Source organism: Gobio gobio (genome assembly GCF_949357685.1).
Source record: "Gobio gobio genome assembly, chromosome: 19".
NCBI lineage: Eukaryota > Metazoa > Chordata > Actinopteri > Cypriniformes > Gobionidae > Gobio > Gobio gobio.
In genome coordinates this window covers 34,099,888-34,171,715 of record NC_137112.1, presented here as the reverse complement: position 1 = coordinate 34,171,715, position 71,828 = coordinate 34,099,888, and the positions used below count along the sequence as shown (strand labels likewise).

General features: G+C 38.7%; 5 protein-coding genes across 7 annotated transcripts in view; 2 read left to right on the top strand and 3 right to left on the bottom strand.

Annotated features, from left to right (window-relative positions):
* Window positions 1-423: 423 nt before the first annotated feature.
* On the bottom strand, window positions 424-4,740 carry opn1sw2 (opsin 1 (cone pigments), short-wave-sensitive 2). Its single transcript, XM_079844958.1, has 5 exons — window positions 4,044-4,740; window positions 3,735-3,903; window positions 3,375-3,540; window positions 2,193-2,432; window positions 424-2,070 (listed from the first exon to the last, which is right to left on the bottom strand). Exons 1-5 carry the CDS (start codon window positions 4,414-4,416, stop codon window positions 1,963-1,965), a joined length of 1,056 nt encoding a protein of 351 aa, XP_079701084.1. The 5' UTR covers window positions 4,417-4,740; the 3' UTR covers window positions 424-1,962.
* Window positions 4,741-26,051: 21,311 nt separating this feature from the next.
* On the top strand, window positions 26,052-50,383 carry hcfc1a (host cell factor C1a). 2 transcript variants are annotated; one of them, XM_079844937.1, is made up of 28 exons: window positions 26,052-26,201; window positions 27,328-27,532; window positions 30,902-31,050; window positions 31,583-31,743; window positions 31,828-32,036; window positions 32,147-32,231; window positions 32,335-32,441; window positions 33,431-33,610; window positions 33,771-34,097; window positions 34,190-34,341; window positions 34,452-34,646; window positions 34,992-35,210; window positions 35,310-35,414; window positions 35,514-35,727; window positions 36,254-36,396; window positions 36,486-36,618; window positions 36,758-36,954; window positions 37,133-38,096; window positions 38,469-38,596; window positions 41,704-42,036; window positions 43,291-43,516; window positions 43,621-43,881; window positions 46,523-46,626; window positions 46,720-46,857; window positions 46,961-47,146; window positions 47,871-48,168; window positions 48,268-48,331; window positions 48,761-50,383. In XM_079844937.1, the coding sequence occupies exons 2-28, from the start codon at window positions 27,337-27,339 to the stop codon at window positions 48,798-48,800; spliced, it is 5,514 nt and encodes a 1,837-aa protein (XP_079701063.1). In that variant the 5' UTR covers window positions 26,052-26,201; window positions 27,328-27,336; the 3' UTR covers window positions 48,801-50,383. The 2 variants fall into 2 exon arrangements, with proteins under 2 accessions (XP_079701063.1, XP_079701062.1); XM_079844936.1 differs by lacking the exon at window positions 26,052-26,201 and adding an exon at window positions 26,298-26,416.
* A 1,744-nt stretch (window positions 50,384-52,127) lies between these two features.
* Window positions 52,128-55,259, bottom strand: LOC307143420 (ras-related protein Rab-7a; the record flags this gene model as incomplete). The annotated part of the gene is made up of 5 exons (XM_079844963.1): window positions 55,082-55,259; window positions 53,724-53,850; window positions 53,340-53,558; window positions 52,923-53,048; window positions 52,128-52,220 (listed from the first exon to the last, which is right to left on the bottom strand). The coding sequence occupies exons 1-5, from the start codon at window positions 55,132-55,134 to the stop codon at window positions 52,128-52,130; spliced, it is 618 nt and encodes a 205-aa protein (XP_079701089.1). The 5' UTR covers window positions 55,135-55,259.
* Window positions 55,260-59,048: 3,789 nt separating this feature from the next.
* Window positions 59,049-65,059, top strand: gata1a (GATA binding protein 1a). Its single transcript, XM_079844952.1, has 6 exons — window positions 59,049-60,284; window positions 62,080-62,287; window positions 62,653-63,144; window positions 63,228-63,373; window positions 64,241-64,366; window positions 64,445-65,059. The coding sequence occupies exons 2-6, from the start codon at window positions 62,080-62,082 to the stop codon at window positions 64,727-64,729; spliced, it is 1,257 nt and encodes a 418-aa protein (XP_079701078.1). The 5' UTR covers window positions 59,049-60,284; the 3' UTR covers window positions 64,730-65,059.
* A 5,636-nt stretch (window positions 65,060-70,695) lies between these two features.
* Window positions 70,696-71,828, bottom strand: part of adnpa (activity-dependent neuroprotector homeobox a) — a 5,944-nt gene continuing 4,811 nt past the window's right edge. For both annotated transcript variants that reach the window (XM_079844943.1, XM_079844944.1), the window contains exon 4: window positions 70,696-71,828. This exon is cut by the window's right edge and continues 1,944 nt beyond it. In XM_079844943.1, coding sequence (XP_079701069.1) covers window positions 71,073-71,828 — 756 coding nt within the window. In that variant the 3' untranslated portion in view covers window positions 70,696-71,072.

Genomic DNA, 71,828 nt, shown 5'->3' with positions numbered 1-71,828 from the left:
TTTCAAAACACCTAATTTGATAAAACATAAATAATGACAAAATGACTGCATAACTTCACTTAAGAGTATGTTTATAAAGGACATAAACATTTGATTCATTGTAAACACTGTGCCACAGAGTTCATGCCCAACAACACTTAATCGTTCATGTTCTCTCATGTCCATTAAAAACAAATGTAACACAGTTTCAATATGTTCGGTATGTGCAGGGTAACTGTAAGTCAGACATCTAGGTTACAGTCCAAGTCCAAATCAGCTTATTGGGACAACTGGGGTACCCAGGTACCCTCCAATGAGATCCTAATTAGTATTGACAAGGATGCAGCCCAAACCTTCCTAATCCCAATGGATTGATGGTTCAGTTTAGGGAAAGCAGGGTTTATCTGAAAATCTTGATGAGGTCAGTTTTAATCTCTCCCTGTTTCTGGCGATCTGCGTTTTCTTTTCTTTTTTTCAACCATCGCTTCTCCATCTATTGTGGCAAAGTGGAGCAGTAGGAAGTGAACACTAGGACGCGAACAGACCAAACCAGGATGAGGATGGAGCCAACACGAGGACGAGAGCAGTCTGTACACTTCTTTTATTCTATAAATTGTTTCCTTTTCATTTTTAAAATGGCAAAGCATTGTACTGATATGTGTGTGTTTATCCAAAACAGGTATTTGTTCATTATATGATCTTTTACACTTCCTTTTAAAGTGGAAGCTAATTAAAATAAATTGAGGTTTAATAGATTGTTGGAATTGATATACGCTTTGTGGGATTGAGAATCAAGGGTCACTGTAGTGTTTTTTGTTGCTGTGTCACAGTGTAAATCACAGATATTCAGAGATGTAGTTGAAAAGAATGTTTTTCAGAAACAGATGGATCAGAAAGTATCATGGGGCAGCACTCAGTCAGTCCTATGTCTGGAATTCCGCTAGTTCTGAACTATTCGTGATTGGCAAAAGTTCACTACTAGCAGAACTCGGATATACAACTGAATTCTCAACGAAAGCTCAAGATAATAGTTTGGTCTCACATGGTCTGCCATTGGACAAGCGCTATATTCACGGTATTTAGTAGCCTACTGAACGTTTATTTAACAGTTTTTACATTTTTTGCATGGAATTAATCCATATAATAGATGTTAATGTAACATGAGCAAAACTTTGCTTTCACTGCTCATTGTTTCTCTAACATCATTTGTGGCTTAATTTCTAGATTAACTATGTTGATACTGTTCTTGAATTGATTGTTAGGCTAGTTTGGAAATGACTAACGCTAATTTCATATTCTTTCTTTGCACTTTTATCTTGATTTGAAAGTGAATGAAGTACAATAAGGTGAGTAAGCATGCATGCACAAATCAATGACGCAAGTATTGACATTCTGTATTTCTAAAGAGACATGGAAAACTACTGCACATACATTCTTATGATTATTTTTTAGTGAATCAAAACAAACGATTCATCATTAATGCAGCAAATCAATGCAAAGCAGTTTTGCATATTAGATAATACTCTGTTTGACTTTGCTTTTCAGACCATCCTTGGATGTGTTACTCCATTACTCATAACTGAAGGCCTCCGGACTTGATTACAATCAGATATATGAGATACTTCTCTGTTTTCATGTTTAAGTTGTTGTAAAATGGTGTGCTCACTACAACAGTCCATTTAAAGCAGGAAGAAATAAGACTAATGTAATATAATTCATATAAACTATTGTAATGTATGTCACAATTCTTGAACTGATACATTTAACAACACAATTCTTTCTTTCTTTCTTTGCATTTATTGTACATTTTAATGATAATAATGAACTTCTACTCATTCTACTTGTTCACCAAGCCAAGACTAAGAAAAAATGTTGACATTAAAAGCAAAAATTCCTGTTGGGTCTATATTTATTATTTACAATCATTGTAAAATTATTTTTCACTGTCAGTAGAGTGGTTCTGTCTGTAGGTCAAGGATAGGTTTATTTCTCTGGTGCAACCGAGGAGACCTGGGTGACCTGAGATGAAGAAGAAGCCTCATCTTCATCAATATTCTTGCCACAGACCATCTTCATCATACAGGAACGGAACTGGGATTCAAAATAAATGAGCAGCACATATTATTGTGTATTAATTGAGCATGGCATTTAGTACTGTACCCATATGGGAACAAGCTTATAATACAAATACAAATGTCCACATAATACTACACCTGTTTGTTCATCAAGACGTAGATGACGGGATTGTACACTGTAGAGGATTTAGAAAGGACGGATGGTATGGTTGCCATTCTCAGGTCAAATGTTTCTCCACGGTGGGAAATTACCCAGAGAGAAAAACTAGCATATGGTCCCCAACATAACAAGAAGCCGAACACCATCACCACCACCATCTTTGTCACCTCCCTCTCTGCCTTCTGCGTCGAAGCTGAATCTGCTTGAGCTTTGGCTGCCTGGTAGGACAAACAAGGGTTTTTAGGGCAACGGGCAACATGACCACAGTAACTCATTCATAGTCTCCATCTAGTGGACAGGGATCGATGTGCATCCCAACGTGGCAGAGCAATGAAACACATTTATCATTTATTTATGTAATAAATAAATAATACATGGTATTTTTTTATCAGTTTTTTTGTTAGGATTTGGACCATGTAAAAATGTTAGTTTGATATTTACCTTCAAAAAAAGATAAGTCTTTTTTAAGTGCATTTAATTTGATCATTTGAATGTTCTAAAAAAAAGATCAAATTAAAGAACAGGACAGGAATGAACATAATATGTCAAATAATATGGTTTTGAGGTTTTAGAAATATCAAAAGTCTAAGGTCCAGATTTACTAAACAGGGCAAATTAGCTTGAGCGCGCAATTCCAAAAAAGAACCAATGGGAGTGGAAAGTTCTGCGTGTGATCTACTTACGACAAACAAATTAAAGAACACAGACGCAGCCGGATTATTTCCATAATGACCTCTGGTTTAAGACATCCTTTTTTGGGAGCGGTAAATAATGGTGCAAATACCAGTAAATTGATGAGCGCAAACCTTAGTAAATCACCTTGCGTGATTCATTTAAATACTCTCCTCCCATAAATTTTGCGTCTGAAAGAGAAAGTCCTACAAATGCATATGCAATAAGCCTAAAAAAAACTGTCCACGCCTTTTCAACGCAAATTTCTCAATGCACATCTTTAGTAAATCCTGATAGTAGTTTTTGCCAAAAGAGGGTTTGCGTTGGCGCAAGCTATTAGTAAATCCGGCCCTAAATTACAACATTGTATGGTTGCATAAAATTCCTCTTTCCGACTTAAACTATGAGTCTTTTCTCGAAACATTAACCTTTTGCTAAAATGAATAATTCTGAGGCAGTTTTCAATGGTAAATGCAATTTGTACTCACTAATTTGAGTGTGATGAGCAGCTGACCATAACAGAACAAGATGGTGCCGAAAGGAACCGCAAAGCAGAAGCAGAACAAAAACATGACATAGGATTCGTTGTTGTATTTGTTGTTAGTCGTATACCAGTCAGGTCCACAAGAGCACTGCAAACCTTCAGGTATGTACCTGTAAAACAAATCTCAGTGAGGCTGATGGGATAGACAACTCTGCACAATTTAATTGGAAGACTTCACTCAGGGACTTAAACTAGTTGTATAGGAGTGGAGCAAAAAGGTGCTAGGCATTGACTTTCTTTCTTTGGGTCCAGTGGAGGGAGGCATTGTGGCTTTGTTCTCATCAGTGCAAGCAGTAGGACTTACCGGCTCCAGCCAAGCAATGGAGGGAGTCCAGCAGCCAATGCAAAAAACCAAGGAAATATGCAGCCAATTATGGCATGTTGGGTCTTGAAAGTAAAGTTCCCAAGAGGTTTGCAAATGACCAGCCACCTTTCAAACGCCACCACAGAAAGAGACCACAAACTCACCATTCCTGCAACAGAGAAAAACATGGAAAAGGGGTTTGGTGAAACCATCTCAAACAAGAAGCAGAATGTAAGAATAAGTTCTGGCTTTAAATTTGTAGCTATTCACAGATGCATTAAAATAATGTGGATGCATGTTGCATTATACCTCCAAATGTTGAAGCGAAGCCCTCAATTTTGCATCCTAACGACCCGAAGATAAAGTACTTATTCAAGAAGGAAACGAATGCTAACGAGGAACCAAAAAGGGACACCCACAGGTTTGCAATGGCAAGGTTCACAAGAATATAGTTAAGGTGAGATCTGAGTTTCTTGAATTTAATTGTGCAAGCAATGGTAAGGATGTTGATCGCAGTCCCTCCAACGAAAAGGAAGAATGTAAAGGCAGCCATGGCCATGAATACGGCATGGTGACCCAGGTGGTCCTGGGGGACCAAAAAAGGGCTATAAGCTGAGATGTTGTTGGTATCTAAAGGGATGGGGATGTAGAAGTCCTCTTGAAACTCGGGTATTGCCTTCATCTTGCTTGAAACTGGCAACCACTCCACGAGAACGCTGTAACACCTTAAAGCTTAAATCAATTGTGTTATTCCTTGTGTAGATTACTGCAGCATCGCAAAAAGAGTCTAACCCGTATTCGATGAGAATTCTCTCTTCGTTGATCACCAGATGAAGGCTCCCTCAAACCATTGCCAAGTGATCCCTCTTTTATAGGGATCCAAAAGATACCATTTCGCTCCTCCCAAATGGTCTTAATGTAAGGATTTGAGGTTAGTTGTCATCTACCAAACACTTGAGCTCTTGTGCAGGCACACACATACATGACAAAAGAATTCAACACACGCAAAACTACATTTGTGCAGTTCAAGACACACAATTCACTTAATCTAATTTCCAGCACCAAAACCTGGCTAATTCGGATCATCCCTTTCACCCTGTAGTGTGGTTCTGTGTTAGCGATGGCAGTTAATCTGCCGCCCAGTGCAGATAAAGCAGCTAATCACTCGCAGTTAACCCCTCTTTAATCTGCTTCCCATCGTATTATCTCCAGGTTTGAGCCTGGAATCATGGCCTTTGTGAAAAGCCTTAAATACTTGACAGCTGGATTGTCCTTGACACTTGTCTGTAGAGGGTTCTTCTGTCAGAGCCGAGAAAGGGACCATTGGAAGTGGAATGGTGCGAGAAAGATCACAACTTGGAAATGAACATCTTATATGGACTAAAGACATAATAATCATGAATTTGAGTTAGCAAATGATATTATGTAAATTATATAATGCTTTAAACTCCAAAATAGAAGCAAAAAAACAGGTCACTGCTAAATGATGTGGAAAAACAAGCTTGTCAACACACTGAATCTCATGTAGGAATAATTATGATTTTAATTAATGTCTCGTTTTGACTGTATTAGTCAAGTCAACTTTATTTATATAGCACTTTTTACAATTCAGATTGTTTCAAAGCAGCTTCGCAGTGTTAAACGGAAAAATAATGCAACAGAATTTGATTCGGCTGTACAGCTGCTCTGGAGAAAACGGTGATGTCATCTAGCTCATTTCAATTATCATATAGTGACAATGTGGGCAGATCAGTAATTTAGTTGATATAGTTAATTTAGTTTAGTAATTAGATTTATCTGGATATTTTAGTTGAAAATGTATTGTCCCAATCTGAGCAAGTCAAGCCAAAGGCGACAGTGGCAAGAAACCAAAACTCCATCAGGTGGCATAATGGAGAAAAATAAACCTTGGGAGAAACCAGGCTCAGTCGGGGTGCCAGTTCTCCGCTGGCCAATTAACAAACAGTGTATAATTATTATTCTGGCAACCTTAAAGGTTAGAAGTCCTATTAGATCAGAATATTCGAAAGATCGGAGGCATCACGCCGGAGACGGGTTTATTGAGGATGACGTGTCGATTAAACAATTATTAAATAGGAATATTAGAAAGATCGGAGACGGGTTTATTGAGGATGACATGTCAATTAAACAACTATTAAATAGGAATATTCGAAAGATTGTAGTTATCACGCCGGAGATGGGTTTATTGAGGATGCCGTGTAGATGAGGCAATTTCAGGGGGAGTCTAATTGACACGGTCTCTGCAGACACTTCAGGGATGCGTTGGTCATGACTGGGTGCAGGTCCACCATCTGATCTGGATATGGCCCAGATCCGGCTGACTGCAGTAAACCTCGGGATAAACAGAGAGACTAACATTAGCGTAGATGCCATTCTTTTTATGATGTTACGAGTACATCAGGTGTTATGGGAAGTGTTCCCGGTTCCAGCTGACCTAGTTAATGCAGCCTAACAATCATTTAATTGAAAATAAAAATGTATGTGTATGCCATAGTAAAGAGAAATGTTTTTTAGTCTAGATTTAAACTGACAGTGTGTGACTGCTTCCCGAACAATGCTAGGAAGACTGGCCCAGAGTTTAGGTGCTAAATAGGAAAAGGATCGACCGCCTGCAGTTAATTTTGATATTCCAGGTATTATCAACTGGCCCGAATTTTGAGACCGCAATAGACGTGATGGAGTATAATGTGTTAAGAGTTCGCTCAAGTACTGGGGAGCGAAACCATTTAGTGCTTTGTAAGTAATTAGCAAGATTTTAAAATGTATACAATGTTTAATAGGGAGCCAGTACAGTGTTGACAGAACTGGGCTAATATGGTCATACTTCCTGTTTCTAGTAAGAACTCGAGCTGCTGCAATTTGGACCAGCTGCAGTTTATTTATTAAGCGAGCAGGGCAACCACTCAGTAGAGCATTACAATAATCTAACCTTGAAATCATGAACGCATTAACTAACTGTTCAGCATTTTGCATTGAAAGCATGTGCCGTAATTTAGATATATTTTTAAGATGGTAGAATGCAGTTTTACAAATGCTAGAAACATGACATTCAAATGAAAGATTGGTATCAAAGAGCACACCCAGTGTAACGTACTGCTCCGAGACAGAGGTTGAGAATCCAAATGCAGCTTTATTTGTAAGGGGTAATCCACAGTCGTAGTCAAAAACAGGCAACAGGTCATACACAGGCAAGCAGTCCAAACAGGCAAACAAGGCAGGAGAGACAGGCAAACGGGTAATCCACGGAACAGGCAAGAAATCCAAAACCAGAGACATGAAACCAGGGAACCGCTCAGAAATGCAGTAGAAACACTAAACAAGACTTAGCCATGACTGACAGAATGAACAGGCTTATATAGGGTGAGCTAACTAGGAAATGGGGTGCAGGTGGATGTAATCAATGGGTGTTGAAGAGTCCGGGCAAAGGATTATGGGTGATGTAGTCCTTGATGGAGTGACAGTCTGGAGTGGAGTGCCCTCAGGTGGTTCTCATGGGCACTCACACAGGACGAATTGTGACACCCAGGTTCCTAACTGATGACGAGGACTTGACAGAGCAGACATAGTGTTATAAGTGTTAGACAGTATTCTAGGTAAAAATTTTGTTTTTCTGAATTAAGTTGCAGGAAATTCAGCCAATGTTTTATATCAGAGGGATCAAATATTCAGCAACCCGAGCTTTATCATTTTTTAATCTGTATTATATCTGTTGTTTATTTGTTGGACATCTATTAAATTTTTACAATTGAAAGTTTTTTTTTTTTTTTGTATTTACTAATTTGGGGGAACAGGCACAGTCGCTATGTGATAATATCTAGGTGAAAGAGTCTCTATGTGTTGGGATTTATCTGACTTCTGTGACGTGAGACAGATAGCAGACGGTCGGTTTAGCCAGTTTGTCTGCTTCCTGACCTGGGCCCCAGTTAGTCAAGGTTTAGCTCGAAGAATGTGCCAAATTACTAGAGAAAAGAGTGGCACCACCCCAGGAAGAATGGATGCCATCCTTTTTCAACAGGTCAGGTCTGCCACAAAAGCTTTTCCAATTGTCTATGAACCCTATGTTGTTTTGCGGACACCACTTAGACAAACAGCAATTGAGCGATGATAGTCTGCTAAGTATCTCATCACTCCGGCGAACAGGGAGGGGATCAGAGCAAAAAACTTCACCTGAAATTGTACTTGCGAGATCATATTAAAGATGTATTGATCAGCTGCAATGTAACACTACACTTGTATGTAACACTAATAAAGACAAAAGTTCACTAACATTAAATAATTGCACATTGTACAAATAATAATGAGGTTAATAATCACAATAAAAGTGAATGTTACACCAAGGCATATAATTACATATGTATATAAGACTATACCAAACATTCAGTATAAGTAAATAAATTTGAATAAATAAATGCGTTCAACTGTACCATGAATACATTGTCACAAAGCCAGAGTTTACATTATGGTTTTTGCACCTATGAGATATTCAGTAGCAAACCTGAATTTAATTAAGGCAGTCACTTAGATTGCCAAATATTTTAAGATAGACAAATACTAAGATAGAGTTCAGTTCATAATTGCCTATTCCAACATCACTGTTCAATAAATTATTAAATAAATATTTCAGTAATATTTATTATTTATATATTTTTGAAAAGTATGAATTTTTTTAATCAAGCAGAGGCACATGCATATGGACCCTTTTTACCGATGTCGTGTTTTCAAAGTTGTCAACATTGCAAAACTTTTTTTAATTAATACACATTTAAAACTTTATACTTTGCATTATGTTACCTTGCCAGTAAATTACAAAAAACAAATAATAACAAAATAACTGCTCACTCACTCAAAAAAAAAATTGCCTTTTGTTTCAGGTTCATTAATTAAAATGAGCTAAAATATTTGATCACAACAACTGTGTTCAATCAACCTAATATATTTAAAACTGAAGTTTACTTAAAGCTGCAGTCCGTAAGTTTGCTTCTTTGTCGCCATCTCTGTTTGAAACCTGAAATTGCGTTACAGTTAACATCAGCATTGTATGACTATGTGAATTTTTTGTGTATTAGCATTACCTGTAGAAGTGTAGATTTCAATTTATGTACAGTCTAATCTTTTGCTTTGGACTACGGGTGAATCTCCAGTTGTCACTGATGATTGTCCGTTGGAACTTTCTGGGTTCAATAAGTTTAATTATTTCATCTGCTGTAAGAAAAGGCTTTACTAAATGATCCGCCGCCTGCAGCATTCTCACATGTGACATAGCCTACCCGGGACTCCTTCTGTATGTATACAGACGTGACATAATGACACAAAGACGAATGGTGGCATGCTCGAATTTCCCGCGGAAAGCTACCAGTACCACTCAAATTATACCACATTATTACAAGCTTGCCATTGTGAATCAGGCTAAGAAAATGTGATAGTTTTGAACCCTGGCTGGTTATCTACTAGCACAAAAAATAATTTTAGATCATTTTTAACCAAAAAAGTTACGGACTGTAATAAAACTACATGAATCATTTTTCAACTAACTGGGCAGTGCATCTGTAGTTCCCAGCATGATTTGCAAGGGATTACATTTGAGATAGTAAATTTAGGTATTAAAGTGGTATTTTATGTGTTTTTCGTTAAAGTGAAAGATGTTGTTAGTTAATGTTAGTGTTTAATGTTCAGTTTTTGAATTTTGTGGTTACCATTATGCAGAAGAGTGGCGCCTGTGTTTAGGCTGTGGGCACTAAATGATCTATGCTAATGTCAGGAATGACACCACTCTTTTCATATTTGTTCAGTATATACATTGTGTATAATGATGAATGAAACGGTCATGTTAGTTAGCTTTTTACCTGTTTTTCTGTTCAGTTAATGATTGAGTTTCTTTGTAAATCTTCTAGTCTGTCATTCAGCTCTCCTCCATTCTCTACCTGTTGTTTCTATGGTTTGCCCTTCTATTTAAGCCCTCAGTTTCTGTCTGTTGACCTTTGTTCTACGTCAGTGTGCTTGAAGTTTGTGTTTTCTCCTCGTTGATACTTCTGTGTATAGTTTGGATTATTATATTAAAAGTCTCCTTGAAGATATCGCCTTTGTCATGCACTTCGGTATTGCAACCACATCGTATCAGAAAGCTAGACCATAACAAAAAGATGTACTGCCAATTAAAGTGGTCACAGTGCCTCCTGACTGACTACCTCATAATGTTCCTGTTTGAGAGAGGCTACAGCTTCACCACCACACCAGAGATGGCTCCAGTCCCAGTCCAGAGTCCAGTGATGGCTCCAGCCCCTGACTCCGCTCCTGAGTCCGCTCCAGCCCCTGACCATAGTCCCGTGACGGCTTTCGCCCCTGTCCAGAGTTCAGTGATGGCTCCATCCCCTGACTCTGCTCCTGAGTCCGCTCCAGTCCCTGTCCAGACTCCAGTGACAGTACCAGCCCCTGTCCATGGTCCAGCCCCTGACTCCGCTCCTCAGTCCACTCCAGTACCTGTCCTGAGTCCAGTGATGGCTCCAGCCCCTGACTCCACTTCAGTCCCCCTGCAGAGTCCTGTGACAGCTCCAGCCTCTGTCCAGAGTCCAGTGATGGCTCCAGCCCGACTCCGCTCCAGTCACTGTCCAGAGCCCAGTGATGGCTCCAGCCCATGACCAGAGTCCAGTGACAGTTCAAGCACCTGTCCAGAGTCCAAGGGTGTTGGCTCCAGCCCCTGACTGCGCTCCTGAGTCCCCTCCAGTCCTTGTCCAGAGTCCAGTGATGGCTCCAGCCTGACTCCGCTCCTGAGTCTGCTCCAGTCCCTGTCCAGACTCCAGTGATGGCTATACCCCTGATTCCGCTCCAATGCCTGACTCCACTCCAGTCCCTGAGTCGACACCCAAGGAGGTTGTCCATGCACTGCCGGCAATGCCTAGATCTGCTTTATGGCCAACACCCACAGAGGCTGTCCCTGAACTGCCGGTACTGCCTAGATTTGCCGTCCGGTCGACACACACAGAGGCCGACTCTGAACTGCGGACACCTCCCTGACTTTCATAACCAGTGCTGCCCTGGTGGCCCCCTGCACTGCTAGCTCCTTCCTGGCTTCCAGAACCAGTGCTGCCCTGGTGGCCCCCTGAACTGCTAGCACCTCCCTGGCTTCCAGAACCAGTGCTGCCCTGGTGGCCCCCTGAACTGCTAGCACCTCCCTGACTTCCAGAACCAGTGCTGCCCTGGTGGCCCCCTGAACTGCTAGCACCTCCCTGACTTTCATAACCAGTGCTGCCCTGGTGGCCCCCTGCACTGCTAGCTCCTTCCTGGCTTCCAGAACCAGTGCTGCCCTGGTGGCCCCCTGCACTGCTAGCTCCTTCCTGGCTTCCAGAACCAGTGCTGCCCTGGTGGCCCCCTGCACTGCTAGCTCCTTCCTGGCTTCCAGAACCAGTGCTGCCCTGGTGGCCCCCTGCACTGCTAGCACCTCCCTGGCTTCCAGAATCAGCGCTGCCCTGGAGGCTTCCCGTCCTGCCTAAGCCTCTCTTAGTCAGCCTCCAGGGCGGTTCAGTTTAGGTGTGTTTCGTTGGCTCCTTGAAGATATCTCCTTCGTTGTGCGCTTCAGTACTTCAACAACATCGTGACAGAAACTGCTTATAATTGATTTTCCAATTAAATGTTTTTTGGTAAGGTCATTTTATAAATGTATCAATTGAATTTAAACTGTATTTGATCAAATTGAGTTGGACCAAGTTAATTACATTTAATTGCATGAATTAGTTTTTTTATGATTTGGATACACATATTTATTGGATAGAAATCCTTCCCTCAATTAAATTGAGTTTGTCCAATTAGTTATTTTTTGACAGGATGTCAGGATGCTTCTAATACAACAGCTGAAGGTGTGATGGCAAATTTCACATCTTTCTTTCTTTTGACAAATGTAATCAATCTCTCAATATTTTTTCCCTCTTTTAGAAAGTTGTGGAGCAAATGGGAATACAAAAATTATATTTGCTGTTGTCTCCATGGTTCACCACTAAGTTTACCCAATATGACAACTTTCGCTTCTTAGATCTCCGGAAATGTGAAAAGGATCCATTGTGTCATCCTGTGATTGAGTCTTTCCAGCTCATTATACACCACAATAGTCCTCTGAGCCAATAATTCCCTGAAAAACAAACAGCAGATTTCCCATACAACTATAGTAATGGTAAGAAGGTAGAACAAAACATTCAACAGCAGTATGTGTACTCATTGTGGTATTTTATGTCATACTTTCATTTTGTTTAAATTATTTCTAGTGTCACATAAGCTTGCTTGAAACTCATTTGGTAAGTATATCAGGACCTTGGATACTTTGCTTAACAAGAGTATAGCATGAACACAGGTTGGAGTATTAGCATTCAAAATAAATATTGTCTTAAAAATCGCTCTCATTTTCTCATCACCAAAATCCCTGCAGATGACCCTTTTTTATCTGTCCATTCCGTCACCCTCAGTGGTCAAAGCTCTATCCCCTCCTTCCTCTTCTGTTTTAATCTCTGGTCTTCCTCACTTGTATGACCCATACAATTATCTGTTTAGTGGCTTAGGATTAATTATTGGACTTGTGCTAAGGCTCTTAACTACCACAGTCAGTGTAGACCAGTTAAGAGGGGTGCCTAAGGTAAAGACACCTCTAAGTGCGTCACAGTTATCTCCGGCCTATTAACCTGTTTCAGAGCAGAGTTTATGTCAGTATGCCTGCAGACAGTTTATAGTTTTATATTTACCAGTCGTAGTGTAAACATAAACACAGAAGGTATTGTACATAAAGGTGAATGTACAATAACAAATACAGAAGTATACACATACTGTACAACTCTCAAGTGAAGATTTGCTGTTAGCTTTTGGTTGGCTTATAAGTTTCAGAGCATTTAATTTAATAATGATCTGTTAACAATTATAAATTGGATGCAATGTTATTAAATTATTAGTGATCAACGTTACAAAGCGAACATCCCAGAGCAAATAAATACACTGAAGCCACAGTTGAGATGTGAAACAGATTTTTGCAATCTTTGCAATAAATGAGTGTTGTTTAATGTTTAATGATTTAAGTCGACTGATAAGGTAAGTCTGATTACAATAAGGGAACATGTTTCAAACTATTTATATTACATTGTTTTGATAAATGAACAAGTATTTTCTTGATTTTTTTTTCTCTTTTTGATGTATGATTTAAGGAATATCCTGTTTAAGGATTTAAGGCCAGACTTACTATCAGCTTGCACCTGCGCAAACCCTCTACTGTCAGTATTTACTAAAGACACACAAATAAAAATTAGCACTAAAAAGGCACGGACAGTTATTTTTGCGGCTGACCTTATTGCATTTGCATTTGAAGGAGTTTCCCTTTCAGACACAAAATGTATGGGAGGGGAGTATTCAAATGAATCATGCAAGGTGATTTACATGCCAAGACGTGCTTTTTTGGGCGGGGCAAATACCAATTAATTGACTAGCGGAAACCTTAGTAAATCACCTTGCATGATTAATTTCACTGGAAAAAAAATTGCCAGGAATTTACAGGATTAAAGAGTATTATTTTAAAATAAATTACTGTGGTCAGAAATCTACAGTGAAATGAATGCATGCTGGGTCTTTTTCTTATGAATTACTGTTAATCAACAGCAAAATGACGATGACATCACAGTAACTTAGTTGTCTTTAACCATGCCACTGTAAGAAATTATAATTGTTTTGTAATTGTATGTAATTGTTTTGTTCCATTTGCTTGGGATCTTGGACCTTGTATATTCAAAATAAAATTTCTGAAAACATTTGTTTGAATATAAAATATGTCAAGCTATACTATTATTAGCATTATTTCAGCATAAAGATTTACCAATATCTTATTATTCATAATTGTTTGTAGATATGGATATTTCACAATAGTGAAGCAGCTGCTGAGATTTATCTTTCTTCCATCAACTAATAATGCACATCAATATTCGACAAGAGTGCAAGAGTGTAGTTAGATGAGAAGTCCTACTGTGGAATTACTGTGAAAGTCATGCAATAATTAACCAGGAATAAACTGTAATTTCACACTAAAATGTTCTACAGTGTACTCTCTTCCCATAAATTTTGTGGCTGAAAGGGAAACTCCTACAAATGCATAGGCTATGCAATAAGGTCAGCCACAAAAATAACGCCTTTTCAGCGCAGTTTTTTCACTGTGTGTCTTTAGTAAATCCTGACAGTTTATTAATGCTCAAAAGAGGCGCAAGCTGTTAGTAAATCTGGCCTTAAGTGTTGAGGCAATATAAACATGTTTTACACCCAAATTACAATTATGTGGTGTTGTTGTCTTTAAACTTAACTAACCACCCTTTACACAAACGTTGTTACAAAAGTCCAGTGCCCATAAAGGTAAATTATTAATATTTATAAACATTTAAAAATGTGAATAGTTTCAACTTTAGATTGGGCACTGCAAAAACATGAAGACATAATCAATAAATCATTTGTAAAGATGTGTAAATAGGGTGAATTTATGTCCTTTGGGACACGTTTTGTCATTGAGATGACTGCCCATAAAGGAACTAAATGACTAAACGTTCATAAACACTTACAAATAACGGATAGTTTCAACTTTAGATTGTGTACTGCAAAAACGTAAACAAATAATTCATAAATAATTTGTGGAAAAATACACACAACAAACGAAGACCAAATGTATGACCTTTACAAACTGTGGTTATAAGTTAATGAATAATATTATGTTAACATAAATAGTGAAGTTAAAATTACTAATTAAAAAAAAATTTTCCACAACATTTGTAAATGTAAACAAGTGCATTATCTATGAATTGAAGTTTTTTTTATTTACATTAAACAACAATCTGTTAATCAGCAATCTATAATAAGTTCATTTAAACATTAAAAGCATATTATCTCAAAGCTATTAAAATATATATTAACAAATTATCTGTTTAGCATTATATAATTTTGTTAATAATTTATTAGTGAAGCTGTTAATCACTGTAAACTATCTAATTATACATTTGTCGATTTTTTTAAAAAGTGCACGATCATAGGAATTGGGAGTTTAATGACATTTGTAAGCATTTCAGTTGACATTAAATAATGATCTGTTAATTACTCAACATGTAATCATTTCATTAGTAAACATTAACAAGCACATCATCTCATATTTCTAGCTATTTGAATATATATCAACTAATGATCTGTTAAACATTATATAATGGTTGTTAATGATTTATTAATTAAAGTTAATATAAAGTGTTAGCGTGTATGCAAATGTATACTGTAAGTAGCTTACTTAATTAAAAGCAATATATTTGCCCCTGATTGCATTATAATTAAGCTGTCAAAATTTAGTTTTGACTGGTTTCTTTGAGTATGATCTGTCCTGTGGCAATGATTGAGTAATTAGTGATGCATTTTATGACTTTATTCAGAGTAAAAAAGATGAATTTGTCAGTTAGTTAATAGTTATTAATGAGGCTAATCTCATTCAGTAATTATTGATTACTTAACAAGGAACTATCTCCTAAATTCGAGACATATAGCTTCAAAGAAAATTAATCCATTTACCATGACAAAACACATAGCATTGATACTAAAATTCCCATCCTGACAAACATAGAATTTTCCATCACTTGTGTAATGGATTTTAGTGAAATGGATCAGGTCAAAGACAGACTGAAGGGTCATAGTGATTAACAGTTGGCAACCTGTCCGGAAGAGGGAGGAGTCTAACATAAAGTTAATAATAACGAGCCTCTTTATAAGACATCGTCAAGGATCCAATGCAACCTTATGAAATGCAGACACTTAGTGCTTAATCTAGGTCCATAAAAATGTTCTTCATTAGATTTGTAGGGATATAATGTATACTTTCAATTTGAGTCTTTTGCTGACCTTTTGATGGATGACCGGTGAAAAGGTTCTGATATATGTGCGTCGGATTCCACTGCCACCTGTAGGGAAAGATAACCCAAATCTCAGTTTTGTAAATTGTTCCTCCCATACAGCAATACAATTACATGGAGAAAAATAATAGTAACATCACTTGTCTCCTAGTTTCAGAAGATATATCAACAATGTCACAAACTGTGTGCAGATTTGCCTGCAATGTATATTAACAATAATCATCTTTAAATGCCTGCAAAGCTGTGCCAACTACAAAGTATTTATTTTTCTATATTTTTAATTTATTTCAGTGAATAAATGTTCCAGGGAAATGTTAATAATGAAGAGGCTAACGTTACAGACACATTGTCTTGAAAGCTAGGTAAAGGCCTAACGTTCTGATAGATGCTACACTGCCATCTAGCTTGGAAGACAGAACGAACTATGGACAATACTGGGTTGTAATGAAGTTCCCTTACGAGAGTACTCTCGTATTGCGTTTTGCTAAAACGCTATGGGGGAATTCCTTTCCTCGAGATATTGAAGCAAATTTTTATCCAAAAATACCTTTTATACGCAGTGCAGCTGCACAACTCTCAGCAGGAAGCAGCTGCGTGCTGATTGGCTGTGCCGCTGCAAGTGCAGCAACCTATAGCGAGACCGTGGGGCGGGACGGACCAATCAGGTCCTTCCAAATTCCCGCCACAAGGGGCAACAGAATTTGCATAGCCTAGGGTATATAAGACCCACTCTCGCAAGGTTAGTCAGATTAATTCTTCTTCAGCGACTTGCAATCGTTGAGCTCCGGATCGAAGCCTGCCGTCGACACGCACCCAGCGGAACACGCGGCCTGAGGACGTCGGATTCTCCACCTTCAGCCTGCCTTCCAGCTGCGCCATCCGGCACTATATCCTTTCTTACCTTACTGTGTTTTTCACATTCAAAAAGAGCACGCGACGTTGTTGCAAATGTCTCGTTCCTGCGCCTCGTGCAGAGGTTTCATCGCGGACGAGGATCGGCACATCATCTGCGTGTCATGTCTCGGACGAGACCACACGCAGACTGCACTCAACCAGGGCGGCTGCCCTGAGTGCGACGAGCTGGCGCTGCAGACCCTTCGGGCATGTCCCCGCGTGCCTCGCCATCGCCCGTGTTGTTCGTCGACGAGCAGCACAGCTCCCCTCGCATGGCGGCTGCTGCTGTTTCGTTCGGCGGACCGGAGGAGGAAGAGGATGACAGCCTTTCCCTTGCTGCATCCGGGAGCGGGTGGTCGGACGCCGCCTCGGAGCACGCCACTTCGACGCGGACGGCTAGCGGCGTCATAACCTCAGTCGACGCTGAGCTTATGCGCTTGCTCACCAAGGCCGTGGACGACCTCGGCATTGACTGGTCTCAGCCCGAGGAGCCCACGAGAAGCCGACTGGATGAGTGGTATTTCGAGAACCGCCATCATCCGACCGCTCAAAGACCCGCTCCCTTCTTTCCAGAAGTCCACGAGGAGCTAAAAAAATCGTGGAAGGCGCCATTTTCTTCTCGCGCCAAATCCTCTTTTTCTCCAGCGCTCTCGGTAGTCGATGGCGCTCAGAAAAAAGGATATCAAGCCCTTCCTCCCCTCGAGGAAGCTGTCGCTGCACACCTTTGCCCGCCCTCCGCCAGAGGATGGCAGTCAAAGACCATGCACCCTTCCAAGCCTGCCGCACTACGTCCAGCCTCGCCGGTCGAGCATTCGCCTCCGCCAGCCAGGCGGCGTCAGCGCTACACTCCATGGCGGTGCTTCAAGTCTTCCAGGCCAAACTCCTCCGTTCCCTGGACGAGTCTGTTCCTGATAACGAGGCTCTGAAGGATCTGCGCGGCGCCACTGACTTGGCCCTGCGCGCCACCAAGGCCAATGCTCAGGCGATCGGCAGATGCATGGCCAGCCTGACGGTGTTGGAGCGCCATTTGTGGCTTAACTTAACGGAGATGAAGGACATGGACAAGACCGCTTTCCTGGACGCGCCCATTTCGCCTTCAGGATTGTTTGGTTCCGCCGTGGTTGGGTTCACGGAGCGCTTCACTGAGGCACAGAAGGCTTCGCAGGCAATGCGACATTTCCTGCCCAAGCGTTCCAGCTCCTCCGCTAGCCGTCAAGCTAAAGCTGGACCAGCCCAGCCCACCAAGGCGCCGCCTTCAGCTCGCCAGCCTCACGCGGCTTCCAAGCCCGGTCAGCGTTCCCGCTCTACGAGCCGCAGCAGACCGCCGGAGCTTCGAGGTCCACGACCCAGCAATGTGTCGAAACCTGAGCCTCCGAAGCCGTCCTAGCCAGAGGTATGAAGAGAAGGCGGATAGTGCCCGCTTTGGACGGTGCACCGCCTCGCTCTCTTCTAAAACGTTCCCCAGCTCCCTTCAAGGCGGCTGGGAACGCCACATTCACAGCCAACGAGCCCGCAAGCAAGCGCGCTCGCCTGTACACAAACGCCGTTTTCACGGCGACCCATATGAGTCACAAAAAGAGCTTTTTCTCTGTAGGCAGTGTGCCAGCATTAAAGCATGTACCCCTACACTCAAGCACTCCCCCATGTTCCCCAGCCCCCTGCACTCAGGTGGCTGGAAACATTATTCTCACAGTCAACGAGCCAGCACTCAAGCGCGCTCGCCTGTACACAAACACCAATACTCCATCTCCCCCGGCCCCCTGCACTCAGGCGGCGGGAAACAATTCCCTCATAAGCGCCAACTTAGCGCAAGGTTATCGGGCCACCGAGTCCCTGTTACTCAGCGACTCGCCCCACAGATTAATTCAGCCCCTGGCTTCGAAGGCCGAGGCCTGGCGGGCCATTCCCAGCATTTCGAAATGGGTGTTGAACATAATAGAACGAGGTTACTCGCTACAGTTTGCTCGCAGACCACCGCGCTTTCGCGCCGTGGAAGAGACAACGGTGAGAAGCGACAAAAGTCACGTGCTTCGAACCGAGATATCAAAACTGCTAATAAAGGGAGCGGTAGAAGCCGTACACCCCTCACAGAGCGAGTCGGGCTTTTACAGCCGTTACTTCCTTGTACCAAAAAAGGACGGTGGTCTAAGACCCATCCTAGACCTCAGACATTTGAACAAAGCCCTTATGAAGTGCCCGTTCAGAATGTTGAGAATGAAACAAATCCTCGCGCACATTCGCCCGGGAGATTGGTTTTTCACTGTGGATCTAGAGGATGCCTATTTCCACATACAAATAGCCCCCATCACAGGCCATTCTTGAGATTCGCCTTCGAGGGGAAAGTATACCAATACAAGGTGCTACCTTTTGGTCTATCTCTAGCCCCTCGCACGTTTACAAAGTGCATGGAAGCGGCGCTAACCCCGCTGAGGCTTCGGGGAATGAGAATTCTCAACTATCTCGACGACTGGCTCATAATAGCTCAGTCAGAGATACAGCTATTAACCCACAGATCTTGGCTTCTCAACCATTTACAATGCTTGGGACTCAGAATCAACGTGGCAAAGAGTTTATTGTTTCCCACACAGAAAGTTTCGTTTCTGGGAACAGTATTGGACTCGCTGCAGATGAGCGCGCGGCTGACGTCACAGCGCGCGCTCTCTGCTCAGAACCGAGCGGTTTCCCTCAGGTCCGGTGCACACATTCCTCTCAAACACTTTCAGAGGATGTTGGGTGTCATGGCCTCGGCGGCGCCAGTTCTCAGACTGGGTCTGTTGCACATGCGCCCCCTACAGCACTGGCTGAATCGCTGCGTTCCAGCTCACGCATGGCTTTCGGGCCGATTGCAAATCAAGGTAGACCACAGCTGTGTGTTGGCTCTGGCTCCTTGGAAAAATCCCGTCTGGTACAAGACGGGCGTGAGTTTGGGCACTGTTACGAAGTGGAAAGTTATCTCGACAGATGCATTCAACCTAGGTTGGGGAGCCCTTCACGAGGGCAGGCCGATCTCCGGTCTCTGGTCAGACTCGGAGAAGAGCCTTCATATAAACTGTCTAGAGATGAAAGCGGTCACGATATCGCTAAGAGCTTTCCTTCCGTACATAAAACACCACCATGTCCTGATCCGAACGGACAGCAGATCGGTGGTAGCCTATATAAATCGCCAAGGCGGTCTGAGATCTATCGACCTGCACTCAATGGCGGAAGAAGCCCTAATATGGGCAGAGCACAATCTGAGCTCGCTGAGAGCGACTCACGTGCCAGGCATTCTGAATTTGGGTCCGGACATGCTGTCCAGGGGCAAAGTGTCCCCTGCAGAGTGGTCTCTTCACCCAAATATAATTCAGATAATTTGGGGCAAGTTTGGAGAGGCAAAAGTGGATCTTTTCGCCTCACAAGACAATGCTCAATGCCGAATATAATTCTCCAAGCACGAGGATGCATTGGCCCACGAATGGCCCAACCTTCCTCTTTATGCGTTTCCCCCAATCTCAATGTTACCTCAGGTCATAGAGAGGATCAGGGAGAGCAAATGCGCTGTGCTTTTAATAGCCCCGCTTTGGAGAAATCAACCTTGGTTCTCACTGCTGAGTCAGATGTCAGATGCAGCTCCGTGGCCGATCCCGCAGAGGAGAGACCTCCTCATGCAGGCGGAACGGCAGATCTGGCATCCCCGTCCCGATCTATGGGTGCTTCATGTTTGGCCCATCAACGGGTACATGAGAACCTTTCTGAAAGTGTAATGAATACTATTACTGAAGCTAGAGCCCCCACAACTAGGCGGCTCTATTCAGGCAAATGGTCAGTCTTTTCAGACTGGTGTAAAGCGCGAAATCTGACCCCACATGATTGTGCAGTGTCAGAGGTGCTTACATTTTTACAAGAGCTTCTGGACGCGGGTCGCTCCCCCTCCACGCCACGCTCAAAGTTTATATGGCTGCTATAGCAGCGTATCACATTCAAGTGAACGGACTGTCACTAGGAAAGAGCGATCTCATTGTTCGCTTCCTTAAAGGGGTCCTGGATGCCATGAAGAGCTCTGCATTTGAGCCTCTGCATTCTGTGAGCTTAAAGCTCCTGTCACTAAAGACTGCTTTTCTGCTAGCGATTGCATCAGTTAAGCGAGTGGGTGATCTGCACGCGCTCTCTGTGAGCGCCTCGTGTCTGGAATTTGGGCCAAACGACTCCAAAGTCGTCCTCAAACCAAGACATGGATATGTACCTAAAGTGCTTTCAACTCCGTTCAGAGCACAGGTCATTTCACTTTAAGCACTTTCATCGCAGTCAGATGAAATAGATGCTAATTTGCTCTGTCCTGTCAGAGCGCTGAGAATATACATAGAGCGTTCCGCTGCTTACAGGCAAACTGAACAGCTCTTTGTATGCTTTGGCGGCCGCACCCGAGGGTACGCGGTTACAAAGCAGACCCTGTCCCGGTGGATAGTGGATGCTATATCACTGGCTTATGAGTCTAAAGATCTCAGTTGCCCCTTAGGCATTAAAGCCCATTCTACTAGAGGCATGGCCTCTTCGTGGGCTTGGTCTACTGGCATTTCTCTGAATGATATCTGTGCGGCGGCAGGCTGGGCCTCCCCGTCCACTTTTATCAGATTCTATAATTTAGATGTTCCGGCTTACAAGCTGGGCTTCTTGCTGTATGAACAGATTTAACCCCTTAAGGCCCGATAAGTCCGGCCTGGGTTGAATATTGTTTAAGTCATAAGCATATTCCTTATACGGCCCGAAGTATCTGGCCACTCATTATTCCTGACCCGATTATGTCTGGTCTATACTTATTATTGCACGCATATCGTGTTCATTCTCATTAGGGCCCGACTCAGGTCTGGCTCATTCTGAATTATTGATATCATACTACGGGCCCACCTAGGTTGGCCTGGGTTTGGTGTCGTCGGCTATTTTGCATTGGTCCCCCATAGCGTTTTAGCAAAACGCAATACGAGAGTACTCTCGTAAGGGAACGTTTCGGTTACTAACGTAACCTCGGTTCCCTAAGATGAGGGAACGAGTATTGCGTTTTGCTTGCCGTGCTTGCTCACTTGCTCAGGAGTCGCTTCAATCGATTAACCTGACTAACCTTGCGAGAGTGGGTCTTATATACCCTAGGCTATGCAAATTCTGTTGCCCCTTGTGGCGGGAATTTGGAAGGACCTGATTGGTCCGTCCCGCCCCACGGTCTCGCTATAGGTTGCTGCAGTTGCAGCGGTACAGCCAATCAGCATGCAGCTGCTTCCTGCTGAGAGTTGTGCAGCTGCACTGCTTATAAAAGGTATTTTTGGATAAAAATTTGCTTCAATATCTCGAGGAAAGGAATTCCCCCATAGCGTTTTAGCAAAACGCAATACTCGTTCCCTCATCTTAGGGAACCGAGGTTACGTTAGTAACCGAAACGTTTTTTACTACCATAGCCTACCTGTCAACACTCCCGTTTTTCACACCCATCTCCCGCCCCCCTTCCGTTTTGTTATTTCTCCCGCGGGAATCTCCCGTCATTTGTATATGGCCCAAACCTCGTTATATGAATAGTCACATCAATAGGCCTATATTATTTTTATATAGGTTGTTCAGTTGCCAGATCTTGTATGAAACGCATACTCTATGATCGACACTCCATAGACTGATTTCAACCCATTTGAGACCTCGACCTAGCAACCTACAACCCAGCTGCGCTGTTGATATCTGCGCAGACGCGGGAAGTTGAATCAAGCATCACTGGTAGAAATGGAAGAAGACTCAGTTGGCAAATATTTAACGTAGGTAGCATCCTTTTTTCCTGTCATCCTTTGGCAATGGTTAGTTACATTTATGATCACGCTCTTATTAAACCATTCAAAAGCGACAAGGCAAAGAGAATGCGCAGTCTGAGGTGCGTTCCATTCGACAGGGTCCCTGCGGTAGTTCACTGCTCCATACTCTCTCGGTATAGGCCTATCAGTTGAAGTGGACTTCACTGACAATAATCGTCGCCCATTTGGAATGGCCTGCAACATCATCAAAGAAAGGCAACGACGGGGTCGCGCAGATTATGATATAACACAAACAAATATCGTAATTTAGGCTACTTTACTTTCAAATTTAAAATCATATAATAGTCCTATATCGGCCATTCTACAGAATTTGTGCAAACTACTGTCCCACATCCAAAAAACACATCTGAAAAGCATTTAATTATTCAAAGATCTTTTTTAATTATTTGCTAAGATCCTTCAATTATCTAGGCCTATTGAAACCCACAATAATATTTAAAATATCAGTAAGCTTTATATATATATATATATATATATATATATATATATATATATATATATATATATATATATATATATATATATATATATATATATATATATATATATATATATATATATATATATATATATATATAATCATAATTTATTGGGTACTTTCAATTGGGAGGTAGCTGTCCCGAACCCTAACCCCTAAATTTCAACTTGTGAAAATTATATTGAAACTATTTTTGCAATTTTTTTCCATTCCAAATCTTTTTCATAAAAAAAAAAATTAAGGTACTATTTTTTTTTTTAAATCATGAATCATGTAAAAATGTCATGTCACTACCGAAACAGTGAATGTTTTAGTCCACTGGCTGAGACTGATTGTACCCACACCCCTACACTTTTGATAGGGAAATATTCCTGTGTCCCTCTCTCTCATTGATAAGTAGATTGATCCCATCATTTTGAGGTAAAATGTGTTCTAAAGTCTCAAAAACTGTGTGTAACTTTAAGGAATGTCACTACCAAACTAATTTTTTCTGCGATTAAGAAAACTTTTTGGGATATTATCACATCAAATTTAGTTTTTTATTTGTGCACAACTGTTCTGACCAGTGAGTATATTAACCATGTGCTGATTAGCATCTTTGAGCAAGGCTCAAAATTATTTGTCACTACCAAAACAGTCACGACCGAAACATGTCTTGAAGTTTCGGTTGTGACATTTTGGTATAGTGACAAAATGGAACAAATAATCCTTTATTTGGAGGAATAAACTAAATTTTAGTACAGTTATGCAAATCATTAGTATAATTAATTAGTATGAAAATATACAAAACTATGTTTTAGTAGTGTTTTATATGCAAGTTAAAATTCTGTAACCTCATCACATTACAATTACTTAAAGGTGCAGTCCATGACTAGCGAAGGGTTGTTAGGTTGTTGTCAGTAATCTCTATGATTCACTTGACAGGGAGAATGATATAAAACACCAACATGCCTGACAAAATAGAAAAACTACAGCAGAGAGACAGAGAGAATACAAAAAATCAAGGAAAATGTATTCTTTAATGTTTTACGTAAACATTCACTCACTCACTCACTCACACACAGATGCACTTTTATAATGTATGATCAAAATTGCATACTTAATTTAACATTTTAAATAATTTAAATTAAAAAATTTAAAGGGGACCTGTTATGACTCTTTTTACAAGAAATAATAGCCTAAGAGCCGGGGGGTGAAAACGTATTGAATTTGAAGAGCAAGGTAAATTGTATTTAATTTGTCTTCCGGGAAACATGTAAGTATCTTCTGTTGCTTCTGAAGGGCAGTACTAAATTAATAAAATTTATATTTATATAAAATAAGAAACAGTTGGACATCTTCATCCTGTCCAAAATTCCAAATCCAAAATGGATCATCCAGGAAACCATTAAGAATCAAGGGTTCATAAACTTTTGAACAGTTCATTTTAATGAATTCAGCTATTTTTTTCTTTTGGGCTAAACATTTTTTTTTATGTAAAATATCTTATTCAGGACAGCATTAAATAAAAAATAATGCATTTTGTATGATCTCTTTAATTTTGTTAAAATTATTCACATTTTCAGATTCTGCAAGCGGTTCACATACTTTTTCTTGCAACTCTATGTTCAAAAACTATATAAAATTGAATTTTGCCGGTCCCCTTTTGTTTTCAACATAAATAATAAGAAGAAATGTTTCTTGAGCACCAAATCAGCATATTAGAATGATTTCTGAAGGAAGATGTCAGGGCCAAATTATATATAAAAACAATTTTTTTTTTTTGAAAGTCTGATGATAATTAAACAACTATACAAAAATAGCACCTACGTCACATTACAGCCTAAAAACCCACCCTATGGATGAGTGGCGCCCCTAGCATTTGCCTATTCCGCCCTGGATGATGTGATACTGAAGACTGGAGTGATGCTGAAAATTCAGCTTTGCACCACAGGAATAAATTACATTTTAAAATATATTAAAATAGAAAACATTTTAAAGTGATATTTCACAAAATTGTTTTTTACTGTATTTTTCGATCAAATATGCAGCCTTGGTGAGCAAGAAACATCTTTACAAAACATTATAAAATCGTACCAACCTCTGACTTGACTGACCCCCTTTTAACATGTACAATTGAATTGAATTGTTTTTAATACATATTTTATTATATACATATTTTAAAAATGTTATGTCCCCCATCCTTATCTCTGGTGTTACAACAATGGATGTCACTAAAGAATAAAAAAAAATCAGCACACTACCCCTTCCAAATAATGTAAGGCCTGCAGGTCGAAACGTTGTATTTTAAATAAATTACTTGGAGGCAGCAAAGGCAGTAGCCTATGATGATTTTTGTTTATTCTTTAGTGACGTGCTTTATTTGATCGTGCACCTGCCTGAAGTTTTTGGAAGTGTGCATATTATTATATTGGACAACAATGGATGTCAATGTTTTGAGTGCTGCTGCAGAGGTGTCTTCTTTAAAAAGAGACCAACCAGGTCTGTATTCCAAAGTATTCATGAATTACAACCATTTAAGTTTGGATAGTGCATTTTCACATCTATGGCTCAAAAATGTGGGTGACATGCAGGATTAAAAAACAGGGTCACTGTTTTTTTTTTATTTATTTATTTTTATACAAATTCTGCTTCTGGTTTGCCACTAGTTTGAAGAATGGCCCATTTGCAAGGGGTTTGCACAAGTTTAACACAGTTTGTATTTTAGGGAGATTACAAAATAGGTTCTATGTAAGCCATAAAGTGATGTATTAGCATGAAGTTGAATTCCAAGCACAGGGGGAATTCAGAACACTAGTAGAATAGAATTCCAATAACTTGTAACTTCAAGAAAATAGAAGACCTGTGTTTGTTTATTCATTCGTGGTTAAAATATAAATTTTCTTGGAGCGTAGTAATAATAATTTAATAATTTATTAATGTATATTTATGGATTGCACGAAACTGCGACAGAAGAGGAAAATCTAACAAAAAACTTCGACTTAGGTCGCCATCTTTAGTGTGGGACAATAAGCCCTAAATATACAACGCGTAAAAAACGGTTTTTTTCTATCTCGGTGATTTTTAGCTAATCTCAGATACCTGTATGGTATAATAATTATAAAATTATCGCTAAATGAGTGCAGGGTTGTATTTCTAAACTGTAAGTGAGTGTTTCACAAAGAGCTCTAGTTAAGGACGTGGTTATTCCGCCATCTTTGTTACGGGTGGCTGCAGGAGCGGCTGTACATTGTCAAGAACATGGCGGCTTCCAGGGAGGCATGAGAGTGGATACTTCTTAACAAATTTGGATGAACCTGGACTATCATCTCAAAAACAGACCACCAAAAGATCTCCCTGGATATTGCAAACGATTCTCGTACGTATAATAGATGGCGAAGAAACCGCATTAGGTCGAAATATGTATTTTTGGATAGCGAACATAAACTTAGCCGCCATTTTTCTTGTGGGAGCTGCTAGTGGGCTGATTTAACGACAAGATGGCTGCTTACACCGGGGCGGCATGAATTAAATAAAATTCATCTATCGACAGATTTCGCTCGGAGGAGACTTGCGCAAACGTATTTTCTCATAGTATGTATCGGGATGTGTTTGCGCTTACGTATTTATTTGTGGCTCCTTTGGTAAAACGTAACTAGATGTCTGTTTTGTTGCGTTGCTGGTAACCGCATTCAGATGATTCAATGCACGCACTAAAGACTTGCTTAAATGACCAGACCGCTTGGAAATTGCAGCACTCGGTCGATTGTCGGAATCTGCACTGCACCTGGAGTAAAATCGCACGTTTAAAATCTATTATTGTTGCTATTTTGAGTGGTTGACAAGATGGCGACTCCCAGAGAAGCATGAAAATAGCCTTCTGCAGCAAATGGGGACTGGGTTTCGAGTAGTCTCTGAATTTGTATCTTTGTTTAGTTTTGCAGCGGTTCGCGGAATTGTATTTTGGAAAATATCACTTCCGCTGTTCGTATAAAGTTTTATTTGAATTTGCTACTTCACTGATTGAAATTTATTGTTTTTATTTGCCGCGCCGCCATTTTTCAGACTGGCGGAGGCTTGTTTCAAGATGGCGACTTCCATGGGTTGATACTCTTTCTGCACCAGGGGCATTTAACTGGATAATATCATTTTGTGGTGCGACTTTTAAACTATAACTTGGTGCAATGTGGTTTTCTGTAACTTATGTCAAATTAACGATGCTCAAGCTGCTGCACGCATTATTTTACACTAGTTGACCGGCTTTTAGTCTGCAAGCGCCAAAATGGCGGCATTCCTGAATTAATCAAACTTCTGAATAACACACACTGTTTAGACTTTAAATTTACCACTGTAATGTCAACAATGAATATATATATGCAGACAGTGTTGATTTAATATATACCAGGGTCTTATATGAAATATTTGCGTAGATATTGTTGACTTAAGCTTACAGAACGGATATATTTGTGGTTAAGAGTCGCTGAAGTGTATTCCGTATATTTCAGTAGAAGGACATGACGTCCCCCGGTTCAGTTGTGCATGCAACCACCGTAGCTCCACTGCAGCCGCGATGGAAGCGGGTTCTGGGGTGGTCCGGGCCGGTACCCCGACCGAGACACGGACACAGAGCCGTAGCCATCAAGGAGCTGATGGTCGTTTTCGGTGGAGGAAACGAAGGAATCGTTGATGAGTTGCACGTTTATAATACTGGTAAGTAAAATGTTGTATGTGCTCTGTGTATTGCCTTACTATGCATTTAACTACACTTCAGTTTTCATTATCTTGTTTCTAACGCGAGAGGATGAAGAACCGACGTAGCCTTAAGTGACACTTGTCACAGCCGTGAACATGTCTGCTTCAGGGAGAAAACTATCAATGTCGCTCACATATGTATATGAAATATTTCGTGTGTGTTTGCATTGTTTGTGGTGGTACAGAGTCGCGTCTGGTCTGCAGGTCGACTTTTGTGTTGTGTAAAAAGGCGCCAGAAAACAAAAATGGACGTTGACTGCCGCCGCGTCACGCGCACGCCCCCTCCTGCACGTGCACCAGTGCGCTTTTTTGTTATCTTTCGCCGAGCACAGTGGCTGTTTAGCCCACAGTGACACTAGCAATAATGTGGAAATTAAACTGGAGTAGACAATACATTGCATTAGGTGTAGTAGATTCTTCCAGAAAGTGTATCATATTGATGAAAAAGTTTGAAATGATCTCTATAGCAATTTATGAAATGTATATGTGAACTGCATTTGATGAATTCACTTTCATAGTATGGGTCATAGTGAAAGAACACTTGATTTTCAGAATGCTCTAATTTACCTCAGTCTTCCTAATGAAGCCAAAAAACATAGTTCCTCTGTGGCTCTTGAATTTCTTTGAATTGCAATTCAGTACATTTCTTTTGTCATTCAATTCTGAATACGCAGTCTCACTAGACTTGAGCAAAATTTCTTCGGACACTGCAAAGAATGAGAGATAATGTCACACTCTGTGGCGCCTTTTTTAAAAACTTAAGTACAGCATAAATAATAATAAATACATTTTTAAAATCTCAGGGTTTTTCCTGGGTCAAAAATGGTCTTCGGTGGTGGCTGACAGACATGGTCATCCATACACACACACACACACGCACGGTAAAAAAAAAAACCCTACCCACTTCATCTGCAAGCGCAATACTGACAATAAATTTGAAATAAATTCAAAGAAAGTTTGTAACTTTTACTTATCTTATTTTGATACCTTGATGTTTGTTTTTGTTCCTCATTTTTACACTATTTACTGATAATTGTTTTGGTAATCATATCAATATTAAAAAATAGTATTAAAAAAAATGAACAAATAGCCAAATTTTCTGCCATATACAATTTTCTGCCATATACAATCAGCTAGCTAACAACAAATTTGTTCTGGGTTCACCTCACTCCAGTCTAAACTAAATGATTTTAGGCTATTTATTTTACTACACATTGTCCACATAAATAAGCTGAAAGACTGTTGATAATTAAAAATAATTCTTACTATCCACTCTTGCTAAATTGGGTAAGCACACTTGTGTTCTCATTTCAGGTGTTGTTCTGAGTAAATGATTAAACTGATTCGTGAGTTCAGTGTTGGACAGATCAGTTCTAACCAGTCGTTAAAATGATTCGGTTCAAATGAGTCATTAGGTCGCGAATCGGACATTAGCAGACGCGTTGTGTGTGAATCCCGTCTTTAGAACAGCGCGAAAGATTTGTCAACACACAGAAAACACCTCATAACTGGATAGGATTTGTTTCCTGTTTATTTAAAGTATGCTTTATGTCAGCTGGTCAGAGAATCAGTCAATGTTTTTTGAGCGCATTTCACACCCAGCGGTAATTAAAGGAAAACATTGTCTGATAGCGCCACATGCAACATGGATTCGGTCTTCCGACCTTTTGATTTTGAGTAACGTAATATGTGAAACATTAGAAAGCTAAGAATGCTTATTTTGAAGACAGAGAGCGTGCGAGCAGGGTAGGAGCTCACTGATCGGCTCTCTGTCACTCAGTTAACTCAAGTGCAGCAGTCATCTGTTCTACATCAATCATAAATCACAATAACTGATCAAATAAGGCTTTGGCGGGACAAAAATTTGTTTTGGCGGCCGCCAAAAAATTTTCAATGTAGGAAAAACCCTGCATTTTTAAAATCTACAATGTACTCCACTTTCCTGCAACGCTATAGTGCTTTTAAAGTTACCCGCAGCTTTAAATTTGAATGAATTTTGTGCAAAATGAATTTTTCTAAATGCATGTTAAAGATCTTATTGGTAGCAATCCATCTGTGCATGTTTCATTTTTAAATTATGTTTAGACCTTCTAATGTTTAATGATAATCGTCCCTACATTTCTTTTTCAATAATCCGTTTAATTTGGATGTACCTCACAATACCAGAAAAAGATCTACCGTTACTTCAGTTATATCGTGGCGAAGTTTGTTTTCTTTTAATTCAGAGATCACTGCATGATAGCTGTTCTATTGGTCACGTCTTCACGTGATACAAATTCGCAGGTCAACATTCACCAAACTTGAACTTGGGGGGGAGTTTTGTCCTACTCTCCATTTTGTTATTTTGATTTTAAAATTGCTTTGAATTTTTAACATGCTTTTTTTATAGACATTGGCTTCACCTCCAGATAAGCGTCTAAACTGCAAGAGAGCTTTACCTTATGCCAAGTTCACACTGCCCGATTTTAGCCCCGATTTTGACTCACCGACAGGTTTTGGGAAATCGCAGACAAATGGCTGAAATCATAGGCAAATCGGTGCTTGTGCACGCGAGTGACAATCACGCAGTATGAATGATCAAAGACACGATCAGAGAGAATCGGCGATGAGTAGCCGACGCCCTCAAGATATTTGGCATGCTAAATATCTGGACCTTTTGGCGATTCAAACTGCTGTGTGAAATGAGTTTTGACTGAAAAATACATCTGCGATGACCGACAGCAAATGACAGGGCACGATACAGGGCAGCAGGAGGTTCAGGGAGGAGTTATAGACCAGAATATCTGTATTTTTAATAGATATATTTACAATTATATCAAGCAGAAACAAAGCACAAACATTTGCTTGACCAGCTGCAACAGCAGCATACTGCAAAATTATTTATGTACCTCCAACTCTCTTTGCAGAACACAATAATTGATCCCTGTGTCTCTCCAACCATTTCCTCCGCCATAATTGTTTTTCTTCTCCCTTTTGCTGCAAATCAGCACACAGACAATTTAGACTGCAAGTTTCTGCACTGCAGTCTATATTTTTAATAACAATTCCAGTCTCGCTCGAACTTAGGTCTGACACTGGTGTGATCTCGCGTTGTTTCCGTCTCACTTCTTGCGTGTGTTTTGTTGTGAAACGTAATTTGCAGACAGGACAGAGCTGTCTGTGATTCTTCCTCTTGTTAAGTCATGCAGTGTGAAACCCCGTCGCCGATCCATCGTGCAGTGTGAACACAGCAGTGATCCGACGTGTTTGAAAATCGTGCAGTCTGAACTAGGCATTAGTTATCACAGAGAAATTGACTGAATAATGAAATATTTCTTTATTTTTCAGCAACAAACCAGTGGTTCATACCAGCTGTTCGCGGAGACATTCCTCCAGGCTGTGCGGCTTATGGTTTTGTATGTGATGGTACACGACTTTTAGTGTTTGGTGGAATGGTGGAATATGGAAAGTACAGCAATGACCTTTATGAGTTACAGGTAAGGAAAAACTTCTGTAATCTGTGACTAAAGGCTGGAATACACTACATGACTTTTGCCCAGGTTTGGAGGAGTCGACTCTAGTTGCAGAAAGTCATATCTGGTCTGCTAATTTTGGGCAGTCTGAGTTGACAGCTTTCACAGAAAATCGCATAGTATATGATGGGCACAAACTTTTGTTTTTTCTTTTTTTCTCAGCTTCAGACTATGATTCCATCCAGTCTGATGAAATCAGACATGTTTGATTTTGTTTTTATTTGCCATGCATCTTATAGCAATGAAGGTGCATGTATCTGCATGAGTTTGTTTGGAACGACTTGAAAGTCTGGTAGTGTGCAATCATCATTAGTTTAGTGTATGATGCCCATTTTTTTTTCTCTGTAACTGTATACAAAGTCGGCAAGTGTATAATGCCTTGTGTTTTAAAATTTGTTCAGATTTTAAGTCATGTTGTGTATTCAAGCAATTATTGACTGTTGTTGACTGTCAGTACACAGATCTGAAATAATCTCGCTATGGTTACGATTATCAGGCAAGCAGGTGGGAATGGAAAAAATTGAAACCAAAAGCCCCTAAAAATGGAGCGCCACCATGTCCTCGTCTGGGCCACAGTTTTTCTCTTGTGGGCAACAAGTGCTATCTTTTTGGGGGGCTTGCCAATGACAGCGAAGACCCCAAGAACAACATTCCCAGGTATTTTTACCCTATAATAATGTGGTTAGTAGATAAATATATTTATATTATTTGGTTCATAGACTCAATTATGTGTGCTTCCAGATATTTGAATGACCTTTATACCCTCGAACTGCGTCCGGGCTCCAATGTTGTGGGCTGGGATATACCGGTCACATATGGAGTACTGCCTCCTCCAAGAGAGAGCCACACTGCTGTAATTTATACTGAAAAAACTACTAAGAAGTCCCGTCTTGTTATATACGGGGGAATGAGTGGTTGTCGTTTGGGAGATCTTTGGACATTAGATATTGGTATGAAGATTACGCCTGTTTTTGCTGTGGTGTTTGTTTGCCATAAAATGTTAATTCATTCAATCAACCAGTTGGGTTAAGCAATAATTAGGCTATTCTTTGCTTTTCAGATACGCTGACCTGGAACAAGCCTGCAATAAGTGGCGCTGCTCCCCTCCCCCGTAGCCTCCACTCAGCCACCACTATTACAAACAAGTGAGTTTCAGTGTAATCTAGAATTTCTTCACCACATTCCCTAAATGTTCCCTACACAATGGCATTACTGACCTTTTAATCTCTTTCTCTGTTTTATCTGTAGAATGTATGTTTTCGGTGGCTGGGTTCCCTTGGTGATGGATGATGTGAAGGTGGCCACACATGAGAAGGAATGGAAGTGTACAAACACACTGGCCTGCCTGAACTTGGGTATGTTCTTGCTATAAAGTACATGTAGTGTTTAAAATGAAAGCACATTATGATTTTATTTCGCAAAAGGCCAAACTGTTATTATACACTACCATTTTTAATACTTAAATACAGTAAAAACCATAATATTGTAAAATATATTACAATTTAAAATAATTTTCTATTTGTAATGTATTTTGAATTGTAATTTATTTCTTTTGGCAAAGCTGAATTTTCAGCAGCTATTACTTCAGTTTTTAGGGTCACATGATTAAGAAAAGTTTCTTCTTATTAATGTTGAAAACTGTTGTTCTGCTTAATATCTTTGTGGAAACATGATACATTTTTTTCCAAGATTCTGTACATGGAAAGTTCAGAAGAACAACCTTTATTTGAAATGGAAATCTTTTGTAACATTTTAAATGTCATTATGGCAATGTTGATCATTTTAATTCCACCTTGCTGAATAGAAGTAAAGTAAATTTTTTACTCTTCAGTGCAAGTTAAATCACTTTTTTTAGCCCATTTTACCTGTAAAAAACCTGCTTAATAATTATGCACACCTGAATATAAGGCGTTTTTCATTTCCAGCCTTCCGTAACAATTATATATCACTTATAAATGATTAAATACAAAATTAATAGTAGTTCAGATTAATGTGGTTTGGAATTGGTAAAATGTGCTTGGAAAAAAAATATGATCAGAATATCAACTTGTATAATAATTATGCACACTGTATATACACGTCTATATGTATGCACGTGTGTTTTTAATTCAGTTATTTAAAAGAATTATATTCAACAGGATATTACTTGCTATTGAATATAGTTCTGGTATTAAAATTGGCATTGAGGATTGTGACATTTCACTGACAATGTTATCTACAGAAAGTTTGGTATCATGACAGTCCCATCTGTGAAATGTAAGGACTATTGTACTAAGCTCAAACTGCTTTTTTAAAATATTATGCTGTATACTTTAAGTTTAAAAATTAGTTTTTTTCCTTCTAGACTCCTTGTCATGGGAGACTGTTTTGATGGACACTTTGGAGGACAACATACCACGCGCACGAGCAGGACATTGCACTGTTGCTATTAACAACAGACTTTATGTTTGGAGTGGACGTGATGGGTACCGCAAAGCTTGGAACAATCAGGTGTGCTGCAAAGACCTGTGGTACCTGGAGACAGGTGAGTACAACAGATAGGCAGTATAAAGTATTTCTGACACAAACTATCCAAATGCATCATAAAGTTACCTATTGAGTAGTATTTTTTGCATAAGCTTTGTATTAAACCATGCATAATTTGAATAGTTTTTGACATTACTCTTTTTCTTTTTTTTTTGCAGAGCGACCTAATCCTCCTTCACGGGTACAACTCGTCCGGGCCAACACAAATTCTTTAGAGGTTAGCTGGGGAGCGGTATCTACAGCAGACATGTACCTGCTTCAGCTTCAGAAATATGATATCCCAACAGCCACTGCTGCCACATCACCAGCCCTCAATGCAGCTCCCTCCCTCCCTGGAAACTCGCCTAAGAGTCCAGCGCCCGCTGCAGCTGCTCCGTCTGCTCAGAGTCTGCCGCATAGTGGCATCACCCTTGTGCCCCAGGCTGCTTCCCCTACAGCCACCACACCCGCAAGTCCTCTGGCTGCCTCAACGGCACGTGGCCCAGGTACCAATTTGTTAATAGTTAAACAATAAAAGCATTTTTTTCTTAGTATTTGTATTAAAATGTAATTCAACAACTTTTATTTTATATTTAAGCTATTCTGAAAGTTGCAGCCCCTCAGTCAGGCACCGGGGCATCGATTGTCACTGTGCGCCAAGCCAGCCAGGCTGGAAAATCCCCAGTCACTGTGACATCACTTCCTGCAGGTGTTCGCATGGTAATGCCAACACAGACCACTCAAGGAACGGTATGAAGTGAAAAAGTAAAGCTGGAGTCTATAAAACTGTTGATGCCTCATAAATAGTTTTATTCAAATATGTACTCCCCCCCCCCCCCCCCCAATTTATTCATTTTCAGGCCATCGGCAGCAGCCCTCAGATGAGTGGAATGGCAGCTTTGGCTGCAGCTGCTGCAGCCACACAGAAAATCCCTCCTTCCCCCGGAGCCACTGTTCTCAATATGCCGGCTGGGGCCACAATTGTCAAAACGATGGCTATGACACCTGGGTCCACAGCTCACCCCACCACAGTCAAAGTAGCATCGCCTGTCATGGTAATTATCTAAAGATTGTCACTGTTACTGCATCACACTATGCCCTAAAAAGTATATATTGTTTTTGTGAAGAAAAAGTACATGCTTTTGAGTGTGTAGTAGAAGAGTTTTTACCAACCCCAAATTTTTGAAAGGTAGCATAGCCTTACATTATGTAATGCTGTTAAATGAGTTAAAAAATAAAACGCTCAACTGTAAAGCTTTGATTGAATTCGAAACCGTTGCATTAGCTAGTATGTGACCACAAATCAGTTGAATTCTCTATTTATGTGGCACTTTGTCACATTGCTCGTCTGCAGTCATTTTGGCCAGCCTTAGTCTCATGACACAATTTTTTTGCTGTAGGTAAGCAACCCTGCCACTCGCATGCTGAAGACCGCTGCTGCACAGGTGGGCACTCCGACAGTGTCCAGTCCAACTACAGGTGCTCGGCCCATCATCACAGTGCACAAGTCCGGCACAGTTACTGTAGCCCAGCAGGCTCAGGTTGTGACTACTATGGTGGGCGGAGTCACCAAGACCATCACTCTTGTCAAGAGCCCACTTTCCATGGGAGGAAACCTGGTACAGTATATTTTTAAATTCTGGCATAGGGAAAAAAAAATGGTAAAAAGCGTTGAATGGACAAAGTAGTATTATTTATTATTTATCTACTCCTTTTAGATCTCCAACTTGGGCAAGATGGTGTCAATGGTACAGACCAAACCGGTGCAGACATCTGCTGTGACCGGACAGGCCACCTCCAACCCACTGACTCAGATTATACAGGTAATGTTAAACCATAAGTATAACTAGTTTTAAGTTTCTCAGACACTCACCTTATTTATATGTAAAAATGTATTTTATTTAAATTTTCTCATTCTATAGACAAAGGGTCCCCTTCCACCCGGTACCATTCTAAAGCTGGTAACATCTGCGGATGGGAAACCAACCACCATAATTACCACCAGTCAAGCAGGTGGCACAGGAAACAAGCCCACTATCTTGGGCATCAGTGGCATGTCCCCCTCTACCACCAAACCGGGCACCACCACTATCATTAAAACAATCCCCATGTCTGCTCTACAGCAGGGAGCTGCAGGTAAAGAAAAAAACATTTTATCAAGAAATTTCATTTTTGTGTTTTGTCTACTTTTGTGTATTACTACTAGTAGTATAATAATAACTACTAGTAGTATAATAATACTAATACATTTTTGTTTTATATTTAGGTGTCATTAAATCATTATTATTATTATTAATGTTAACACCTATAATAATACTAATAATAATATTAGTTTTAATACATGTATATATTTCTTTAATTTATATATGTATCATTAAATTTATATAATAATAGCAATAGTTATTAGTTCACAACTAAAAATTAGTAGTAGTAGTAGATAAGTAGTTTATTTAATTTGTAGTAATGTGTCGTTAATAGTAATATTTGTTAACAACTAAAATAATAATTATTAGTAGTAATAATATTTATATAGTTTTAATTTGTGTATTGAATAATATTTTATTAAATCATATTGTTAATTAACAAAAATATAGTTAATAGTAATAATAATAATAGTATTATAATAATAAGTCACTTAATGAGTGTCTGTTTTCTGTTGTAGGTGTGACTAGTAGTACCGGGATGAAGAGCCCCATTACCATCTACACCACGAAGGTGATGACATCTGGAACAGGAACTCCCGGCAAATTCATTACAGCAATGCCTAAGATTGGGACAGCAGCAGGCCAGCAAGGCCTAACACAGGTATTGTCAGAATATCTGGTGGAAATCTGATATCATTGAAGCACTTCATGGTCCGTTTTCTTACCTGAGTTGGGTTTTTCTCTCCTAAGGTTGTTCTGAAGGGAGCCCCTGGTCAGCCTGGAACCATTCTTCGTACCATGCCGATGGGAGGAGTGCGTCTCGTGTCTCCAGTATCTGGGGTCAAGCCAACTGTAACCACACTGGTTGTCAAGGGAACAACTGGTAAGGATGTGAACTTGATAGTCAAAAGTTAATGTTTCTTGTTAAAAGACTTCATGCTTCTCTGCCAAGTGTAATTCAGCAACTGCTGCTATGAATGATTAAAGTATTTTTCTCTCACTGTGTCTGTCCTCTTTCCAAGGTGTAACAACTCTTGGTACAGTCACAGGAACCGTTTCTACCAGCTTAGCTGGAGGAAGCTTAGCCAGTGCCAATGCCACTCTGGCAACCCCCATCACCACTCTGGGTACCATTGCCACCCTCTCCAACCAGGTTATTAATGCTACCGCTGTGTCAGCTGCTCAGACCAACCTGACCACTGTCACCTCCAACATGCAGGTTAGAACCAAATTATCTTTTCTGATTTGATGATTTTTAAGTATATTATTATTCTTTTACTACTGGAGCCATTTTGTGTATCATTACGTTATATTCAGTTTTACTCAATATTTACATTAAATTCACTGAAAAAATAACAATCTTTAGTCACTAATTTTGTGTCGTCCTTTCCTAATAGCCCACCCAGGTGACTCTCATAACTACACCCAGTGGTGTAGAGGCTCAGCCTGGCCAAGATCTGCCCGTTTCCATTCTGGCATCTCCAACATCTGAGCAGCCCACCTCTACTGAGTCTGGTGCAGGCGACGCTTCTGGCAGTGTTACTGTAGTGTGCTCCAACCCCCCCTGTGAGACTCATGAGACGGGCACCACCAACACAGCCACCACAGCGACGGCAAACATGGGCACTGGACCAGCTGGCACAGTACAGAGAGTGTGCTCCAACCCACCCTGTGAAACGCATGAAACGGGTACAACAAACACTGCTACCACAGCATCTGCCAACATGGGCACTGTTCAGAGGGTTTGCTCAAACCCACCATGCGAGACCCACGAAACGGGCACCACCAACACAGCAACCACGGCTTCATCTAACATGGGTGGAAATCAAACAGGAACGGTGCAAAGGGTCTGCTCAAACCCACCTTGTGAAACCCACGAGACGGGCACCACCAACACGGCCACCACAGCTTCATCTAACATGGGCGGAAATCAAACAGGGACGGTGCAAAGGGTCTGCTCAAACCCACCTTGTGAAACCCACGAGACGGGCACCACCAACACGGCCACCACGGCTTCATCTAACATGGGTGGAAATCAAACCGGAACAGTGCAAAGGGTCTGTTCAAACCCACCTTGTGAAACCCACGAGACGGGCACCACAAACACTGCCACCACGGCTTCATCTAACATGGGTGGAAATCAAACAGGAACAGTGCAAAGAGTCTGCTCAAACCCACCTTGTGAGACACACGAGACGGGCACCACCAACACGGCCACCACAGCTTCATCTAACATGGGCGGAAACCAAACCGGAGAGGTGCAGAGAGTTTGTTCAAATCCACCTTGTGAGACCCACGAGACGGGTACCACCAACACAGCAACCACTGCCACCTGCAGTATGGAGACAGATGAGGGAACAGGTACATCAGATTTCAGAAAGATTCATCTTCAGCTTTCACACAAACATTATTTACACTACCATTTGAAAGTTTTGGTTCAGTTTGTAATGCTCATCAATGCTGCATTTAATTAAAAATGCAATAAAACTGTAATATTGTGAAATATACACAAAATTCAATAAAAAAAAGCTGTTTTCTATATAATTGAATATAAATGTATAGTAATCTTTTTGGTGGTGGGGTGTGAATTGTTGCAATGCATATGAATCAGTATTATTTAACTGGTTAAATTTAATTTGCTGTGGGAAAACTTAACTGGTTTCTTCCCATTTGTACTTTGTGTGTTTTTAAATGTTTATCTATTGTTTATGTCTATTTATTTTGTATATTTAGCCCAGCAGAGTGGTGAAGCATCAGAATCTACCACCAGCACAGAGGGCCTGCCGTCCACTGCGGCGCCCCAGAGCAGAGCCATTACCACAGTCACACAGGCCACGCCTCTACCAGGACCATCTGTTCCAGTGAGTGGAGATACAAAATCTAAACTTCAATTTGATGCCAATATATTAATCCAATGCAATAGACATTTTAACTAAGTCAAAGTACAACCCATTTTCAGGGTTTCTGGTGGCCCTTAAGTTCCGTTTGATCAAATTTAAGGTGATAGAAAGTCTTAAATGGTATAAGTCATTTTAATATAATAATAAAATTATAATTTTATGGGTTCTTAAATTCAGGGACATAAGAAGAATTGATATGTGTTCAAAAGATGTAGCTATTTTATATAATTCAATCATGTTCAAAGTCAGAACATGGCGCTGTTGCATGTTCTACATACTTGTAGCTTCAGAGCAGTTCGCAGTCAGTGAATACTGCATATTTATGATGAGCGATTACTTATCTACTGTTGCTGAATTGTGATGAAGAATACATTTTATGATTGGTATTTTGGTTACACAATATACTGCATCTGGCATTTAATTCAACGTAAACTCTTGCGGCTTCTCTGAGTATGCCCTGTCAGAGGAAGAAAAAAATAAGACCATTATTTAACACTTTTAATATATCGTTTTTACTAGTATCGACACAATTAAAAGAACCAGAGATATAATTTATTAGTTAAGTTAATATCAGATCATTTTAGAATACAGTATAGAATGTACTGAATATTCTTCAGTTTTATGCAAAACAGAAATACTAAATAATTGTGTTTGACACATTAACTGTAACTAATAGGGGTGTAACGGTACACGTATTCGTATTGAACCGTTTCGGTACAGGGCTTTCGGTACGGTGCGCACGTGTACCAAACGGTTATGAGTGCAATCTTTAACAGTTAACAGTCGGCTTGTTTAAAGCGCGGAACACACTTCAATCCGAGTTCCCGCACGAACATATTGAGTATTCAGTCCATTTTATCACGAAAATCAAACGATAAATGCCGTTTTAACGCTCTATAATGTGACGTGACTGATAGACGCGTATCAGTTCAACTTCAAGCGGCAGCGCGCGAGTGAACGCAATCATCTCTTCTAAAGAATAAACATAAATTAATATCTTAAGGTATGTTGAGGATACATTACAACTTACAACTGAAACGTATCATATGTTGTGTAATCGCTCCATCTGTGTTTCAACCGCGGAAAGACAATAAAACAGCTTGTAAACAATGTCATGTATAATCACGTTTACCTCAGAAGTCATTCAGTGTCCACAGCTGAGAGTTCACTAGAGAGATTAACTCTTTCACTGAATACATTCACTATATTAGCCTATATATTCGTTATGTTAGCCTATATATATTTATTATATACTACTTAGCCTGTTAGTGATGTCTTGTTTATTTAATGTATGTTTAAATAAACCTGTCATGAAAATTACAGCCACTAAATGATTATATTTCAACAACGAATTGGAAAAAAAATTATAATAATAAGATTTAGAAGTTAATGCAAAAACTGCCTTATGGGAAGCTTATGAGTGTTGATTATTTCTAAAAAATAAATAGCAAATTAATTTAGGCTAATAGTTTGGGCTCTGTTGTTAATCTTTAATAGCAATATGTAAGTATGGGCTCCCTATATAGTTTACAGCATTATCTTTAAGAAACTTTTAGTTATAACTGAATTCTTTTAAGAACAGACACACATTTTTTTTTTTCATTAAACCACTGTTGAAGAAAAATGAATAAAAAGCAATTTTGTAAAACTGCTGTACCGAACCGTGACTTAAAAACCGAGGTACGTACCGAACCGTCAGTTTTGTGTACCGTTACACCCCTAGTAACTAATGTATCTTACAAGGTAACACGATGTAAATTTGCTCTCACTTTAAAGGGATAGTTCACCCAAAAATGAAAATTAGCCCATGATTTACTCACCCTCAAGTCATCCTAGGTGTATATGACATTCTTCTTTCAGACGAACACAATCAGAGTTATATTACAAAAGTCCAGGCTAATCCAAGCATTAGAATTGCAATAATAGTTGCTCTGTTTTTGAAGTCCATAAAAAATGCACCTGTCCATCTAATAACGTGCTCCACACGGTTCCGGGGTGTTAATAAAGGCCTTCAGAAGCGAATCGATGCGTTTGTGTAAGAAAAATATCCATATTTAAAACTTTATCAAGTAAAGTTCCAACCGATCGCCTTCCATGGAAAAGTGTTGAAAGTGAAACTCAAGATGCGTACGTGACGTCATGACGAGCCTACCCGGTCGCATTAGTCTTTCGATCGGCAGAGGACCTTTCGACACTTTTTCCATAAATTGAATACGGAATCAGTCGCCCGAAACTTTATAAAGTTTTAAATATGGATAGTTTTCTTACACAAACGCATCGATTCGCTTCAGAAGGCCTTTATTAACACCCCGGAGCCGCGTGGAGCACGTTATTTGACGGACAGATTTTTTATGGACTTCAAAAACCGAACAACTATTACTGCCATAATAACGCTTGGATTAGCCTGGACTTTTGTAATATAACTTATTATTTTTATTCGTCTGAAAGAAGAATGTCATATACACCTAGGATGACTTGAGGGCGAGTAAAATGGGCTAATTTTCATTTTTGGGTGAACTATCCCTTTAAGTCCTTGAATTTGAGGGTATTGGACCTGGATAGTCCTTGAAATGTCCTTGAATTTGAAGTTAACCAAGATGTGGAAACCCTGTTTGTTTTTTTGGAAATCTCACCAAATTTGCCCATCGGTAAAACAAGACTGCTCTTTCGTTTTCAAATAAACTTTCACTATTCTTTTAGACTAGTGGTCTGAAAAGTTGGTGAAAATCTGTAGCTGGTTGATGTTTCCTGCTAATTACATGCAGAAGTTAATATCTTTTTTTGGTGGTGGGGTGTGAATTGAAACAGGAAAATGTAACTGGTTAAATTAACATGAACTCCTAAGTCTTAAATTTAATTTTAAAAACTCTGCTGTTACCCTAAATTTACTGAATGCAAACATAGTGAATGAGAGAAATTGTAGGGTGAGACTTTTTTTTTGGTATCCTTTGGGAACTGATGCATGGAATGATTGAGCAGACTTAAATGTTAGATTGAAGGTGGTTGGAGGGGAGGGTTGAAAAGAGAGAGGGAATAACAATTTTTCTTTCTCTGTCCTTCTCCTGCAGTCTATCTCTTCCATCACAGAGTCATCCTCAGAGGCAGGAGCTGAGCCGGTCGTTATGGAGAGTTCAGAGGCAGAGTCCTTGCAGACAGAAGGCCAGGCTGAAGCGCAGGCAGTTGCCATGCAGGCAGAATTCCAGGCAGAGGCGGGGGCAGTAGCTATGCCCAGTGACTTCCAGGCAGAGGCAGTGGCCTTGCCGAGTGACTTCCAGGGAGAAGCTGTGGCGGTAGCCATGCAGGCAGAGAGCCAGGCAGAGGCAGGGGCAGTGCCCATGGAGCATGACGCTTCTAGCATGGCAGAGGGAGAAACCGCTCAGGAGCAGCTACCAACAGCAGAGGTATAGTCAATTGCATTCTAGCTGTACAATTTCCAGGTTTTATTGCAAATTGAGACTAATGCATACTACTTTTAATAATTAATTTTCTAATATGCGTAAAGACAAATAATCTAACACCTTAATACTTAAAATATTAATTTCGTACCAAGACTAAGGCCACATCCACACGAAGCCAGACAGTTTTCACACAAAACCACTGAAACTGACTCAAAACGATGTAGTATACATGCCAGACCAGTATGTGGCGCTTTAATTCTGCCACAGAAATACACAAAAAGACGGAGAAGAAGACTTGGAGCAGGCGCGTGACATGGTGTGACATCACCGTTTCACAAAATATACGGATTGGCTGTACACTCGAAAACGCAAGTGTCGGTTTAAGATTTATCCACTCTGGGACCCTGTTTCAAAAAATACCAGTTTCAGGCTCCCAAACCGCCGGATCCATCTGGACGAAATGCTGATACGATACAAAATTTTTACATATACAGCTAAACGCGTCTTCGTGTGGACGGGGCCTAAATCTTGCTGTACAATTTTATATGGATATATTTTTCTAGCTGCATAATTTTCAGCTATTATTGCAACAAATTAAGACTAATACATTCTTACAAATCCTTACTAAAAGAAAAACTAATTTGGAAAAAAGATTTGGGGTCTGTAAGATTTTACTATTATTCAGCAAGAACACATTAAATTGATTAAAACTGACCATAAAGACATTTATAATGTTACAAAAGATTTATATTACTATTTCAATTAATGCTGTTGTTAAAAGTCATGGTTTCACAAAAATATTAAGCAGCACAACTGTTTTCAACATTAATAACAAGACATTTTCTTTTGCACCAAATCGGCATATTGGAATCATTTCTGAAGGATCATGTGACGTTACATTTTTCAGTAATGATGCTGAAAATTCAGCTTTACAATGACAGAAATATATTAGTTATTTTAAATTGTAAAAAAAAAAAAAAGTAATATTAATTTATTTTGATCAAATTAATACAGCCTTAGTGAAATAATCTTTCAAAAGCATTAAAATCTTACCACCCCAGACATTTGAACAGTAGTGTTTTTTGTTTGTTAGTTTTTTACTTTTTGAAATGAGTACTTTAAAAAGTAAATATTTACTTAAACGTTTAACCATTTTATATTTACAGGATTATGTATGACAAGTTTTAGGTCTCATACAACTTGATGTAAAGCTCAGACTGTCTTTTTTTTTGTTGTATGTTTTTGCTTTTTTGGTAGATGGAGGGTGTAGAAGCGGCATCAGCATCACAGGCCGAGGCACTGACCTTGCCACCAGAGCTGATGTCGGACGGACAGTCCACAACACTGATGGTGACTGGTCTGACCCCAGAGGAGCTGGCTGTTACGGCAGCCGCAGAAGCAGCGGCCCAGGCTGCAGCGACAGAGGAGGCCCAGGCCCTCGCCATCCAGGCTGTACTACAAGCAGCACAGCAGGCTGTTATGAGTGAGTCGCCATCATTTATCCACAAAATCCCAACCTATGTCCTGCATGTGTTCAAACTCAGTCTAAAACTCGCAGTAAGCTATTTGTTCCTTGTCCCCCCTCAGGCTCCGATGCCGGAGAAGACCAGCATACCCACACCATACCGATCGTTCTGACCCAGCAGGAGCTAGCGGCTTTGGTTCATCAGCAACAGCAGCTCCAGGCAGCTCAGCAGCAAGCTGCTGCTCTGGCCGCACTGCCCACAGAGGGCTTGGCTCCGGCTGACAGCCTAAATGATCCCTCCTCAGAAAGCAATGGACACAATGAGATAGCCGCCGCTGCCACAAGTACAGTAGTCGGACTGCTGCCTCGCATCAGAGCAGAGAGTATGTGTGATGTTTCATTTTAATCTTCAATAGTATTGTATATGTTATTTGTTTTGAACCATTATTATAGTGGCAATATATGAAAAAACTTAACGCTTTACAATAAGGTCCCATTAGTTAATGTGTTAACTACACACCTGCAAACTTGTCGCTTTTCGGCGACAATCGCCGTTTTCATGGTCAATTGGGTCATTTACGTGAATCGTGTAGAACCGGAGAGTTTTTTTGGGGGGGTTCGGTGCACGCGTGTAACTTTACCGAATCGATTCTTGGCCTTGAGAATCGATTTTGAATCGACCACATTTTAAAAATCGATTAATCGAAAAATTATTTTTTTTGCCCAGCCCTAGTTCACAATCGGCTTGTTTTAAGCGTGGAACACACTTCAATCCGAGTTCCCACACAAACATATTAAGTATTCAGTCCATTTTATCACGAAATTCAAACGATAAATGCTGTTTTGACGCTCTATGTGGCGTGACTGGTCACTGATCACAGTTCAAGCGGCCGCACGTCGCGCACGCGATCATCTGTGAAGGCGATCGATCATCTCTTACTAAAAAATAAACATGAATGACCATCTGAAGGTATGCTGAGGATACATTACAACTTACTGTCATGTATATATGTGGTGTAATTGCTAAATCAGTGTTTCAACGGCGTAAAGACGTCAATATAACTGCTTGTAAATTAAGCATTGTCATGTAACGTTAGCATCATTTACCTCAGGCAGTCGTTCAGTGTCCACAGAATTTTATTCAATAGAGAAATCAACTCTTTCACTAAATATATGCTCTATATATTCATTATATTCTACTTAACCTGTTAGTGATGTCTTGATTATTTCATGCATGCTGAAAAAACCTGTCATGAATTTGACAGACACTGTGAATAAATTATATTTCAACAACGAATCAGAGAAAAACTATTTTATAATTAGATTTAGAAGTTAATGCAAAAACTGCCTTATGTGACTTTTACATGTTTGTGTACTGTTATTTGAGTGTTGATTATTATACCTAAAAATAAATAGCAACTGAATTTAGGCTAATAGTTTGGCCTCTGTTGTTAATCATTAATATTAATGTGCAAGTAAGGGCTCCCTATATAATTTACAGAAATATCTTCAATAAACTTTTAGATATAATTTGATTCATTCAAGGACCGACACTTTTTTTTTTTTTCTTCTTCAGTACACCACGGTTAAATATAAAAAATAAATAAAAAGCAATTTTGTAAAACTGCTGTACCGAACTCGTACCGGCGTATTAAAATCCCAAACAAATCGAGCCGGGGGCACGCACCCCCTGCGACACTGTCACCTTTTTTACTCTGAGGAGTTTGCAGGTCTGTAACTAACAATAACAATGAACAATACTTCTGCGACCGTATATATTAATCTTTGTTAACGTTAGTTAATAAAATTAATGTTTGCTGTTAGTTCATATTTGGTTAATTGAATATTAACAGATACATCTTTTTTTATAATATATTAGTAAATGAGGAAATTAACATTTTAAGATCAAGATTAACAATAAGTGCTTTGGAAGAATTTCATTGTTGGTTAATGTTAACTAATGCAGTTAACTAATATTTAAGAAATTAGTGCTTATTTTAAAGTTTTTCCTTGAAAAAGTCTAAATGTGATATATTTATCTGTAAGCTAGGTTTTATTCAAACGAAATGTCAGGATGTTACATCATATTTGTCCATATGTTCTAGGGCTGTCACTTTACGTTCGAAAATCGATTGCACAATCGATCGGACCAACCAACACAGGTTTCAAAAACGAAAATAGGGAATCGATTTTAACCATGTACATATTTGCTGACAGCGACCCGCTTTTGTGGTGGAAGATTGGCAGTTCGAAATACCCCCACCTTGCGCAGCTGGCAATGAAGTACCTGAGTGTCCCTGCATCAGTGCGGTCGGAGCGCGTCTTCTCAACAGCTGGGCATATAGTGAATAAAAAACGCTCTGCTCTGGACCCCGAAAATGTTGATAGACTTGTTTTCCTGTCCAATAATTTGTAATAGAGCCTTATTTGCACGTTTCATCAGTAACGCCCGCATAGCTTAAGTGTCGGTTACGTTCAATAAAAAAAAACACATGGCCTATTCGCAAGCTAAGTTCATTCAAAGTTTCATTTTGAACGATTGAATAATTACATTAAACTATTATCCACACGAACTTCACATTCAGTGTAGGCTAGTAAATTTTTAGGCTTTATTTTCAACCTCTTTTCATGGGCTACAATTTTTATGTTGTTGTTGTGGAATTTATAATCGTAAACACAGCCATGTTAAAGCCTGTAGCTAATGTTTTTCTTTGACGTTATGGCAGTCCACTCTACTTAATGTTTTTTTTCCCAGAATGTTGCACTCCTGTTTGTCATTGTGCACAAAATAAATCATCAGAAATATTGCTGACTTGTGCGTCTCAAGCGCCCTCTTTACTTTCATCCTAATGCCCGTTAGTTGTCCGTGGATTGGCGTAGGCTATATTTAGCGTTGAAAATGAAAACGTCATTTAAAATCGATTTTAGAATCGATTCAATGAACGCTTGTGTCTCAAAAATCGAACAGGATTTTTTTACAAAAGTGACAGCCCTAATATGTTACATTTTAATTGTTTTTTTTAGCCTTGGCTCCATCCAGCACATTAGCACCTGTATTAGTTGCCAGTCCAGCTAAGATGCAGGCAGCTGCAGCCCTCACTGAAGTGGCCAATGGCATTGAGGCTGGGGTAAGTTTAATAATGGGTAAAGAGTCATGATATGCATTGAAATACAAAAGTTTTGTTTTTAATAGTCCTGTTTTCTGTTGTTTCTCCCCACAGAAACAAAATCCTCCCACTGTTACAATCAAGCCTCAAGTGAAGAAAGAAAACCAGTGGTTTGATGTTGGCATTGTCAAAGTGACCAATATGGTTGTAACACATTTCTACATGCCTGCAGATGACTCTGCTTATGTTGAGGTAAGCCACAATGAGATTTGTACTTCATACAATATTGTAAGATGTCATGACTGCTTATTTCAAAATGTAATTATACTGACAGAACTTGTGTTTTATGTTGCAGGATGATTCAGGCACAATCCCTGACTACAGCCAGATGAACAAGGTGGAGCTTCAGCCTGGGACCGCCTACAAGTTCCGTGTGGCGGGTATAAACACTTGTGGCCGTGGAGCCTTTTCTGAAATATCTGCTTTCAAGACTTGTTTACCGGGCTTCCCTGGGGCACCATGTGCCATAAAGATCAGCAAGGTACACCTCACATCTTAATTTGCACTTTATTACCTCTTGTTGCATATGATTCCAGGGTCAGTAGAGCATCAACATTTTTGTTTTAAAATGTTTTTTAAATGGGGAATTGTGCCATTAATTTTGTTTTTCAATGATTAACTCATAGCACATGACAGGAAGTGAAGAGAAATAATTTCGAGGGGAGAGGAAAGGCTAGCATTTTTTATTAAAGATTATGAGGGCACATGAATGAATAAAAAAAAAATTAAGTGCACAGATAAATCATTTATAATAAATACTAGTTGTCAAATTTGATTTCATGGCGACTTTAAAGTTATCAAAAGTTTTGATTTAATCCTGTGATGGCAAAGCTGAATTTTCAGCATCATTACTCCAGTCCACAGTGTCCCATGATCCTTTAGAAATCATTCTAATATGCTGATTTGGGAAACCGTGGAAACCATTAAACTTTTTTTCGTTCAAATGAGTCATTTTTCTGAAATCTAAATCTTTTGTAACATTATAAATGTCTTTACTGTCACTGTTGTTCAATTGAATGCATCCTTACTGAAAAAAAGTATTATTTCTTTATATATAAAAAATATTTTTGCGTGGGGATATACTCTCATACTGAGTTGCTGTTCACAATTAATGCAGATCAGCAGGACATGTAATTGATGCAATAAGAAAATGAATCATTACACCCATATAAATGTGTACTTTCTTTACTTGTTCCTCTCCTCAGAGTCCAGACGGTGCCCACCTTACATGGGAGCCTCCATCGATGACATCAGGAAAGATCACAGAATACTCAGTGTATTTGGCCATCCAGAGCAGCCAAACCACCGAGGCGAAACCCTCAGCCCCAGCCCAGCTTGCCTTCATGCGTGTGTACTGTGGGCCAAACCCCTCCTGCCTGGTTCAGTCCTCCAGCCTGTCCAATGCCCACATAGACTATACCACCAAACCCGCCATCATCTTCCGCATCGCCGCTCGCAACGAGAAAGGTTACGGCCCGGCTACACAAGTGCGATGGCTGCAAGGTACAGGTTTTCTTTGGTTTAGAAAAGGTTTTTGTTTTAGGCATTGGCTAGGCGGACTTTATAATTGTGTTTTTGTTTTTTTTACATTTCGCTTTGTAGAGTCTAACAAAGATGGCCTTTCTGCAAAGCCTGCCCCAAAAAGAGCTGTTTCTTCACCAGATACGTAAGTGTCCATGTCTCCAGTATCATAAAAGTGCATTTGATGAAATGTACAGTAGAACAAATAACATTGTTAAATTCTCTTTAATATTTGTAAATATAACTTATTCCTGTGATGGTAAAGCTGAATTTTCATCATCATTACTCCAGTCTTCAGTGTCACATGATCCTTTAGAAATCATTCTAATATGCTGATTTGGCGCACAGGAAACATTTCCTCTCAATGTTATTGTTGTTGTTATCAGTGTTATGAATGAAACCGCAGTAATTATTAATTAAGCATTGAATATTAAGTTCAAAAGAGCAGCATTTATTTATTACAGTTTTAATGCATCCTTGCTGAATAAAATAAAAAAAATCATTTTGACCTTAAATTTCAAAACAGTGGTTTGAGTATGAATGTGTATTAAAATACATGTATGTTTAATTGTAGGAAAGGGATTGGTCAGAAGAAAGCAAGAATGGACCAGTAAGCCCCTCTCTCCATTCGTCCTCCAAGACCAGGAAGACTTAAACTACTCATAGCGCTCCATCTGGATTCAACACATCTTCAACTGTAACCATCCATTAAAACAGCAAAAAAATCAACAAGGAAGTCATTTCTAGGGAAAAAAATTTCTTCTTCTTGTTAATAGTATGAATGGAGAAAAGCACATTGAGTATTTTTCAACATGATTGGAGTGGGAGGGAAAAAACTAATTTGCATTTTCCATTGTAGTCTTCCTTTCTCCCCCATTTCTTTCAATACATGTATCTTGCTTCAGTAAATTCAAACACCAGTTTTAAGATATTTGTAATGTTCGTTCTGTCAGTTGGGCTCAAATGAAGCTACTCTCTTTTCTGTGATGGACTTCAGGGTGAAGTTTTAGTTCACGTTACATATGTGGACTCGGCGGGAGGATTTCCGAGTGGAGACGAGTGATGTCATTTTCATGCGAGGGGAACAGAAATGGGGAAAACAAACCAAGCACTTGTCCTCAGACAAGAGGGGATATTTTTCATTCGAATGGCTAAGTGAAATGAGATCTGCTTATGGATTCGTTCTGGACTCAAGCCTTCTGGTGAAGTCTGCACTTTTGCATCGAGCAGATAGAGGCAGAACTGCAGATAAAGAAATGGCCATGGAAGTACATTACCGGCAGGACAGAGACTTTGCTAAAACTGAGATTTGCCATACAAACAAAAAAACAAAAACAGAAGAAAAAAAAATGAAAAAATTCAAAACTTCCCAAAAAATTAGTGATTGACGATGGAGAAAATCTTTTGTGTAGTTTATTTTTGTATTTTTAAAGCTTTTCTCCTGTGTGTATGTCTTTTCTTCTTTCTTTTTTTTAACTCACAACTTTTTATTTTTTTGTTTTTGTTTTTTAAAATTGTTGGCCATCCACCTTTTTGGTTTAAGGATTTGTGGGATGAAGGGCTTTTGGAGGGCTGTGCTGTTGTCAAGTTCTTTGAGACATTGTATTTGTGCTCAAGCCGAGTGGTGATGTGCTACAACTGAAAAGGATGTAAACAAATGTAAACATCTGAAGGGCTTTTACTTTGTTTACTGCAACTTTCTATGCTTGTTTCCACTCTGTGTTTGTGTATGCCAAACCTTGAGATGTAAAAATCTTCATTTTTTTCCCTTTTTTTTTTAAATTCCTCACCTTACCAAACCGCCATTATTAGTAAACACAGCTTTTTCCCTTTCTCTGACTTGTCCTCTTTAACTTTTTTTTTTTTTCACTTGTAGAATTTTCTCTGCCCTAGATTGTGAAGGAAAATGTCCATGTGAAGATGAATTTCTACTTTTTTTTTCCCCCCTTTGATTATCTGAGAGGTATGCAAACTAAATGTTCAGTGTATACCTGTTTGTCTCCATGTGGGTGAGGATGACCGTTCTCATTCTTGGTAAAAGCCAAGTTCGGATTTGACTGTAATATAGTTCATTCATACCGCAAGAAGTGAAGATGATATTCTGGCCTTTTATATATTTACCTGTACAACGTTTTTACATGTTGGTCATCTCCTGATTGCCTTTTTTGTCTTGACTTATAAAAGAAACCGAAATATATGAACTGTCTCCATGATTAATTGATTCATTTCTTTCAGTTTCATGCAGCACATCCTGGGAGTTCATACCACCCCCAGTGTCTTCCAAAATTGTGAATTCAAGGAACTATAGTTGATGAAACGCTCTTCGGAAAGCTGAATAGATGAGGCGGTTAACTCATTTGCATTTAACATGGAGATATTTCTTCTGAAATAAAGGAATGATATCCCCAGCATAGTATTCATATGAAGTAGTTCAAGAGGTTTTATTTTCATACAAAAGCCTTTCACACATGCATCAGGAACAGGGTTTTTTTTTTTAAGTTTTTTTTTTTTTTGTCTGTAATTGAAAATATATTTTAATTCTTATCTATTTAATCTTTATTAATTTGTCAATTTTACTCTGAATAAAATGGTAGTTTTAGTACTTTAAAAAGGCATTCAGTTTACTAGAATTTTTTGTGACAAACATTTTTAGACATTATTCAAACAATAAACATACAAATTTGAACTTTTTTTTGTATTACATTTTATTGTAAACAAATAAAAATGTTGCTTTGGCTCGTTTACCGTGTTTTAATGTGTTGTTAGGAAGAGAGCGCATTCATAACATGAGACCAATTCTGCCAGAATGTAATTAGAGAAAGCTCTGTAAATGATTATTGTTGTAGCTGTAGTGTGGACTTAACTATTCTCATAGTATTAGAACGATTATTAAAAATGATAGTTATCGTCCTTGTGAATGGACCTTAAAGGGTTAGTTCACCCACAAATGAAAATTCTGTCATTAATTACTTACCCTCATGTCGTTCGACACCCGTAAGACCTCCGTTCATCTTCAGAACACAAATGAAGATATTTTAGTTGAAATCTGATGGCTCTGAAAGGCCTCCATTGGCACAATGCACGGTACACTCTCAAGACCCTTAAAAGGTACTAAAGACGTTACAAAGTCCATCTCACTACAGTGGTTCTACAATAACTTTATGGAGTGACAATAGTTTTTGTGCGCAAAAAACCCCTAAATAACGACTTATATAGTGATGAAGATTTCAAAACACGGCATCATGAAGCTTCGAAGCGTTATGAATCAGTGAGTTGAATCATGTTTCGGATCGCGCGTCAAACCCATAGACTGTAAAAAAATGGTCAAACCGCCAAACTGCTGAAATTTGGCGATTCAAACCGCTGAATCGACTCACTGATTCATAACGCTTCAAAGCTTCATGATGCCATGTTTTGAAATCTTCATCACTATATAAGTTGTTATTTAGGGGTTTTTTGCGCACAAAAACTATTATCGTCACTCCATAAAGTTATTGTAGAACAACTGTAGTGAGATGGACTTTGTAACGACGTCTTTAGTACCTTTTAAGAGTCTTGATAGTGAACCGTGCATTGTGCCAATGGAGGCCTTTCAGAGCCATCAGATTTCAACTAAAATATCTTCATTTGTGTTCCAAAGATGAACGGAGGTCTCACGGGTGTCGAACGACATGAGGGTAAGTCATTAATGACAGAATTTTCATTTTTGGGTGAACTAACCCTTTAAAGTCAGCACGAAACAGAAGTTGCTACGGTCTTTTTTCCCCCTTTTGTGCCGTGTATCCGAGTGCATGTATATCCGGCTTCATGAACAACGAAAAAAGTAAATGATGTGCACAGATAAATCATTTATACTAAATACTGTAATTTTCCATGAAAAATAACAGTTTTGATTTAATGTTGACTTTAACACAACAGTAACACAAGAGCTTGTCCTTGCTTCAACAATAGCATTTTTTATTTGGCTTCTTATCCTGTTGTTTCTGTATACTCTGGATGTCTTCTCCATTCTCCACATCATGGTGACTTTTGAGCTGTAGAGAGTGTGGCACAAACAACTGTAACCTAATACTGCTGCTTTTTTGGTCAAGCTGAGTATTAACTCTTTCCTCGCCAAACACAGAATGCCACCAATGTAACCCCTCAGGTCCTCGCCCCACTCTGTGCGGCCTCGAACCCAGGTCTCCGGCATGGTAGGCGGGGGTTCTAAGTGTCGCTAGTGTGGCTCTTGAAGCCAGGGGAGTGAGGTTTACCTGCACAGATCTCACTGGCTGGCCTCCGTTGTGTAAAATAAAGCGATCATCAACATTCAACAGTATATAAATAAAAACTGCCTAATGTTACTGAATGAAATGTCGACCCAGGATGAGCTACAGGACTGTGTAAAGGTGTTGATGAACCTGATTTACTCCATCTGTTTTGATCATCGTTCTGAATTGGATCCAGATGTAGTCTTTAACAAAAACATGATTTTCTCAGCTTTTTGCTCAAAATGTTGCTTTTTTTTTAATAAAACTTATTCAACCCATATTCAAGTGTTGATAAAAAAAGAATGAATGAAGCTAGAATACAAATTCTAAAACAAAGCTGGCAGCTTTTTTTTTTTTTAAACCGCTGGCAGGGAAAGAGTTAAATGCTCAGTTAGGACTGGCTAGTGTCTCAGATCGAAAACTAAATTCAGTATTTGTTTAAATAATCCAGATTTAGTCTTGGTTATACGAAAAGATTGAACTCACATACTGCAGGGCCGCTCGTGCTGCACTGTGAAAGGCCTTGTCCACGCCAATGTCTTCCTTGGCACTACATTCAAAATATTCAGCCCCGATTTCACTGCACCACTTCTGGGCTTTGTTTGGGGACACCTGTCAATGAAATCCTTCTATCAGTTATAAGCAAAGAAATATATTATTGCCCGGTTTTACAGACGAGGCTTAAGTGTAGTCCCAGACTAAATCGCATGTTTGAGCTGTTTTAACTGAAAGCAACTTGCACTTACATATCTTAAATTATGTCAATGCCATTGTTTTGTCTAAAGATGCAAGTATTGTTTAAGGCACAATGACCTATTTTAACTAAGGCCTAATCCTGGCTTAATCTAAGGCTTGTCTGTGAAGCCTTGATCTATAGCTTATAATGCAATAGAGCTGGCTAACCTCCCGATGATCCAAGTCAATTTTATTGCCGAGCACTATGAAAGGGAAGGCCGAGGGGTCAGAAGGACAAGCCTGCACCAGGAACTCTTTCTTCCAGACGTCTAGTGCATCGAATGAGATGGGCGAGGTAACATCAAACACTAGGAGGCAGCAGTGAGCTCCACGATACAGTGCGGTACCCAGGGAATGAAACCGCTCTGTACCTGCAGTGTCCCAGATCTGGGGGAAAAACAGCTGAGTATTGCATGACATAGTTTGTAGAGCCCTATTCGGTCAGTTGAGATGTAACCCGTGTTATTGTAATGAAAACTGTCTGTGGATTCTGTGGACGACATGAAGTGAACATAAATGGGTTTAACATAAATGAATGTAAATCTATCTCACCTGAAGCATCACTGAAATTTTATCAATAGTGACTTCTTTAGCAAGGAAATCTACCCCAATTGTGGCACGATACAAATTCGTAAAGCGATGGTCAACAAACCGGGTCATAAATGAAGATTTTCCCACTCTGTTCAGACAAAAAAAAAGGGGACAACTAACTGACCAGAGAATTAACTGGTGAATTATACTATCAACTACAATATAGTGCATTGACCTTGAGTTACAGAACCAGCTACTTCTGTAAATATGAACTTTTTAGAAACACAAGCAGCTGTTGAGGTTTTTCATGTTTATAGTCGCCTCTTTTAGTTTCTTTCTGTACTTCCTTGTTTTTGTTTAACAGTATATAGGTTTATGGGTAACACTTTATATTACGGTGTCATTTTTACATATGTTACATAGCTACTATAATAATAACCATAAATTATGCATAATTACATGCAACTAACTCTAAACCGAACCAACTCCTAACCCTATAGTAAGTATATTACTCAGTTCTTAAATATGTAATTACAGTGTTAAAAAGGCACCTTAAAATAAAGGGATACACTTTAAGGTGCCATTGTTACAGTGTAATTATATATTTAAGAACTGAATAATATTAATTAACAACATGAACTTATAGGGTTAGGGTGGGATTAGAGTTTGGTCGAGGGTTAGTTGCATGTAATTATGCATAATTTATGCATCCTCTGATGGCTACTTCCAGCAGGATAATGCACCATGTCACAAAGCTCGAATCATTTCAAATTGGTTTCTTGAACATGACAATGAGTTCACTGTACTAAAATGGCCCCCACAGTCACCAGATCTCAACCCAATAGAGCATCTTTTGGGATGTGGTGGAACGGGAGCTTCGTGCCCTGGATGTGCCTCCCACAAATCTCCATCAACTGCAAGATGCTATCCAATCAATATGGGCCAAAATTTCTAAAGAATGCTTTCAGCACCTTGTTGAATCAATGCCACGTAGAATTAAGGCAGTTCTGAAGGCGAAAGGAGGTCAAACACAGTATTAGTATGGTGTTCCTAATAATCCTTTAGGTGAGTGTATACAGACTGTATATTTAACAGCCATTACTTGTCTACTTAGAAAACTTTGTAATCTTTAAAACAAGCATTCAAATGTATTTACAGTATTGTTTTTATTAAATATAATGCAACCTTGGCGAATAAAAGTATCACATTCTCTCAGAAACATATACCAAACCTTTGAAGGGTAGAATAATTGATGTCTTTGTTGTTCTTGCAAAATACTCTGGACAACAATAGGATGCTGGAAAAGCTGTTATTCGTATATGTAAAATGCTTTGCATGCTTTAGATTTACCAGCATTACTTTCTAAGCCAGACACTCACCCAGAGTTTCCGATAAGAATCACTTTCAAGTGTGGTGTGCTCCATTCAGTCATGATAAAAATAACCAAAGCTGTCTTCAATGAAAGGAGGTCATGAACAAACTCATCTCAACACTTTTCCTTGTTGCATTTCAGACAGTAGCGTATGTCCTGTTCGTATCACTGATCCATAAGAAAACATGGTAAAATAGGTAATGGTTAACCACCTTAGCAGTGCAAGGTAAACAAACGCCTTGCTAAACTAAACAGGTGGTGTAGGCTAACAAAAATGTATGATGCAGTTTTAAATTTCTTTATTTTTCAGTATAGGTTTAGACTGTTTGGAAAGTTTATTTATGCATTATCTAATGCATTAATAAATGAACACTTTTAGAGCATTTATTTATCTAAGTTAATGGTAAGTTATAAATTAGTGATCCATGAAATTGATCTATGACATTATGTTGAATATCAAAGTTTTTTTTGTCTATTTGTAAATGAGTTTTTTAGATTTGTGGAGTTTATATAAAACTATGCCTCCCAGTCACTGTTTGGATTTAAATAGGCAAATGCTTAAGAGCCTTTGGATCATTATTGCAGTGATTATGTTTCTAGCTTATATTTGGCAACAGTTCTTCTAACCAATTGATGGAGTGTGTAGCTTTTTATTTCTTATACAACCATGGAACCACATATTCCAGGATGACAATGTCAAGATTCGTCCGGCTCAAACTGTGAAAGAATGGTTGGGAGGAAGCATGAAGAATCATTTTCACACAGTCCAGACCTTAAATGAATTGGAAGTGAATTTTGGGATGTGCTGGAGGAGACTTTACAGAATGCTTAACTCGTGCATTGTCAATACAAGATCTGGACCAAAAATGTATGCACCTCTTGATGGAAAATACATCACACCATGTATTTCCATCAAGAAGTGCGTACATTTTTGGTCAAGGTCTAGTATTGACAATGCAAAAGTCAAGCACTCTGTAAACTGTCATGGTATGGTCAGCTTTTACAGATCATTGTAATATACACTAATCTTTGAAATAACTTGGTTCCACATATAATACCATACATTTGATAATAATTCAGTACCGTGATGTAATGTGATACAATTTAACATGGTACCGCCACAGTACTGCTTTGTAATCGTAACTTATCATCATTAATTTTGCTTTCAAAGTACAAAATATAGCGGCAAACACTTGGCAGAACCGCTATGTCAGAGGTCCTCGCATGGGAGGTGTCTTGCTCTGTGTCAGTTAAGGGTGTGGAGGCCAAAACTGTAAGTTGTAACAGTGAATATTGAGACCTCCTTAACTGAAACGTGGTTTTGACTAACTTACCTCACAAAACACAGACAAACAAACTTAGCTGATACCTTTGAGTCACACTATACTTATGGGAGCTGTGGCTTTGAGGTCAGGTACACATCCTCTTTAAAAGTTTAGAATTTCACCTCTAACATGTTATGCATTACTCTCTCTATGAGATTAATGCATAACACGTTAGAGCATATATATTGTAACATTACTTTAAGATACTTTCACATTTAGTTCTACAACATAAATTCAAATGTGCAATTGTAAACAATTGAATTGCCAAGAATGCAATTCTTTTGAACTCTCTATTCATCAAAGAAATCGAAACAAAATGTATCATGGTTTACATAAAAATATTAAGCATTGATAATACAATAATTTTTTCTTAAAGCAGCAAATCAGCATATTAGAATGATTTCTGAAGGATCATGTGACACCGAAGACTGGAGTAATGATGCTGAAATGCTGTTTTGATTACACAGGAATACATTACATTTTACAAGTGCATGCGTTTATGTGCTTGAAAAATCTGACAAACCATAGTTACTTTCTTGTTACTTGTTGAAAGCCGCTATTCTAAAAACAAATGAGAAATTCCCCAGGGAAGCGATGGTGAACAGCCTTCCGTGTTAGCCAACAAATTGACGACATGAGTGAACAGCTTTATCGGTTATGTTGTGGATGCAGTGGTGGGGAGGAGGGACAGACTGGAAATTATTTCAGTGCGATATATCCTCTTACAGTCTGCAACCCATAGACAAGAACATTCTGTGTTCTCTCACTTGGACTTATCTTTGGGATAAGACTTTTGACTAGAAATGATTTTAGAGTCTTGAGGATGAGATATGTCATTATTTGGGAATGAAGATAATTGCTGGCAATAACACATACCTTTTGTGGACGATCTGAACGAAATTCATTCTAACTTTGGAAATAAAATGAAATTAGCAGTCGGGGCAGAATGAGAGAGGCGGTCCTTTGAGTTGAACCCTCATGACACAGAGCCGCTCAGCTGGCTGTGTGAGGCAGAGATAAGGGCCTGCTTTCATGGAAGTTTCTTTCCTTGGAACTGGAGCACTGCCCCAAGAACCCACAACTGCCCCAACCCTTCTGGCCTTTCTGCTCTGGCTCCTGCACCATCCTGACCAGTAACAGTTCCCGCAGGAGTCTTGTGTCACTCACCAACTGAAACATCTTTTTTGGATCCACATGGGCATTGTGTATTTGGCACCTGGATCTGATTACTTCCTGGTTTAAGGAATGGATATCATTATACTAACAGAAATGCAAAAAGTGATTGTATGAGTATGTTACACGTATAGCTGTACTGAGTTATTTTCGGTTTCACTTTATTTTGATGGTCCCTTTTGATGGTCCCCAACACATTCTGTTGACTATAAGTAACGTTGCACCTAAATGTACTCTCATTAGGGTGTTAGTAGAGTATAAGACTGGTAGGTTTAGGGTTAGAATAAGTTGACATGTAGTTGCAAAGTTATTTATGGCCAGGAGAATGTATGTTGGAAGCTGATCATCACAATAAAGAGGCAGCAGATATCAAGCAGACAGTCTACTAATACTCTAACGAGAGTTGGTTGACACATAGATGCAATGTTACTTATAGTCAACAGAATGTTCAAAAGAACATAAAAATAAAGTGCTATCTTATTTTCTTTTGGGTTATGGAGAGACAAATGCAATGCAATATTTTGGAATAAAATAAATAGGTCTCTCTCTCTCTCGGTCCAAATGAGGAAAGCAGCTTATAAATCATAATCAGTGATGTAAAAATGTAGAAAGTTTGGGTGATGGGTAGGTTTAGGGTCAAAAATAATTTGTCAATGTCTGCATAAAACAAGAAAACCAAACATGTGACTGTGTGTGTATGTGTGGTCCAGGTAAACCCTACATTTTGAGGATAAAATTTCCCCACAAAAATATCCGACATCCTTGTCTGTGGGGACCCCATGAGTAAAACAGCTTATAAATCATGCGTCTGTGCGTGTGTGTGCGTGCATGTGTGTGTGTGTGTGTGTGTGTGTGTGTGTGTGTGTGTGAGTGTGTGTTTGTGTGTGTGTGTGTGTGTGTGTGTGAAAAAGAGAAGGTTGTAGGGTGTCACTATTCCTGTGAGTTTGTTCATGTACTGTCATTGCTACTCTTACGATTCCCCAGCCTCCCACTCCAATCTTGATAACCTCTTATCACAGTTCAGCAGCCAGCACACACACACATAGCCACCAGCCACATCCCTCAACACTGCCACTGCCTGCTGCCTCTCTCTCTCTCTCTCTCTGGTCTTCAGAAAGATCTTTCTCTTTGGCAGTCTTTTGTGAGGGGATCAGCTTAATATACAAGTATTATTCTAAAAATGGGAAAATACATAATAAAAAATAAATGCATTTATATATATAGTTTTACATCTTTACAAAAGTTTTTGTTATAGGTCATGACTTGTAACTTTAAAAATGTTTAGTACAGAAATCAAGTTTTGTGTTTAATCATTTGTTTTTAAAATGAGAGTTCACTCGTATAATTCAATTCGTTTTATAGCAGAATGCTCAACCACACTATTCCACTGTATGAAAGTGAATGGGGGCCATGGATGTCAAGAAAGCACATGTTTATTTAAATTTGGGCCTGTTGCTCACACAAAACTATCATACTGCTCTAGGAAAATTGTGTGCAAGTCGTATGGTCGACTTTTACGATGCTCTTGTTCTTATGGGTGTTTTGTAGCTTGACAGCCCCTACTCACCATCCACTTTCACTTTTGTGTTCCACTGAAGAAAGTTTTACAGGTTCGGAATGGCATAAGGGTGAGTAAATGAAATTTTCGCATAACTATCCTAATGTAACAATATATTAGCCTATGTATGCTAAAGTTCTAAAATAGGGCCTTATGTAAATCAATAACTTGGCCCTTGTTTAAGGATTTGCTTCTCTGGATCTCATCCCAGTTTCCCTGAAAATTATAAATGCACAATGGTGGAGGGAAGTTGAAAGTGTTTTGACTGTCAAATGACAGTGACAGTCTACGTCTTGTGCTCAGGCAGGCCGTGCTGCGTCCATATCTCTGACCATGATTGCAGCATTTGAGTTTATTTGCATTACTGTTCTTTGCTGAGCTGCACCAGGGAAAAGTGTTTTTGCATTTTCATTTGCTTTGTTCACAGTCACCGTTTCCATTCGGGCTGGTCTTTGTTACTTCTTTGTGCCGTTTAAATTCCTGAATTTATTGTGTATGTGCCATACTTAACATTTTTTTTTCTTTTTCACATAAGTGCTTCTTTATAATTGTTGTGCTTGAATCATATGCACGATAAGTTTATGGTTGTTGTAAACTAGGGTTTCTCGTATTCTCTGTGGAAATTTCTCAGACAATGAACTGTTAGATTTCCCTCTTTATCTTTTTATATAACCTCTGGTTTGTTCTGTGAGAACGTATATAGAATAACTGGTATCATTTACCAATTTTTCTGTTCTAGTGAACCAAAAAGCTCAATAACTGATTGACGTTTGAGTGTGATATCTGAATAGTAAACAATTTTGTGTTCAAAATCATGCCCTATAGCTGATCACAATCATAATGGTCAAGAATATTTATACAAACCAACATTGTTAAACTGATCTATACTTAGTTGCTGTGTCAGCCAGAGCTCTGACTGCCATTTAATATTCAAAACGCTAAGCATGGCCGTATGGTAGGAGTGTCCAAAAAAGTACCCCAACCCCACCCATTGGTGCCCTACAATTTTAAATGAAGTTGCTAGTTCCTAAAGACTGAAGGAGATAAGCAAGCGAGCAGAGATCCAGTACACTCTCAAGCCGTCCTCCATGATCTGTGCAGTGGTGTGAATCTACTCACCTGATAAACAAGATACTCAATACATCAATTTGCAGGTAAGTTCTTCTAGTTCTAGCCAGTGAATGTGTATCAGCACGTACTGACAAAATTATTTTCTGTTTAGATATGGAAGAGAGTATTTTCTTATTCATTTAATAGGCCTACATCTTTAATATCTGCCAAATTTGTGATATACTGGGTGCTGACATGTAGGATTTTGTTACTTAAAAAGAAGCCATACCAATCAGTCAACATTTAACCAATACATAAATGTGTGTGCTGTTTGCAATTATTATTTGCAATTAAATTATAATTATCGACAATTATTATGCAATTATTTTTGCTATTATTACAGCACATTTTAAAACAATGTTAGATGAGCATTTAATAAGCAAACTGTATTTAAGAGCTTGCAACAATAATTTAAAAGAGATTGAGCCAGAATCAGATGTTAATTACTAGACAAATGTCAAAATATTCCAATGGTTTCCCTGCATTTATTCAAATTGTATTGTAATTATTATTACTATTAGGCCTATCCAGATTTCAATTCACAAAAATATAATTCTGAATGTGTTACTGCCTGTGTTTGTAACTGATTAATTAACATACAACGAGATATAATGCATAATACTGTTATTAAATACATAATTTTTATAAATATAATTAACAATTTTAATAGCGTTAATATTCTATTTCTAAATGTAACTGTTTGTAAAGAGCATATTTCTATAGCGTTAATATTCTATTTCTAAATGTAACTGTTTGTAAAGAGCATATTTCTCAGACAAACGTGTAGGCTAAATGGGTCGTTCACGCTATGATTCAAAATTCGTTCAACATTGTTCCATTGATTGCAGAGCATTATGCTAATATGCACATCAAAAGGACTGGATGTATTCTGACATTTTCAGTGTGTGCAATCATTAAGCAGACTGATAATAATAAACCAGTTATCAGGAGAATATGTGATGCTATTCATAATCACTCAACTATTGACGGTTTTTCTGTTTAACATGTTATACCATTGACTGACGGAAATTAAGAAAATATATTCCAACATTATTAATTATGTCCATATATCCAATCCGATTTTGTTCAATTTAACAAAAATATTTAGTTAATTATAGCTAATGTCTGAGGTTTGTTGAGTTTAGGCTAATTTAACTAATTTAAATTTAAGCTGCTTTCTAGCTAAAGCTAAAGACAAAAATGAAACAAAACATTAAAAAGCTGAGCATATCTGAGCTCTTAGCCTATACAGCAATATACAGATATGTACCTACAAATTCTGAGCTAGCTGTAAATACTTTTTTAAAAAAACTGATGGATTAAAAAAAAAAAAAAAATTATATGCTTCAAGACCAAAAATCAATGTATAGGACTATTTTTCAGGACAGATATTTCATCAATATTAATCGATATTGATCTTGCTTGACCGTTATTCTGTTTTTCAAAGGCAATATGGTCTTTCTGTTAATCTTTTAATAGTCAATTCCCATAAGGGAGTGAACGTTGTTGTGAGCTAATGCTAACTGTTATGAATGCCTGTGAGAAATTCAGACATACTGATGTATTTTTAGTGCTGACTTTTTGCCACAGTCAAATGAGGACCTTTTAAAGGGAAGTGTGACAGGCCGTATACTGTCTATACCTTGATTTAAAAAAAAAAAAAAAAAACGGACCAAGGAGGTCTATAATACCTGTCAGGCTAGGCCTATCTGTTAGCATTCCCATTCATCTTTATGGCAGCTATAAGAATTGTGAAAAATGTTTTGAAGTATTTTTTAACTGTTAAAAAAGTATGAAATCATCATTTCATCATCCACATTTATTTCTCCAATTTGAAAGATGGAGAACTCATCTGACCAGTCTCGTTGGGTGTCCCCCAGTCTGATCAGTCCCGACCCATTAGCAAACTACACCACAGAGCCTGGTTTACTGCCACCCGGTGAAGAGGATGAGATCTTCTACTCCAGTTCTGAGGCTGACTTACTCCCATCTTATTATTCCACTAGTGGCCAGAGCCGAGCCTCATTGTCTTACAGACACAGTCCAGGTGAGATTCTCACTGCTGTTAGAGTGAAATGTGCCATTTTTGCATCACCGAATGGTATTGCAATTATAATAAGAGCAGTAGGAGTTGTTTGAAAACATGCAACCATTGTTTCACTGGTTTCCGCACCACCATAAAGGGATAGTTCACCCAAAGAGAAAAAGTCTATTATTTTACTCGCTCTAATGTTGTTTCAAACTTGTATGACCTTCTTCTGAACTCAATGTCTCAATGGTTGATTGTCCATATAGGCCTAATGAAAGTCTCCATTGACTGCATAGACAAACGTCCTTTAAACTATCACTTTAAAGTCAATATTGAGGTACATTATAGTCTAAATGTGTTACTTTTTTATTCCATTGAAATAGTTCGCCAAGTCTACTCCTCTCCATCGATTCTGGGAAACATTCAGTGGCTGGACAACTCTGCAGGTCACTCTGTAAACTCTTCCTATAACCCCACATCCACTGTCTGGGCAAGCAGCCCATTCACAAAGACGCCTCTTCACCCTCACACCTCCACGTCCATCTACCCGAACAGTGTGACCCCATCTTTCACATCCCCCAAAGAGGGATTCCCTTCCCCGAGTCGTGATGGGAAGGAAAGTCCCAGGCTCCAGGAAGTCCTGAAAGCAGAGCGTCTGAGTCCCATGGGTGGAGGGGGAAGCAGCTTTCTCAATCTGAGTTCAGCCACCGGAGGTGTGTATGGTGCTTCTCCACACATGCTGAGTCCATACGGATCGTACATGACCACGTCACAGGACTATAGTTCAGCAGCACTCTATTCTAGCGCTGGACCCTGGATGAGCCCTTCGTCATACTCACCCAAACTTCGCAACAAGATGAGACTTTCGCCACCAGGTAAGTACATTTTCTCTAGATATGATTGAGAAGGTTAAAGATTTTGGATGATTCGGCATAATAATTACTTTTGAATTTGACAGAGGCTCGTGAATGTGTAAATTGTGGTGCCACTGCCACCCCTCTGTGGCGCCGAGATGGGACAGGCCACTACCTCTGTAATGCTTGCGGACTGTACCATAAGATGAATGGCCAGAACAGACCCCTCATCAGACCTAAAAAGAGACTGGTATGTACACAATCACAATGCACAGTTTCAAAGCAGTTTATCCTTATCATACCTTAAGAAATTCATCCCTTTTAGTAGCATCTTGCATAGTAGTTTACATTTTGCTATAATACAAGCAATCAAGCATTTGAGATTTGCTATATCATCCTACACGAGTAGCCTATGTATGCGGATAAAGTTGGACATACTTATATATCAAACAACTGTAAAAAAAAAAAAAAAAAAAAAAGATCAATAAGTTGACAACATGTTTTCGCATTGCCTTAACTCATCAAAATAAGCTAAGCAATTTTCAACCTTTTTTTATACAAGATTCAACAAATTTTCAGTTTAATGTAATTTAAGTTGAAATGACTTAAACAACTTAAATCAAAAGTTGATTGTACTCAAAAATTAAACTTTTTTTTACAGTGAACTTCATATAAAGAACTAGGTAATAATATAGTTATATTTGCAAAAAAAGATTTGCTATATAGTATACGTCGCTTTACGTGACTGCACTGTATGTATTCAAATAAAGTTGGATATAAAATCTATATCTATATATAGAGCTGTGCGATACGTTTTACATTTTTGCAACAATATAAACAATCACTCAGCTGAGATTTGCTACATAGTATATTTTACTTATGGTGAGTGTGATCTACTGTATTGTACTGTACTGTAGGGTAGAATGTACTATATCCAACTTTTATGGGCAATAATATAGTTTGACGATATAATCAAGCAGTTGAGATTTGCTATACTGCGGTATGTACAATCTATTTTACTGTACTGTATGTAACTAGGTATATAGTTATAGTTGTATTAATTCGGTATGTGGTGATCATATCAACATTTTGAAAATATACTTTGTTTGCGTGTCAGATTGTCAGCAAACGCGCTGGAACGCAGTGTGCCAACTGTCACACAAGCACTACAACACTATGGAGACGCAACGCCAGCGGCGAGCCTGTGTGCAACGCCTGCGGCCTCTATTTTAAACTGCACAATGTGAGTGTCCACATTAATACTACATTAACCAGAAGGAAAAATGGCCAAATGTAATATCTCTATTGTGCCTTTTTGCAGGTCAACAGGCCCTTAACTATGAAGAAGGATGGCATACAGACACGGAATCGCAAGGTAACTAACAGAAACAAAAAGGGCAAAAAGAGCACAGTGTCAGAGGTTTACCCTGACATGTCTCACATGGCACCCCCTGATGAGCACGTTGGACACTACTCTCTGAACCCAGGACCACTCCTTTCTTATAGCCACACCCCTCATTTATTGCCCCCTTCCTCCTTGCACTCCTCTCCCACTTTGCCCTACAGCCACCACCCAAACTCTGGCATGGTGCACACACTTGTGTAAAGGAAATGTCTATTGGACCATGAGTCATGTACATTACGTTGTACATATACTAAACACACTTCTTGCATAATCACATCGTATTTTTAAATAAAGAGAAAATTAGTAAAAGCAACTCCATTACAGTGGCAGTCTAACAGCTTGTCAGTGATTTTGAAGCCGTTGTATGAATATTGAAACAGTAACTTGGTTGCTGAAACTGTCACCTATATTATGTAATGACAAATGTAAATATTTATGATTTTAGGCCTTATTGTATGTGCTATAATCATACCATTATGACTTCTTTTGAGATGTTCAATAAATGTCTTGTAATTAAATGTTTTGAGGCATACATTTTTTTTAGCTAATATCCACCTTACTTTTAACATAAGAGTGGGAATGGCCATTTGTTTCTTGAACCACAGCTACTTCTTTCAGCTGTACAAAAATAGTTTTATGCTGCTTGAAACTGCAAAGTTATATAATAATTATAATTAATTAAGTTTTACTGTACTTGGTTACTCTTCTTTTTACTTTAATGGCTGTAAACTCAGAGAAGTTGGCAAAACTCAAATAATTTGAGGAAATATATTTTTTATATATATATATATATATAGTTAAGGAATTTAAAGTTTAAGCAAGGATAACTTGCATATTACATTTTTTTACTCATACATTTTAATTGCTCTGAACTTGAAATATTTGAGTAATCTCATACATTTAACTTAAAATTATCATGTGATCTCAATTTAAATATTTTTAGTAGTGGAAACTTGGCTAGCTTTAACTTGCTAATTCAACAATTGCTTCCTTGCTAATTGGTAACACAATACTTGATAGCATTAGCATAGCACTTGCTGAATAAGTACAGCAATATAAAATATTTAACATTGGTTCTCAATACAAGCTCATGCTTCATGTAAAACAACAACACAGAAACTATCAAAACTATAACATTAAATACTACTAAATCTCCCACTTAACATTAATCTTGCACCAAAAACATTATATAACACTTAATTTTAGCATTTACTCTCCCTTTCGAATGGCATGGCAAAGCATGCTGGAAAATAGAAAGTTTCAGATAAATTTAAGTTTAAATTAAAAGAAACAAGTTAAGAAAACTCAAAACAATAAAACAATTCAGATTACTTAAAATATGTCAGTTTTTTTAACTCAAAAGAAAAAGAAAGTTCTAAATATTCATAAAAGTTAATTTGATAGAACTAATTTGTTTCATTTGAGTTGGCTCTACTCAAACCAATTCATTTTGGGCTAGGGTTAGGGTTTACAGTAAATCGGAAGTCTCGCACATTCATGGAAAATAGCTTAATTCTGCTATGCAAAATAAAGTGGATCAGTAATTAATGTGACCCCCTTACATCATATTATTCTGGATATCATTGAGCAAGATCACCTAAAGTCATTTTTAAATAAAAAATTATCAGGTGTGGTCAAAACTCATCATGTTTGGATACAAATCAATTCACAGAAATGTATAACATTTGCACAAATTTTGTTTTCGTTCCAAAAAAAGATACTGAAGAATATATTATATACACACAACCCTGTATGATTTATACATTTACGTTTCTTTTTAGGAAAGCAAACAAAATAGCGTGTGTAATTTTATACATTTGTGTGAATAACTTTCAAAGGTGAGCACTTTCAGTGTGGTGATGGTATTTAAATTTTGCAAACTGTTTTAGACCTTGTGGTTTGAAGCTCGCTATTTGGACTTCATGTCACTTCAGCTATGCAATAATAGTGTCATTGTCCATTCATCCACTCTGCAGAGGCTTTAACAATTGATCTGCTTTTGGAGCATGAACATGCAAATGAAACACTTTCCATAAAGCTGGAGGAGGGCGACAAAAACATTTAACCAAGCTTCCACTTGTACCAGGTCCTAAATTTAGCTCACACGGAAAAACTGTTATATCTGTGTACACAATGCAACTGCGGGCATGTGGCCCAGATGCTGGCAAAATAGATGCACCTGCACTGAAGTTCTCACGGAGAATATAAGAACCAAGATATGCTGAAAAACAATTGCTCTGTGTCTACACATACTCTCATAGTATTACGCAGGTGTTTAGTATGAATACATTCACAGACATACTACATCTGTTGACATTGACCTTTGACCCATGTGTTCTGTGACCACATACACAAACTCACAGTAATTTACCTTATAGCACTTACACTTGAAAATTGCCGTTTTCATTTGTGCACGGTGTTGGGACAATTCAGTTTAGACTGCGGTGAAAGCGATACCTTATCATGCTCTCAACATTCTCAACAATGACCCACCTCGGCAGCATCACCAGAAATCATTTGCTGTCTTTAACTGTATCAGCTTACAAATCACAAGCCTTCAAATGCTTAAAGCATCTCCTAAATTTAAATAAAAATGTATTTAACACATACGTTGAGTGGTTTGGCTTCAGTGTAAGCTCATAATAAGCTTTGCAGCTCATAAGAAAAATTTAAACATGACTCGAGCACCTGCGATTTTTGTTCCTCAGCAAGGCCTTAAAATAAACCAGTATACCTCATGGAGCAATTCCAGAAATACAGTTATTTGCATACTTGCATATACTGAGGTCAAATCATTGCATGATTGATTATTAGTCATGTGCAAGAGTTAAGATCACATCTCACGGGGAACTATGAACATCTGTGGATGCCACCTAATCATGAACCCTGCCTGACTCATCAGAAATGGTTTCAGAAAGGCTTACATAAAGTAGAAGTTCAAACGTGAATATTAACAAATCTAAAAAATCTGCCTTATCTCAGTTTTATACTGTTTTATAGTGATTTTATAGTGGCAGTTACTACAGTTTTAGATCCTGAAAACATCTATGCACAAATATCAAGTGATGCATAAAAGACAACCTTAATAGATGTGTCCAAGTTTGAAACGCTGAACAAGCAAACTCTGAGTGGCAGGTGGGTATCTATTTTTTTCTGTTTTGCCCTCACAGAGTTTATCTGCTGGGACGGACAGCCATGTATTGGGGAAATGGTGACAAATGACTGCAAGAGATTAGCAACCACAGGACCAGCAGAGCAAATTCAAAACGACATCCGTTACAGTCCTTCGGTCTCAGTCACTCTTCCCTCACAAATACTTGCTAATACGAACCACATATGATACATGTCCACTACTGAATCTTTTATCAAACATCTTCTGAATCAGTGCATTTAAAGTGCACTTAATACATTTAAATGTTTACTTGAGCAACCATACCCTTTATGATTGAAATGGCACAATGCAAATTTGGCATATTTCTCAAAATTAAATGATACTAATAATGATGTTACAGGAGTCCGTGCAAAGAATGTACTATTTTTCCCCCCATTGACGTTAGTCTAGCTAACATGACCAACAACAGGTTTTAGGACTGCTGACTTGGCAAGATGCAGCTGCCATGAACCTGTTATGTAAATTAAAATCTGTATTAATGAATGACAGTGATCTTATAAACAGTGACCTCTAAGGGCAGTGTGGTGTCAATACAATAGTCAAGATAGAGGTCAACTTTAAAATTGTATTTGAAGTGGAATTTTTTAAAAAGACAATGAAGGAAAGATGTTTATTTGATGAAATAATACTAACATGTAATAATCAAGAGTTACCGGTTACACTATTATAAAGTGTTTTTGTTAGTGTAGCTATACATTTAATTACGGAGTAATATTAAGTAATAACTACGTGTACTTACTTTAGGGTTATGTTTTGGTTTAAGGTTAGTTGTGTGTAAGTATGCACAATTTATAGTAATTAGTAACTACACGTAATGTAACATTGACACTGTAAAATAAAGTGTTACTGGGTTCCCCAAGTAAGAAACATTTAGCACAACCAAATGCTTTGAAATAATTATAAACGTTAAAATTTATTATATTATTTTGAAATAGTGATGAACACGAAAAATCATGAAAGACTGGTAGAAAGCCTTGTTTGTTTTCATGCCAAGTTCAAAAGACAATCCGTAAAAAAATATTGAGGAAAAAAAAGTCAAAGAAAAAATGATAGATTCGCAATTTTTGGATGCAGCAGCGAGAGCTATAACGCACAAACATGTTATTTTCATGCGTTTATTAGAGGTTAAATTCAAATCAAATACTGCCAAACAGCCCATACTACTTGATGTCTACTTCATAAACTGTATGACAATTATGGAAATACATGGTTCAGATCACTCAAACCACATATGGAAATGGAGGTGCCCTTATATGGTCAGTAATGGAGCTAGGTTGTCATCTGATGAAAAAGTTTGGTACTGTGCCCAAACAAAATCTTATTGAAAGCTAATTTTTTGAGATATCAACTTAAATTTGGCACACAACTTGTTTTGTTTTTAGACTATGATTTTCTTGCAGGTTAGAGTAAAACATGTTTTGAAAATGTATATATTATATAAATTATATTTTAACTTCTATAACTTCTTCCATTTCACTTTCATAATTTATTTCACTTCTACTATAATCTGCCATGTCTTCTTTAAAACAAGACCAACCTTAGGGCTATGTTGCAATGCATTCTTGAATTTCAACCATTTAAGCCTGGATAGTGCATTTTCATGTCTATATCAAAAAAATAGGGGTGACAGTTAAGGGGTTAGGGGATTATAAAATCAGACATTTGGCTCAAGTGACAGGGTTCCTACACAATTTTCATTTCAAAATTCCATACTTTTCCAGACTCGAATTTCCAGACTTCCTACAGATTTTTCCGACCATATTTAACTTGTTCTGATAAATGTTTTCAAATTCAACTGCTAACAAGTGTTACATTCTAAAGATTTAGTATTGGCATTTTTGCCTTTTATTAGGATAGGAAAGTAGCTAGACAGGAAGTAAGGTGGGAGAGAGAGGTGCGGGATTGGGAAAAGTCCATGAGGCAGGACTCGAACTCGGGTCTCCCGAAGCACAACAGCACTACATGGCGAACCACTTACCCACAATGCTATCGGCGCCAACAAGTATGTTACACTCTATGTTACACGAGTCAAAACCTCTATGTAGGCTATCTAATATTTAGAAATCCTATATTAAAATATTGCCTTTTGTGACCTTAACGATCAAAATGTTAAATCAGTCACAATTTTTTTAAAGGGTTATTCATTTGCCCAAATAATTAATTTCTATCATAATTTACTTACCCTCATGCCATTCTAAACTAATAAGACTTTTGTTAATCTTGGAAATCTTGGACACATGAAAATATTTAAAGGATTAGTTCACCTCAAAATGAAAATGTCCTAATAATTTACTCACCCCAATGCCATCCAGAATGGCAACCAACTCAGTTGGTTGCTCAAAAACCTCATTTATCTTTCACTGAAGAAAGTAAGGCATGGATATCTTGGATGGCATTGAGGTGAGTAAATGATTAGGATTTTCATTTTGGGGTGAACAAGTCCTTTAATAAAGGGACTAAAATCTCTCAGATTTAAAATATTAAAAATGTTAATATAATAAAGTCTTATGGTTTTGAAAGGCATGGGGGTGAATAAATGACAAATTTTCATTTTGGGTGTAGTATTCCTTTAAGAACTCCACCATCGACTCTGTTCTATCCTCAAACCCAACTTGCTTTTTCAAACTACAAAGTGCTGTGTTAACCACAGTTGAACTGTGAAAAGGAAGGAACACACAGGTCTGACCTTTACTGCCATAGCTAGTTTTTCATTCATTGAAAAAAACGATTGTGTATATATTTATTATATACATTTAGAAATTCTTAATTTTATATTTAGAAAATGAAATAGGGACAATAGTCTGGAAACATAAATATTTTTCCATTCTGATTTATTTTTTCCATACTTTTCCAGACCTGGAAATTACTCAAATCAAATTCCATACTTTTCCAAACCCCGTAGGAACCCTGAAGTGAGAATTTTAGCTTTTTGTTAGTAATACAAGTGAATTGAGCATTCCTTTACAAATAAAAAAACAACAACATTCAAGCACTTGATTGTAAATTACACGGTCCTTTTATTTGATCAGGAAAAAACAACAGACCTATCAATTTTGTTACAATTCCAACAAGTGAATGATTAAATACAGAGAACAGTATACAAAAAAAAGAAAAGAAGAAGAAAACAAACCTCCCAGGACTATGGGTCGGTTGGGAAAAAAAAGGATACAGTATAATAGTTTTCCGCTCTGACAGCAGAATCGTTTAAGAGTAAACAGTACTTTCAGTAAAAGTGTGTAACTCCTCCGGCTTAACATGTTACAACTCATTTCATAACAATGTTCAACTGTCAGCCAAATGTGAGGTAAAAGCTCTGACCTAAGAATCTTGGTCTGGAGAGTTAGAGAGAAAGGGGACCATCACCACAAGCCATCATCTACCAAGCAACCCCACCTTCTTCCCTTTCACTTCGAATCGTCTTGCTGGTCTGTAGTGGCTCTCTTCAGAAGACCTGCTGCCTGACCAGGTAGCTTCGTCAGGACTGGAACCAGAAACAGACCCATCTAGACTTTTTGGCCCAACTCTGGGAGAACTTCTGCTCCCCCTGACATCTCTTTCGCAACGGAAGCTCTCTCGCAGCAGTGACCCTTTTGTGTGGGACTGAACTACAGAAGGCCTTAACACCGCAGTTTGCTGATTAAGATTTTCATTAAGTATCACTTCTGGCTCTGAATCACTGTCAGAGTCAATGGCAATAGGTTCTGAGGATGATCCGGGGCATGGCTTGAAGGCACAGTTGCTTTGACTACTTTGTCCAGTGTTTAACGGCTGCTTTTCCCCCTTTACGTCTGCGGAGAAACCAACAGGAGACTTCAGCCTAAATTTTGAGGTCCTTGAGAATCCACATTTTTCTTCGTCGTTGACTTCAAACAGCCAGTTGGCGTCAAAGCTCATGTCATGCTTGAGCTGGCTCACCGCCCGCATGTTAAAGCCTAGTAACACAGCAGGTTTGCGGGTGACTAAGTCTCGGTCACATGAGCGCCGATGATGGGCAAAATGGCTCGCGACATCTGACTTCCACAACCAGAGGCTTGCAGCAAGTTTCTCGACCTCTCGTTGGGAAGGGTAGGGATGGCGATTGAAATACGCTGTCAGGAAAGCTTTTCGTGCTTCATAGGACTCATCGCC

Excerpts from the sequence above, each read along its gene's own strand:
- opn1sw2 (XM_079844958.1), bottom strand. The coding sequence starts at position 4,416 with ATGAAGGCAATACCCGAGTTTCAAGAGGACTTCTACATCCCCATCCCT. Across the intron at positions 2,433-3,374 it reads TGCTCATCACACTCAAATTA|GCAGCCAAAGCTCAAGCAGA; the intron begins GTGAGTACAAAT and ends TTGTCCTACCAG. Across the intron at positions 2,071-2,192 it reads ACGTCTTGATGAACAAACAG|TTCCGTTCCTGTATGATGAA; the intron begins GTGTAGTATTAT and ends TTTGAATCCCAG.
- hcfc1a (XM_079844937.1), top strand. The coding sequence starts at position 27,337 with ATGACGTCCCCCGGTTCAGTTGTGCATGCAACCACCGTAGCTCCACTG. Across the intron at positions 36,397-36,485 it reads GCCAGCAAGGCCTAACACAG|GTTGTTCTGAAGGGAGCCCC; the intron begins GTATTGTCAGAA and ends TTCTCTCCTAAG. Across the intron at positions 48,332-48,760 it reads GCTGTTTCTTCACCAGATAC|GAAAGGGATTGGTCAGAAGA; the intron begins GTAAGTGTCCAT and ends GTTTAATTGTAG.
- gata1a (XM_079844952.1), top strand. The coding sequence starts at position 62,080 with ATGGAGAACTCATCTGACCAGTCTCGTTGGGTGTCCCCCAGTCTGATC. Across the intron at positions 62,288-62,652 it reads GTCTTACAGACACAGTCCAG|TTCGCCAAGTCTACTCCTCT; the intron begins GTGAGATTCTCA and ends CCATTGAAATAG. Across the intron at positions 63,145-63,227 it reads GATGAGACTTTCGCCACCAG|AGGCTCGTGAATGTGTAAAT; the intron begins GTAAGTACATTT and ends TGAATTTGACAG.